The sequence below is a fragment of the Entelurus aequoreus genome, linkage group LG13 (genome assembly GCF_033978785.1).
Source record: "Entelurus aequoreus isolate RoL-2023_Sb linkage group LG13, RoL_Eaeq_v1.1, whole genome shotgun sequence".
NCBI classification, from domain to species: Eukaryota; Metazoa; Chordata; class Actinopteri; order Syngnathiformes; family Syngnathidae; genus Entelurus; species Entelurus aequoreus.
This window is the reverse complement of record NC_084743.1, coordinates 37,083,006-37,151,900: the sequence shown is the minus strand read 5'-3', so window position 1 is coordinate 37,151,900 and position 68,895 is coordinate 37,083,006. Positions and strand designations below refer to the sequence as shown.

General features: G+C 40.1%; 1 protein-coding gene and 1 long non-coding RNA gene across 3 annotated transcripts; both read right to left on the bottom strand.

Annotated features, from left to right (window-relative positions):
• Positions 1-8,544: 8,544 nt before the first annotated feature.
• On the bottom strand, positions 8,545-35,207 carry LOC133663376 (gastrula zinc finger protein XlCGF57.1-like). 2 transcript variants are annotated; one of them, XM_062067800.1, is made up of 4 exons: positions 35,099-35,207; positions 34,929-35,004; positions 12,288-14,891; positions 8,545-9,001 (listed from the first exon to the last, which is right to left on the bottom strand). In XM_062067800.1, the coding sequence occupies exon 3, from the start codon at positions 14,839-14,841 to the stop codon at positions 13,507-13,509; it is 1,335 nt and encodes a 444-aa protein (XP_061923784.1). In that variant the 5' UTR covers positions 14,842-14,891; positions 34,929-35,004; positions 35,099-35,207; the 3' UTR covers positions 8,545-9,001; positions 12,288-13,506. The 2 variants fall into 2 exon arrangements, with proteins under 2 accessions (XP_061923784.1, XP_061923786.1); XM_062067802.1 differs by having other exon boundaries at positions 34,966-35,004; positions 35,099-35,198.
• A 7,209-nt stretch (positions 35,208-42,416) lies between these two features.
• LOC133663377 (uncharacterized) lies at positions 42,417-44,002 on the bottom strand. Its single transcript, XR_009828297.1, has 3 exons — positions 43,107-44,002; positions 42,815-43,002; positions 42,417-42,721 (listed from the first exon to the last, which is right to left on the bottom strand). It is a non-coding gene; the product is annotated as an uncharacterized LOC133663377 (long non-coding RNA).
• Positions 44,003-68,895: the final 24,893 nt, after the last annotated feature.

Below are 68,895 nucleotides of genomic sequence, written 5' to 3'. Positions count from 1 at the left end.
GTTCATTTTGCATGAATGCAACAAAGGAGTAACAAGCTTTACGCTCATAACTTTTTTCCAACTGAGTAAGCACAGAATTACAAAAAACTTACATTTTTTGATTGAAGTTTTTTTATATTTTGGAGTTTTTTCCTCTTTTTTTCCAAAACAAGCAGCTGGAGGTGAGGAGGCTGGTGGAGGTGGTGGTGAGGAGGCTTGTGCAGCTGGAGGTGAGGAGGCTTGTGCAGCTGGAGGTGAGGAGGCTGGCGGAGGTGGAGGTGAGGAGGCTTGTGCAGCAGGAGGTGAGGAGGCTGGTGGAGGTGAGGAGGCTTGTGCAGCTGGAGGTGAGGAGGCTTGTGCAGCTGGAGGTGAGGAGGCTGGCGGAGGTGGAGGTGAGGAGGCTTGTGCAGCAGGAGGTGAGGAGGCTGGTGGAGGTGAGGAGGCTTGTGCAGCTGGAGGTGAGGAGGCTGGTGGAGGTGAGGAGGCTGGTGGAGTTGGAGGTGAGGAGGCTGGTGGAGGTGGAGGTGCTGTTCGGGCGGATTTGGCCAGACGAATGACGGTGGGGCGGTGTGGTTTGGCTGGATATGAAGCAGCGGGTGTCTGAGGTGGTGTAGAAGGGGTTGTGGAAGACTGTATTTGATGAGGTATACGCGCCACTTCATGCCTAACCTTGATGAGGTGGTCAATGTTTACCCTCCGGAAAACTTTACCATTTTGTCCTTCCAAATCTGCACTTTTGCCCTCCAGTGCTGTTACTTTGTACGGGCCCAGGAAGTTTGCCTCCAACTTCCCACCCTTCCTCTGCTGGTTCCTGACGTTCTGCCGCCAGACCTGCTCTCCAACTTTAATATTTGTCTTTGGTGCACCTGTTGTCAGCCTCCGCCTGGTGCGCTCCTGCTGCTTTGCCACATTGCTGAGCACAATAACCCTCACGCTCTCCAGCTGCTCTATGTCCTCCCCCAGAGCTTCCTCTCCCACATTGGCCTCAACACTGCTGTCCAACTGTGAACAAAAAAGTATTTTGCAGGAATTTTTTTCAAATGTTTTTCACAGGAGACAGTGTAGCTTGTTTGCCTTTGCATTAACACTGTTTCCGGTTGCATTTACAGAGCAGAGTTTCTATTGAAACTCGTAATTAAATCATGGTAGGATTTCTTCACTAACCCTGTAGTGCTCAGGGACCTCTGATGGGTAGCGGGCCTCTCTCCCAAACATAAAAAAAAAAGGGGAGTATGACGTGGTCATTTGTTTTTTTGTTCTGAGCCCAAACATAATGGCATCAAGGTATTCGTCCCAAGTTTCAGGTTTTGTGCCCACAAGTTTGCTGAGCGCCCTGGAAAATAAAACATATTCAAATTTTAAAATACAATTTGCATTTGTCAAAAACCCCACAATTGAATTGTACTAGCGTAAACTGAAGACCACATAGATCATATTTAATGAATAGATTGACCCCAGAAAAGGTAGGAGCTATATTTCCTTCACCTTTGGATGGTCCCATTCATCCTCTCCACCAAACCATTAGTCTGAGGATGGTAGGGGGCACAGAGGCTCCGCTGGATGCCCAGCTTGACACACACACTCCTGTTAATCTGTAAATGTAGAGTGCACATACTGTACGTCTTAGGATATGTAGCATTTTGTATTAACCACAAAAAAGTTTATATGTAAAAATGAATGTGGGAACACTAATATTTGGAAGCTGTTACAATGTACACATGAATTCAGTCAAATAGTTGTCGTGGTTTCCATATGTACCGCATTGACAAATTCTGTGCCTTGGTCCGTCAAAATCCTTTTTGGTGCCTCAAACTGATGAAAATTTTTTATAATACATTCGGTCACCTCTGCCGCATTTTTGGATTTTAATGGATAAGCCTGTGGCCATTTAGTGAAATAATCAATCATGACACAGATATATTGATTGCCGTTTTTTGTCATGGTTAATTTTCCCACCAGGTCCATGCCTATAAGCTCAAAAGGGTGTTTGACCTAAAAAAGTAGAATAAAGAACATCAGATTAGGAGCAGTATCATTGGAGACAGTTTAATAATTTATTGGGTGTAAATAAATACAAATATCAAAATCTATTTTAATATGTTAACATGCTGTTGTGTAGTAGTAATTAACCTTCCTCTTATATTTCAATTGACATGTTTTTACAGCTTCCTCTGTGACCCTCGGACTCAGAGCAAAGCCATGGAAGAAAATATATATATAAAATATATTTACCTTTATAGGTGTGTATTCCACCTCCTTTTTTATTATGGGCTGGCTGGCCTGGCAAACGGTACAATCGGCGACCTGCAAACAACACAATTCATATGAACAACGTTACCATCAGCTGGCAACATTTGGTGACTGTCATTTCATATTCTGTGAAATAACATAAGGACCAGGTATAAAACTGTGTAATAAAGGAAACTTCTAGTAGGATTAGATAAAAAGCGAATTTGCTTCAAGTGTCATTGAATTACCCATTTATCAATGTCTGCGGCCATTCCAGGCCAGAAATATCTCTTGGAAATGGCGTCTTTGGTCTTTTTTTTGTCCCGTGTGGGCTCCTATGGCACTGGCATGGAACTCAATGAAGACATCATTGGCCTCTTTTCTGTCCACACACAACCTTCGTTTTTTGGGGGATTTGGTCACACCGATGTAGTACATTTCCTCTCCTAAGAAATAAATTGGAAAATATATCAACCCCAAGAAACATTTTCTTGTGAAGGTTGCTACAGCCAGATGGGTTTGCTATCATGTTGAGACACCCAATGTTAAAGATGAATTGGATAAATAAAAATTAGCCATGGAGGGCTCCATGTTCAGCTGCAACTGCATGAAATGTTTAAAAATTCCTGAAGAAAAGTTGTATCATGTAAAATTATTTGCAGAGAAACCTGTAGCAAAATAAAAGCAAAAAATGGAGACACAGGCAAAGGAAATATTATCGCAACAAGAGATTATTGTGTAAGATTTCCTGCAATAACCATTGTCCATCCTTACCTAAGGCACCACTTACCCCTAATCAGGGTCACAGGTGGTGCTGCAGCCTATCCCAGCAAATATTGGGCAAGGTAGGAAAACATCCTGGGCAGGTAACAAGTCCATCACAGGACACACACAATTGACTCACACGTTCAAACCTCGGGGCCTACTTTTAAATAGTGTCTTCTAATAAAATAATATGAAGGATTTGGAAGTGGATTTAAAATACAATGACAAGGAAGTTAAGTAAACAATTATAACATCTTTAAAAATGATTGATAACACAATTATATAATACCATTATTGTCAAAGTGTGCAAGTTCTGTATCTGCAAATGTATTACTAGTTTTCATGTTTTTTTTCACATTCCCAGGGGAATAACATAAACACATGTCAGAAAGAACATGCCAAACTTGTCAGAAAAACTCTCCAACGCCAACATATATCGCTCTAAGTAGTTTACTAAGTGTCTTGAATAATACTTGGGGAGTCAATCCTGCACAGTTACATAGCTAAAAGTAGGCCAATATGACATGTGACTTCTTCAAATCTCTTGAATATAAACGTTTCTGAAAATGACACTCACCTTCAACATTGTACCTTGCGGACTTTCGGCGAATTTCATTTTTTTCAACTTTGGAGATGGCTGTTGAATAAATACCTTTTGTTTTATAGTCCAAAATAGCTCTGTACAACGAAGGATCCATTTCCACTAGTAAATCTTGAAACCACTTTGCACATTTGCCAAACTATCGATTTTCCTCAAAATCTGAAAGCTATCAATTAAGTGCGACCGCGGATTGATACCTGGCAATGGAAAAACACCCGTGGTGATATGTCACCTTCAAAGGGATTTAAATGATATTGTTGCAATTTAACATACATTGATACACAATAACGTAAAATCAACTATAATTAGTTTATTCAAATTTACTCTAGAGTTTAATTGAGAAAAGAAAACGTAAATTGTGAGAAGGTAATATGGCTTGCTTAAATGATATTGTTGCAATTCAACATACATTGATACACAATAAGGTAAAATCAACTATAATCAGTTTATTCAAATTTACTCTAGAGTTTAATCGAGAAAAGAAAACGTAAATTGTGAGAAGTTAATATGGCTTGTGTGATATTTAGATATACGCTGGCTGCGTGGTGACGTCAACACGCACTATAGTGGACAATGTTAGAACAGTTACGCCTGATGCATAAAGTACACCTACAAACATTACAGCTTGCTTAAATGATATTGTTGCAATTCAACATACATTGATACACAATAAGGTAAAATTAACTATGATTAGTTTATTCAAATTTACTCTAGAGTTTAATCGAGAAAAGAAAACGTAAATTGTGAGAAGGTAATATGGCTTCCTATCAAAATCACTGGCAAATAAAAACAAACGCAGTAATATTGGTATAGATTTTTATTTATTTTGTGTTACATAGAAATAACACTGCACTTCTGAATTGGAACATCCAAAAGAAACCAACTTTGAAACCATTGTTTTCTTTTCTTCTGGAAACATGTTAAGAGACCAATAAGTTGTGTGTTTTGGATTGACACTGCAGTGTGTGTGAGTGTGTGAGTGTGTGAGCGTGTGTGTGTGCGCGCGTGTGTGTAATATATATATCCATCCATCCATCTTCTTCCGCTTATCCGAGGTCGGGTCGCGGGGGCAGCAGCCTAAGCAGGGAAGCCCAAATTTTCCTCTCCCCAGCCACTTCGTCCAGCTCCTCCCGGGGGATCCCGAGGCGTTCCCAGGCCAGCCGGGAGACATAGTCTTCCCAACGTGTCCTTGGTCTTCCCCGTGGCCTCCTACCGGCTGGACGTGCCCTAAACACCTCCAGAGGGAGGCGTTCGGGTGGCATCCTGACCAGATGTCCGAACCACCTCATCTGGCTCCTCTCGATGTGGAGGAGCAGCGGCTTTACTTTGAGCTCCCCCCAGATGGCAGAGCTTCTCACCCTATCTCTAAGGGAGAGCCCCGCCACCCGGCGGAGGAAACTCATTTCGGCCGCCTGTACCCGTGATCTTGTCCTTTCGGTCATGACCCAAAGCTCATGACCATAGGTGAGGATGGGAACGTAGATCGACCGGTAAATTGAGAGCTTTGCCTTCCGGCTCAGCTCCTTCTTCACCACAACGGACCTATACAGCGTCCGCATTACTGAAGACGCCGCACCGATTCGCCTGTCGATCTCACGATCCACTTTTCCCTCACTCGTGAACAAGACTCCTAGGTACTTGAACTCCTCCACTTGGGGCAGGGTCTCCTCCCCAACCCGGAGATAGCACTCCACCCTTTTCCGGGCAAGAACCATGGACTCTGACTTGGAGGTGCTGATTCTCATCCCAGTCGCTTCACACTCGGCTGCGAACCGATCCAGTGAGAGCTGAAGATCCTGGCCAGATGAAGCCATCAGGACCACATCATCTGCAAAAAGCAGAGACCTAATCCTGCAGCCACCAAACCGGATTCCCTCAACGCCTTGACTGCGCCTAGAAATTCTGTCCATAAAAGTTATGAACAGAATCGGTGACAAAGGGCAGCCTTGGCGGAGTCCAACCCTCACTGGAAACGTGTCCGACTTACTGCCGGAAATGCGGACCAAGCTCTGACACTGATCGTACAGGGAGCGGACAGCCACAATCAGACAGTCCGAAACCCCATACTCTCTGAGCACTCCCCACAGGACCTCCCGAGGGACATGGTCGAATGCCTTCTCCAAGTCCACAAAGCACAGAGCCCACCACAGATTCCCCAGGCACTGCTTCCTCATAGGAAGACGTGTCGGTGGGATTGAGGAGGTCTTCGAAGTATTCCCTCCACCGATCCACAACATCCGCAGTCGAGGTCAGCAGAACACTATCCGCACCATACACGGTGTTGACAGTGCACTGCTTCCCCTTCCTGAGGCGGCGGATGGTGGTCCAAAATCGCTTCGAAGCCGTCCGGAAGTCGTTTTCCATGGCCTCGCCGAACTCCTCCCATGTCCGAGTTTTTGCCTCTGCGACCGCTGAAGCCGCACACCGCTTGGCCTGTCAGTACCTGTCCGCTGCCTCAGGAGTCCCATGAGCCAAAATAACCCGATAGGACTCCTTCTTCAGCTTGACGGCATCCTTCACTGCCGGTGTCCACCAACGGGTTCTAGAATTACCGCCACGACAGGCACCAACTACCTTGCGGCCACAGCTCCAATCAGCCGCCTCGACAATAGAGGTGTGGAACATGGTCCACTCGGACTCAATGTCCAGCACCTCCCTCGTGACATGTTCAAAGTTCTTCCGGAGGTGGGAATTGAAACTCTCTCTGACAGGAGACTCTGCCAGACGTTCCCAGCAGACCTTCACAATGCGTTTGGGCCTGCCAGGTCTGTCCGGCATCCTCCCCCACCATCGCAGCCAACCATGATGTGCGATTATTGTTTGTCACCACCACCTGCTATCATTAAACTGTTATTTGTTCATGCATATAATAAGTATTATAAAGTGTTTGGATGTATTCATTAAATCAATGTGTCTTGTTTGCAAAAAGTGACTCAAAGTATCATTGACACATCTCATCTGTGCATTAACTACTAGAATACCCCCTTAGGAGATGCACAGATGAGATGTGTCAATATCAAAATATTACTTCGAATCATTTTTTGGCAACCAAGTTGTAGTTTCGGGTTAGTTTCAGCTTTTTAAAGGGTAATCCACCAGTATGTACAGTGCATCCAGAAAGTGTTCTCAGCACTTCCCTTTTTCCACATTTTGTTATTTTACAGCCTTATTCCAAAATGAATAAAATTATGTTTCCTCTCAAAATTCTACAGACAATAGCCCATAATGACTATTTGAAAAGTTTTTTTGAAAAAAACAAACTTGCAAATGTATTAAAAAAAAAACAACTATCACATGTAAAAAAAAACAAAAAACTATTCACACCCTTTGCTCAATACTTTGTTGATGTACCTTTGGCAGAAATCACAGCCTCAAGTCTTTTTGAATACAATGACACAAGCTTGGCTCACCTATCGTTGGGCGGTTTCACCCACTCCTCTTTGCAGCACCTCTCAAGCTCCATCAGGTTGGATGGGGTGCGTTGGTTTACATCAGGGATGTCTCTGCACATTGCTGCATTCATCTTAGTCTAGTCAGGGAGGTGACCAAGAACCCGATGGTCACTCTGTCAGATCTACAGCATTCTTTCCGGAAGGACAACCATCTCTGTAGCAATCCACCAATCAGGACTGTATGGTACAGTGGCCAGACGGAAGCCATTTCTTAGTGAAAGGTTTGCCAACATGCACCTGAAAAACTCTTAGACAATGAGAAACACATTTCTCTCGTCTGATGAGACAAAGATTGAAGTATTTGGCGTGAATGCCTGGTGTCATGTTAGGAGGAAACCAGTCACCGCTCATCACCAGTCCAATACCATCCCTACAGTGAAGCATGCTGGTGGCAGCATCATGCTGTGGGGATGTTTTGTAACGGCAGGAACTGGGAGACTAGTCAGGATAGCGGGAAATATGAATGCAGCAATGTACAGAGACATCCTGTATGAAAACCAACGCTTCCCATCAAACTTGATGGAGCTTGAGAGAAGTTGCAAAAAGGAATTAGCAAAGAGGAATGAGCGAAACTGCCTGAAAAGCCTGTGGCATCGTATTCAAAAAGACTTGAGGCTGTAATTGCTCCTCTCACCTCCCAGGGGGTGAACAAGGGGATGGGTCAAATGCAGAGGACACATTTCACCACACCTAGTGTGTGTGTGACAATCATTGGTACTTTAACTTAACTTAACTTAATTGCTGCCAAAGGTGCATCAAAAAAGTATTGAACAAAGGTTGCACATAATCATGTATATGTGATTTTTTTTTTTTTTACCATAAATTTGCTAATTTAAAAAGAAAAAAAAACTTTTCACATTGTCATTATGGGGAATTTTTGTATAGAGTTTTGAAGACAAAAATGAATGTATTCCATTTTGGAACAAGGCTGTAACATAACGTGGAAAAATTAAAGCGCTGTGAATACATGCATACATAGGTACTGTATGTATATATAGATAAAATATCTATATATACTTACAAAAAATACCTTTATTTACATATACAGTATTAAATACATCATAACATAATGAAAAAATAATGTATATATGTGTGGATTTGGTTGAGCTTCGGAATCCAAACAAGCAAAAAACAATTGCCAACTTCAGTAGAATAACATGATGATCTTTACTCATTATCTTGATGATAAAACAAAGAGCAGCTTGTTAATCAGTGATATTAATTATGACTGATCTCTATTATATATAATGAAAACTCTAAATAAATAAATACATTTCATATCTTAAGTTATAACACTAAATTGGCCCTAGTGTATGAATGTGAGTGTGAATATTGTCTGTCTATCTGTGTTGGCCCTGCGATGAGGTGGCGACTTGTCCAGGGTGTACCCCGCCTTCCGCCCGAATGCAGCTGATATAGGCGCCAGCACCCCCCGCGACCCCAAAAGGGACAAGCGGTAGAAAATGGATGGATGGAAGAAATAATTTTAAAGAACACACCAAGGAACATGGAGATAGTGAAAAAGTTTATGAATATTGTCAAGCTCAAACACTGATGACATCTATTAAACAAGACAAGAAGCAAAGAATTAAACAGAGACAGAATTCAATTTGGCTCAATTTGAGGAGAGATGCTTGGACATCTGTACGCTTGCACAGTGTCATTACGCTCTGCCAAAAGATTGTACGCCTCCCGCTTTATTTGGACTTTCTCTGACCACATGACAACAGCCGCTTCTCAGGAACGAGGCCGTAAACAGACACCGCCTTTGATTACAACAGTTCAAAAGAAAAGGTCGTAAACAGTTCACAGAAAAGGTCGTAAAAGAGTTCAAAAAGAGGTTAGTAATACAGTTCAAAAAAAGGTTCGTAATACTGTACAGTTGAAAAAGGAGGTTCAAAGAGAGGTCGTCTAGAACTTGGGCAGATCCTGCCATCTCTCTGCTTTGTAGTCCTTGGGTTAAAACAATATATTTCTGTTGATTACAATACATGAAAGAAAACATAAATACCTTCATGTTGCTTCCCCCCTTACACAGTGGAGTTTTACAAGCCTTCTTCTTGGTAGGTTTCAAAGACACCTTTTGCTTTTCACCGGGCACTCAATGTAACACAAAGTTTTTGAGATAACTTAGAAACAATTATTCTAACAAATATTTTTTGAGTATTTACATGACACTTTATAACAAAAACGGCTCTTTAAGACAAGTCACAAGGAGAAAAGAAAAAAAGAACACGTACAATTATATGTATCAACAGAATTTCTTTTTTTTGTACGTACAAACAACATTTTGTGTATTTGTATGTGCAATTAAACAATGGAATGACAAAAGCAAATAAATGAAACATTGTGCAGCTAATGAGAGTCACCCAAGTGTTTGCTCTTACAATAACAATGTCGTTACAGGTTGGTCATTATGCAGGTTCCGGAACGAAAATGAAGTATTGTTGGCAGTTTTTGGATATATTTTAGACAGATTTAGAGGCAGAATGAATTGCTACCATTAGTAACATTGCTAGCCACCTAGAACGAGTCAATTTATATTATAAATTAGAATGCAAAATAATTAAAAATACATATGTGTTCTTGTCTCTCATAAGGATTGTGAAAAATGGGCAATTTAAAAAAAAAAAAAGTGTTGTTTCCCTTTAAGTCCACCATTAAAGTCATGATTAACGCAGCGATGATTCTATGATTATTCAAAGCAACTGTGGGCATAAAAGTTTGTCTTTGTTTACCCAGCTGAAAGTGAGCTTCTGTTATTGTGTGTTTATGGTGAGTAAGACAAATAATACAGTAAAATAATATTGGACTGAAGTGAGAAATGAATACTGCCAGAGCAAATGCATACCTTTGAAAAGCCTTAGTTTATTTTTTAAATGTTAAATCATATGTTCTTATTGGCCAACAGGTAAAAAGAAGTGGAGAAATGACATGAAATAAAATATTTTAATTTAGGTGTAACTCCACCCATAACGCACATGAAAGAAGCTGAAAACAATATCTCTGATTTATTTAAATTATATTTGATGTGTAAAGTCAAGGAAAATGTAAAGTAAATATCATTGACTGTTTACTTTTTTAACCAACCTGTTAGACCAATAAATGTTTTGTACTAAAATATACTTTTTCCAGGTTTTTTTTTATGGTAAGTGATCTAGCTCATATTGTAGTTATATTTACAATAACGAAATACCCAACAAGTATACTATCAGAATGCAATTATAAGACACATTAAATATCGTGGTTAAAATATATCGTTTTTTCATCATTATCAAGTTTTTTCATCATTATCAAGTTTATTTTCTTTTCTTTATTTTCTTACCAGTTCAATTTGTTTAATTGAAGTAATAGTCTCCTGGTACAATCCCTGCTTTTTTTGTTCCGCCCGGTACTCAAACCTGGGACATGAGAGACGAGCGTGTTAGCTACCAAGCTAAAAGCTTAAGCTATCAAACCGATAGCTAGCCCTGGTCTTGAGATCGTCAGGGAGTGAGGTTTACAATCATACATATGACAGGCCTCTGTTACACTTTCCCCCTAAACCTCACGCTCATCCGGATCATGGTACGAACTGTAATGGGCCTGGGCTTTAGTTATTTTTTAAATAATAATGAAAACACCTAATTATTAGACTTCCCTTCATTAAATGTTTTTATTCCAATTCAAACAAATCCAATATTTTTTTTAAGTACCTAAAATCCAGTATTTTTTTAAAATTGGCTAATCAGATATTTGTATACAACGATAGTATATATAACTAGCCATGGCCTGAAAATCCTCTACCTGCATAAACTGTCAGTAATTATTTGTTTGAACTATTTCTGATCCGGAGGGAGGAACCATAAAAAACAGGGTTTGTTCAAGGAAACCTGCCAGTGAACAGGTTTGGCCACATTTTTTTAACCCAATGCGGCGCCCGAGTCAAAAAGTTTGGGGACCCCTGATTATGAGAGACAAAAGCACATGTATTTTTTTTAACTTCTAAAGATGATAAAAACGCTTGAAAGATGCAGCTAATGGGAGTCACTGTTGTAGCCTTCAAAACCCCCCAGCAACGTTTTATTAACACACTGCAAGTCTATATATAATGTAGTAACAGATACGTTCATAACAATACGTAATTTGTTCAAAATACCGGCTGTTTTTTTTCATCCGCATGCTGCCGTGCTGCAGTGACGTTGCTGAGCCGAGGAGCATGTGGAGTGTGTCAGCGCGCACACACTCAGTGTGCACACAAGCAAGAAACAGCGAGGAAAGGAAAACTGGCAAATAAAGGCAATACTGGTTAATAAAGAGGGTGCGTGAAGTGCAATATGGAGGTATTTGGGCTTCAAAACCATCTATCAAGGTGACGCTTTAAACACAGAAGCGTTACGGTGCAAGCAGTGCTTTAAAACACTGATCACCTGCGCTTCAAACTTATGTAAACATTTAAAGGCCTACTGAAATGATTTTTTTTAATTTAAACGGGAATAGCAGATCCATTCTATGTGTCATACTTGATCATTTCGCGATATTGCCATATTTTTGCTGAAAGGATTTAGTAGAGAAAATCGACGATAAAGTTCGCAACTTTTGCTCGCTGATAAAAAAAAGCCTTGCCTGTACCGGAAGTAGCGTGACGTCACAGGAGCTAGGATTCCTCACAATTCCCCATTGTTTACAATGGAGCGAGAGATTCGGACTGAGAAAGTGATGATTACCCCATTAATTTGAGCGACGATGAAAGATTCGTAGATGAGGAACGTTACAGTGAATGACTTGAGAGGCAGCGATGGACGTATCTTTTTTCGCTCTGACCGTAACTTAGGTACAAGCTGGCTCATTGGATTCCACACTCTCCTTTTTCTATTGTAGATCACAGATTTGTATTTTAAACCACCTCGGATACTATATCCTCTTGAAAATGAGAGTCGAGAACGCGAAATGGACATTCAGTGCCTTTTATCTGCACGACAATACATCGGCGAAATGCTTTAGCTACGAGCTAACGTGATAGCATCTTGCTTTAACTGCATATAGAAACAAAAGAAATAAACCCCTGACTGGAAGTATAGATAGAAAATCAACAATACTATTAAACCGTGGACATGTAAATACACGGTTAATGCTTTCCAGGCTGGCGAAGGTTAACAATGCTGTGCTAATGACACCATTGAAGCTAACTTAGCAACCAGACTGCACAGAGCTATGCTAAAAACATTAGCTCTCCACCTACGCCAGCCAGCCCTCATTTGCTCATCAACACCCGTGCTCACCTGCGTTCCAGCGATCGGCAGAAGGACGAAGGACTTCACCCGATGCGTTTGGCGGCCCAGAGACGTAGGAAGTCAAGGTGAAGTCGGCGGCTAGCGCGGCTGGCGCGGCTGGCGCAGCTAGCGCGGCTAGCGCGGCTAGCGCAGCTAGCGCGGCTAGCGCTCCAACAAAGTCCTCCTGGTTGTGTTGCTGTAGTCCGCTGCTAATACACTGATCCCACCTACAACTGTCTTTTTTGCAGCCTTCATTGTTCATTAAAAAAATTGCAAAAGATGTTCAGAATACTGTGGAATTATGAAATGAAAACAGAGCTTTTTGTATAGGATTCTACGGGGTACCATAACTTCCGTTACTCGGACTTCGTCACGCGCATACGTCATCATACCGCGATGTTTCAGCCGGATATTTCCCAGGAATTTTAAAATGTCACTTTATAAGTTAACCCGGCCGTATTGGCATGTGTTGCAATGTTAAGATTTCATCATTGATATATAAACTATCAGACTGCGTGGTCGGTAGTAGTGGCTTTCAGTAGGCCTTTAAATAACAATAATACAGACCTACACAATAAGTTTAATTGTAACGTAGTTAACTAGCTCCTATGTTGTGCACATAAAGATACGTAGACGCGCGCACAGCTGCTTGGCTTGATGCCAAATATTAGCACCCACGTAGCGCAAACTAATGCAAGTGAAATGACAATAATTTATGTTTTAGCTTGAACAATAGGCCATTTTCCAGAACTTTCGGTTCCTGGAACCTTTACTTTTTTTAACTATAGGTGTGTGGTTTGTGTTTCCACCGCATTTCACAGTTCAGGGTAGTTTATACAAATCAGGCTGGTGACTTATGAAGGAGTGGTTTAGTAGATTTCTACACTGATACCATGTCAATATACAACGATAGTATATATTACTAGCCATGGCCTGAAAATCCTCTACCTGCATAAACTGTCAGTAATTATTTGTTTGAACTATTTCTGATCAGGAGGGAGGAACCATAAAAAACAGGGTTTGTTCAAGGAAACCTGCCAGTGAACAGGTTAGGTAGAGTTTGTTACCATGGTAACTGACATTGACTAACCTCTCTTTTTTTGAATAAAAAACCCTACATTTCCCTAATCTCAGAGGTTTTACTTAACCTGCTTTCTGGAATATACCTCAGCACACTACTGACTTTTACCCTGGCACGTATCAGAGAATCTTTAACACACACTGCAACTCAACACGTTCTCTCACTGTGTGTTCTCATGTGTTTTTTAAATTCTACTTTTTGTTCAAAACCTTCACCACACAGAGAACAGGTGAGCATTTTCTCTTGAATGTGTATTTTAGTGTGTGTTTTCAAATTTCCTTTCTGAGTGAAACTTTTACCACAAACTGAGCACACAAATGGTCTGTCACCAGAGTGCGTTCTCAAAGGTTTTACACGCCGTTTCTCTATAGTGTGTATTTTAAAATGTGTTGTCAAATTTCCTTTGTAATAGAATCTTTTACCACAAATTGAGCACATGAAGGGTTTCTCGCCAGAGTGTGTTATTGTGTGTCTTACAAAACTTGATCTGTCAGAAAAGCTTTTGTTGCAGCTGGAACATAAAAAAGGTTTCTCTCCAGTGTGTATTCTCATGTGTTTTGTTAAAGATCCTTTCTGAGCAAAACTTCTACCGCAAACTGAGCATATGAATGGTTTCTCTCCGGTGTGTATTACCATGTGTTTTTTCAGATGGGATTGTTGTACAAAACCTATACCACACACTGAACAGGTAAACTGTTTCTCTCTAGTGTGGATTCTTGTGTGTTGTGTCAAATTTCCTTGATGAGTGAAACCTTTACCACACACAGTGCATATGAATGGTCTTTCACCAGTGTGTATTCTCATGTGCCTTCCAAGATTTGTTCTGTCACAAAAGCTTTCATTGCAACTTGAACATGAAAAAGGTTTCTCTCCAGTGTGTATTTTCATGTGTTTGGTCAAACTTGCCTTCTGGGGAAAACTTTTACCACAAACTGAGCACTTGTATGGTTTCTCTCCAGTGTGTATTCTCATGTGTGTTTTCAGTAGGCTATGGTATTTATAAGTTTTGTCACAATGAGAGCATTTCAAATGTGTGTTGTCAGTGTCACGTGTCATACCAGCTTGATAGTCTTCATCATCAGTGTCAGAAGAGTGTGATGTTGTGTCCTCACTCTCTGAAAGTGGAATTAAGAGGTTATCTGCTTGTGATCCTCCACAGTGGTCTCCATGAGCTTCTGTTATGTGTCGAGTTGAGCTGCTGCTTGAAGGCTCCACCTCTCTCTTCACACTTTCAACTTTGATCTCATCACCCTCACTCTTCACAATGTCACCAATCACCCGGAACTCCCGCAACCTTTCAATATGCTCTCCCTCCTGACTGATGCTGTGTTCCTCCTCTTCCTTTTTGGTATGGGGGGGCGATGGTTCATCCTCTTCTTCTTTAATATGGGGGGACTGTGGCTCCACCTCTTCAAAGTAGGGGTTCTGTGGCTCCTCTTCTTCCTCTTTAATCTGAGGGAGCTGTAGCTCCTCCTGCTTCATGTTGGAGGTCCACTCCTGCTGCTCAGGAGGAAGATGTTCTTCACTGACGTCTGCAGGACACAAGAAGACAAAGACATACTTTAGAACGTTTTGTTTAGTTACATGAGACATTGTCCTGCACCAGCATACATTCTGTCAATGTCAAAGAGGATTTCACAAATCACCACGTTGACGTTCACTCTATGGGGTGACAAGGGGAGTAATTGTACTTCTGTACTATCCCACAGAATAAAAGTTCCCCGTCAAACTCCTGTTAAAATGACAACCGCTTAGGGATTGTTAATGTTCTGCCCTTTATTTTCCAAAGGTACAATTTGTGTATTCTTTTTTTACATGCACTGTGACATCAAAGAGCTAAGCGGTCATCCTAGAAATTGACATCGAAGAGCCTGGTAGCCAAGTTGAAATCAGTTTTTCAGTCAGATGTCTGCTGAAAGCGGCATTTTTCAACTTCTTGTAAGCTTTGTGCTTTTGCCCCTTCAAAAGCATTGTCTGTAAGTATTTGTTTGTGAAAGTAAAGACATATATACTTCATTTTCTGTTGTGCTACCTTATGTAAAATTGTGAAGTTTGTAAATGTTTATTTCCATCACGATTGCTTCATGTTTTGTACCTTTGAGAAGCTTCCAATTGATTTACCTTTGTATTTCACTTGTATATAAGAATTTTACTACTATGCAGTCATTTATCTGTGTGTATTTGTTTGTTTTCATTAGTTTCACTCTGATTTATACTGGATTTGTCAGTGTCGCCAAATAAATAACTTTGATGCTACTTCCTGATTTGCACACACAAGGGGAACAGTATAATGAACAGATGTGTACGCAGCTGGTCTGAACAACACTTTGTAACATTACATTCAGGCAATCCAGCTGAGTCCACTCTGAGTTCTTGGCAGCTTGTTTGCCCACCAAGTGTTTGAGCCGGTGCGGAGTCTTCAACAGGACAGGATGTCACGTGCAACAAAAAACTCCTATTTATTTGCCTTAGTCGGTTGGTAATACATTGACTTTCTTCTCTTTCTTTTTTTGAGTACTTTGTGTTCTGTAGTTGTTATTTTTGCTCAAAATATATGGCAACAATAAGAGATCACCTGTGGTAAAATAGGATATATAATGACACAGATTTGACAACCCTAGTAATAGTTAGGGCTGTCAAATTTAACGAGTTAACAAATGATCTCATTACTCATGTATAGGGGTCATTTTTTTTATATGGTGCCTTTTGCGTCCCCAGTATAAATCATGTCATATTTTCTCAAAATATTTACAATTGCTCATTCCATTAGTTTCTTTGTGTATGGTAAATTGTTGTCTATCATAAATACAGTGATATGGGCTTCAAACATTAGAATATATATTTTTTAAAGCTTTTGTTAAAGTTCTATTATGCGATTTTGCCATGTCCCTGGTGCTGTTTATTCAACTTTAATCTAGAAAATAACAAATAAAAACATATATTTTTAATTTTTTTTTGTTATGATATAATTATCATAGACAAGCTCTCTTTAGTCATATGGTGTATATTATCAAAATCGTAAAAAGAATTACAAAAAAATAAGGTTCTATGTCTGTCCCTGTGGTCGCTGTCCACTCTGTTAAGTTGCGTTACTGTCCCTTTAAGAAAACAACCACATTTGTCAGTGACATCATTCTCATCAGGTAACATCACACCAGTGGCGGGAAACTCAACTCTGGTAAGCTGTGTGGTTTTTTAGCTCTCTTACTATCTGATGTTGATGTTTTTATGAAGTGAATTTAATGTGGTTGAACATAACGTGTCCACTCTGTTAGGCCTAAATAATAAGGAGATCAATCAAATTGAAATTTTTCAAAACATGTTTGTGTGAAATTATTGATTTCTTATCAATTATTCAAGTCCATGCTAGCTGTTATGTTAACACAGGCAGGCTGAAGGCTAACTTTAGCTCAAAATGTCCACCGTGTTAGTGTCCACCATGTTAGCCTCATTCAACTAACACGGTGGACATCAACCTAACAGAGTGGACATGTATATAGTAATGTTGACTTATCACAATGTATATGTAGTGCTATTATGCATTCAACAGCAGTTTCTTTCATAATTCTTGGTTAATCATCACTGCTGTTGCAAAATATCATATACAGCAAATACATTGGTGTTAAAAGTACAGTGTTAATGCTTTTCAGTGTGAAGTGTTACGATTTCAGTGGTAAATTCAGCATGTTCTCTCACCAATTCACAGCAGAAGTATAGGAAAGTCATTATACAGGCAATCATGCACTGAAAACACATGTATGCTGTTATGCATATGTCCTTAACAGAGTGGACATATCCCGTGTGTCACCTCTCATTAATATAGCTAAATATACTATGATTTAGGTGCCTGAGTTCGACCAATATGTTTTTCAGCAAGTTACATATGTCATGTATACAATAGAACATAAAAATATTGGTAAATCAACTATTTATTTTTTACAAGTTATGAAGTCCAAATGGCACCCTATAAAAAAAACGACCCACAGTTGCAGATTAAACGCCTACTGAAACCCACTACTACCGACCACGCAGTCTGATAGTTTATATATCAATGATGAAATCTTAACATTGCAACACATGCCAATACGGCCGGGTTAACTTATAAAGTGCAATTTTAAATTTCCCGGGAAATATCCGGCTGAAAACGTCTCGGTATGATGACGTTTGCACATGACGTCACGGAGTGTAGCAGACATTTTGGAACAGCACGGTGGCCAGCTGAAGTAGTCTGTTTTCATCGCAAAATTCCACAGTATTCTGGACATCTGTGTTGGTGAATCTTTTGCAATTTGTTTAATGAACAATGGAGACTGCAAAGAAGAAAGCTGTAGGTGGGATCGGTGTATTAGCGGCTGGCTACAGCAACACAACCAGGAGGACTTTGAGTTGGATAGCAGACGCGCTATCCGACGCTAGCCGCCGACCGCACAGATGATCGTGGTGAAGTCCTCCGTCGCGCCGTCGATTGCTGGAACGCAGGTGAGCACGGGTGGTGATGAGCAGATGAGGGCTGGCGTAGGTGGAGAGCTATCGTTTTTAGCATAGCTCTGTCGAAGTCCCGTAGCTAAGTTAGCTTCAATGGCGTCGTTAGCAACAGCATTGCTAGGCTTCGCCAGGCGGGACACCATTAACCGTGTGGTTACAGGTCCAGGGTTTGGTTCGGTGTCTCCTGATAGTAGAAGTAATAGTAGTATTGTTGATCTTCTGCCTATCCTTCCAGTCAGGGGCTTATTTCTTCTGTTTCTATCTGCATTTAAGCACGATGCTATCACGTTAGCTCCGTAGCTAAAGTGTTTCGCCGATGTATTGTCGTGGAGATAAAAGTCACTGTGAATGTCCATTTCGCGTTCTCGACTCTCATTTTCAAGAGGATATAGTCAGGGGCGCCGAAAAGGGGGGGTAAAGGAGACGGATTCTAGGGGCCCATGATGGAGGGGGGCCCAGAGAGGCCCCTAATGATGATGAAATTATAATACAGAAAACATAATGACACTAAGTTATTAACTAACATATAATCACACATGTTTTATTTTCCATGTCCTGGTAACAATACCTTTATTTGTTTTGGAAGCATCAACACCTGCAGGGCCTCCCTTCCCCCCCTCTATTTACGTAAAATGGTTCAGTCCGACTGGATCAGCTGCAGGTAGAGCACCGGCGATTTGTCACAGACAGCGCCACAGCGGGCAAAGCAGAGGAGACATCAGTATGCCTCAAAAATCAGGCAGCCAAAAAAGAAAGGAAAAGAAAATAAGAGAGGAGAAGGAGTTGAAGGGTCGACAATATGTCACCCAATATTTCAAAAAAAAAGGTGGGTTTGTTAGTTGTGGTGGAAAGTTATGCATATTAACTTTGTCCCTGTCTGTGGTAATAACCTAGCTCACTTTTCTCACCATGTTAGCTCAAGAAAACTCTGGGTTTTTACATTTTACTGCTATATTAGTTAAATAATCAATCCAGTCAAACATTTATCAAGCTGTTCTTATTCAATAATGTCATGGAAGAGTTTATTTCCAATTTAAGAATCAGTGGTGCAGCAAATAAATGACTCAAAATGAATTCCATTGTATTCAGAGTGCTCAGTTCTTCCCCTACTGTACATGTCAACTGTGATGCTGTTCTTCTTTCAAAAATATGGTAATGATAGTCAAAAATACCTTTAAAATGCATAATTATATGTAAAATAGCATCAAAAAATGTTGCCGCTGTGTTGGCGGCCCTGTAAAGATTATTTTCATGGGGCCCAAAATCCCTAGCGGCGCCCCTGGATATAGTATCCGAGGTGGTTTAAAATACAAATCTGTGATCCACAATAGAAAAAGGAGAAAGTGTGGAATCCAATGAGCCCTTGTACCTAAGTTACGGTCAGAGCGAAAAAAGATACATCCTGACGTCCTGCACTGCACTCTAATCCTTCACTCTCACTTTCCTCATCCACAAATCTTTCATCCTTGCTCAAATTAATGGGGTAATCGTCGCTTTCTCTGTCCGAATCGGTCTCGCTGCTGGTGGGAATGATTGTAAACAATGTGCAGATGTGAGGCGCTCCACAACCTGTGACGTCATGCTACTTCCGGTACAGGCAAGGCTTTTTTATCAGCGACCAAAAGTTGCGAACTTTATCGTCGATGTTCTCTACTAAATCCTTTCAGCAAAAATATGGCAATATCACGAAATGATCAAGTATGACTCATAGAATGGACATGCTATCCCCGTTTAAATAAGAAAATTTCATTTCAGTAGGCCTTTACACCCAATTTATTTTGACCGCACATGGTCCTTTATCTTAAAGGGGAACTGCACTTTTAAAAAAAATGTTGCCTATCATTCACAATCATTATGAGCAGGGGTCTTCAAACTACGACCCGCGGGCCGCATCCGGCCCCCCGCATCCAAAATCCGGCCCATGGGAAGTCCCAAGTAATTTTTTAAAATTATTATTATTATTTTTTATCTTTCCTTTCTAATCCATTTTCTACCGCTTGTTACTCTCAGTGTCTCCTAGCCGCTCAGGCAAATCATATAGTCTAAAAATGAATTTTCCCATCGATAACGTGACAATGTTAAATGTTGATGAACATTAATGTTAATTGATGTTAAATGACAAAACGGATTAACTCGTTGGAATATAAAGACAATGTATATATATATATATATATATATATATATATATATATATATATATATATATATATATATATATATATATATATATATATATATATATATATATATATATATATATATTTACAGCCCAGCCCCCGGCCAAATTTTTTTAACCCAATGCGGCCCCCGAGTTAAAAAGTTTGGGGACCCCTGATTATGAGAGACAAAAGCACATGTACTTTTATTTTTTTATTTATTTCTAAAGATGATAAAAACGCTTGAAAGATGCAGCTAATGGGAGTCACTGTTGTAGCCTTCAAAAACCCCCAGCAACGTTTTATTAACATACTGCAAGTCTATATATAATGTAGTAACAGACATGTTCATAACAATATGTAATTTGTTCAAAATACCGGCTGTTTCTTTTCATCCGCATGCTGCCGTGCTGCAGTGACGTTGCTGAGCTGAGGAGCATGTGGAGTGTGTCAGCGCGCACACACTCAGTGTGCACACAAGCAAGAAACAGCGAGGAAAGGAAAACTGGCAAATAAAGGCAATTCTGGTTAATAAAGAGGGTGCGTGAAGTGCTATATGGAGGTATTTGGGCTTCAAAACCATCAATCAAGGTGACGCTTTAAACACAGAAGCGTTACGGTGCAAGCAGTGCTTTAAAACACTGACCACCTGCGCTTCAAACTTATGTAAACATTTCATCATCAGCCGTTGTCAGTCCACTGCTGGACGAAAGCCTCAGCATGTTTCTGCCATAGTGAACATCCTAGCTGCTCCCTGCCACTGCACTGTTCCCCAATATTTGTCTATTTCATCTCGCCATCTCACTCTTTGTCTTCCTCTATTTCTGCTCCCATCCATGGGTCTCCATGATGTCATTTGGGAAGTCCATCAGAATCAGAATCAGAATCAGAATAGTTTTTATTGCCATTGTTTGAGAACGGGTTCACAAACTAGGAATTTTTCTTGGTGCAATCGTGCAACATAAAACACATATAACACATATTTGGTAATAAAAAGAGCTGTGACTGAGCTATCAGATAGACTTAGAAGGGATTCAAGGAATTCAAGGAGCTGCTGTTAGGAGTTCTTGTTCATTTGCCTGATGGCCGAGGGGAAAAAACTGTTCAGGTGGCGGGAGGTGTGGGTCTGGATGGAGCGTAGTCTCCTGCCTGAGGGGAGAGGGGAGAATAGTGTGTGTCCAGGGTGAGAAGAGTCAGCTGTGATCCGACCCACACGCCTCCTGGTCCTGGAGGAGAACGAGTCCTGGAGGGATGGGAGCTTGCAGCCAATCACCTTCTCCGCAGCACGTATGATGCGTTGCAGCCTATTCTTATCCTGGACTGTGGCGCCGGGGAACCACACTGTGATGGAGGAGGTCAGGATGGACTCTATGATGGCTGAGTAAAACTGCACCAGCATCTCGGTCGGCACCTTAAGTTTCCTCAGCTGCCGCAGGAAGTACATCCTCTGCTGGGCCTTCTTGATGAGGGAGCTGATGGTCAGCTCCCACTTGAGGTCCTGGGTGATGGTGGTGCCCAAGAAACGGAAGGAGTCCACAATGGGGACGGGGGTGGGAGAGTCAATCAGGGTGAGGGGGGATGGTGGGGCTGTGACTTTCCTGAAGTCCATGATCATCTCCACTGTTTTCTGGGCGTTCAGCTCCAGGTTATTGAGGCTGCACCAGGACGTCACCTCTCTCCTGTTGGCTCTGTAGGCTAACTGCAGTGGGTCCAGGAGGGGGGCGGTGATGTCCTTGAGGTGGGGCAGGACCAAGCGCTCAAAGGACTTCATGACCACAGACGTCAGCGCGACCGGCCTGTAGTCATTTAGTCCTGTGATCCGTGCTTTCTTGGGGACAGGGACATCTATTATCTGTTCTCCTACTGATATGTCCAGCCCACTTCCACTTACTTAATTTGATAGTTCTCATAATGTCTTGGACTTGCGTTTGTTTTCTCACCCATTCATTTGTTTTTCTGTCTTTATATGTGATTCCGAGCATATTTCTTTCCATGTTGTGTTGTGCTGCTGCTATTTTCTTTTCCATTTTATTTGACAATGCCCAGGTTTCAGCTCCATATGTCATGGTTGGTAACACGCATTGATTAAAGACCTTTCTTTTTAGGCTTAACGGTATTTCTCCTCTCATGATGTTGCTCAGTTTTCCATATTGGCACCAGCCCAATCTGATTCTCCTCCCTATCTCCTGTTCTTGACTCTTTTCTTTCAGGCTAAATCTCTGCCACACATTGATGAAGTTAATTAATATATCTATTTAATTTCCATTAACAGTCACAGGTCCATGAGGTACCATGGAATTTGCCATAACTTTTGTTTTCTTCATATTCATTTTCAATCCACAACATTTGCTGGCATTTGCAAGGTCTTTAAGCATATCTTCCACTTCACTGATTTGCTCTCCCAAGACAACAATGTCATCTGCAAACCTCAGATGATTAAATTTGTCTCCGTTGATATCAACTCCTTTATCCTCCCACTCCAGAGAGCGAAATTTGCCTTCCAAACAAGCTGTAAACAGTTTAGGCAAAATTGTATCGCCTTGTCGGACACCCTTCTTTATGTGGATTTTCACGCTTGGTTTGTGCATCGTAACTGTGGTAGTGCAGTTTGTGTAGATGTCCTTGAGTAAGTTAATGTACTTATGATGAATTCCTTGATCTTGCAGAGCTTTTAGAACCGATTGTGTTTCCACCGAATCAAATGCCCTTTCATAGTCTATGAAGGCCATACAAAGTGGTTTGTTGTATTCTTGGCATTTTTCTTTGATCTGATTCAATGTATGAATATGGTCCATTGTAGAAAAACCACTCCTAAACCCTGCTTGTTCTCTGGGTTGGTGGCTATTAAGTGTATTTTCCATTCGATTTGTCAGGATTCTTGTAAACAACTTGTATATGTTTGAAAGAAGGGTAATAGGTCTGTAGTTCTTGAGGTCCCTCTTGTCCCCTTTCTTGAAAAGGATGATCATGTTAGCTTCTTTCCACTTCTCTGGCACTTTCCCCTTATGTAAGCAAGCTGTGTATAGCTTTGCCAGCTCCTTAGCAATGACATCCTCCCCCTCTTTAATTGTGTCAATTAAAATATTATCTGGTCCTGGTGCTTTCCCTCGTTTCATGTTTTTGACTGCATGCTGCACCTCCTAATATGTGATGTCTGGAATTTCTTCTGAGTCCATGGATAATTGAAGGTCCACTGACTGACTGCTTTGATAGAGTTCTTCATAAAATTCTTCAATCCTCATCAAAATCATGTCTTGATCTGTGATTTCTGTCCCCTGTTTATCAAGTAATTATGTTATTTTCTGCTTTCCACTTGCAAGTTTCTGCCTTGTTTTCTTCAAACTTCTATTGTCTCTTGAATTTTAAGGGTGTTGTAATTTCTTATGTCTTGTCAGAGTTTCTTTCGTATTGTCTTGCATGTTTCTGTATATTCAACATTCTGGAATCCAATTCCATCTCTCTTCATATTCCTCTTTTTCTCCATTAGCCACTTTGTGCTATCTGAGAGTTTGGACTCTTGCTTTTTCTTTTCTTTCCCTGCTGTTTTTATAGAGCTCTCATGTACTATGTCAATGAATTTGTCATTCCATTCGTCAAGGTCGGAGGTATCTTCTACTTCCAGTCCTTGAAAGCGGTTTTGTAGTTCTGGTTGAAATTCATGCTTTCTGCTTCCAAATTGATCATATCGGGCTTTCTGTATTTTGCTATTAATTTCATTCTTTCGAGTCTTGTATCTACCTTCACTTTGCACATAACCATAAGGTGGTCACTGCCAGTGTTTACTTTGTTGAATATGGTAACATCTAATTATCTTTGGCTTGTTAGTCAAGATAAAGTCAATTTCATTCTTGGTTTTACCGTCCGGGCTTCTCCAAGTCCATCTTCTGGATATTTTCTTCTTGAAGAAGGCGTTCATAATTTTGAGTTTGTTTCTGGAAGCAAAATCGATGAGCATTTCACCTCTGTCATTTCTGAGACCTGATCCAAAGTTTCCCGTCACTTCTTCCTCCCCGTCTTGCTTGATTCCTACTTTAGCATTGAAATCCCCTATTACTAGGTTCAAGTGAGTTTTTGATGATTTGAGGGCCTGTTCCACTTCCTCATACAATTTGTCAACCTCTTCATCATCATGCGCTGATGTTGGAGCATACACCTGAATGACCTTAATGCTGTATTTACTGTTCAGTTTTATGGTTATTTGGGCCATTCTTTCATTTATTCCTTTAAATTCTGTTACCGTAATTTCCGGACTATAAGCCGCTACTTTTCCCCCTCGTTCTGGTCCCTGCGGCTTATACAAGGGTGCGGCTTATTTACGGCCTGTTCTTCTCCGACACCGACGAAGAGGATTTCGGTGGTTTTAGTACGCAGGAGGAAGATGATGACACAATGATTAAAGACTGACTTTTCATATACCAGTAGGCTGGTTATTTTGATAACGTACAGGTGAGCACTTTGTATTACTTTACACCGTTGTATTATTTGTACACTGCACGAATGCTGTTCGCCATGTCAAAGATGTGAAAGTTTGATTGAATGATTGAAAGATTTATTGTTAATAAATGGGACGCTTTGCGTTCCCAAACAGTCATCTCTGTCCCGACAATCCCCTCCGTGGTAGCAGGAACCCCTATATACTACGGTAATTACACATCAAAACCCTGCGGCTTATAGTCGGGTGCGGCTTATATATGGAGCAATCTGTATTTTCCCCTAAATGTAGCTGGTGCGGCTTATAGTCAGGTGCGGCTTATAGTCCGGAAATTACGGTACCGTATTTTCCGCACCATAAGGCGCCCCGTGTTATTAGCCGCACGTTTAATGAACGGAATATTTCAAAACTTTGTTTACCTATTAGCCGCCCCGTGCTATTAGCCGCACCTACGCTACGCTAAAGGTAATGTCAACAAAACAGTCAGATAGGTCAGTCAAACTTTAATAATATATTACAAACCAGCGTTATAACAACTCTGTTCACTCCCAAAATGTAATGTACAAATGTGCAATCACAAAAATAGTAACACTCAAAATAGTGCAGAGCAATAGCAACATCAATAACTCAACGTTGCTCATACGTTAGTGTCACACAACACACAAAATAAACATTTAAAGCTCACTTTCTGAAGTTATTACTCATCCACAAATCCCTCTAATTATTCTTCTTCGGTGTGCTTCACTTGTTTTTTGACACCATCGATGATGTGGACGCGCATGCAGTCGTAGATCAACAGGAACGGCGCTGCGTGAAAAAAGTCACCCGGTCTCTTCGCGTAAACGTCTATCAACCACTCGCTCATCTTTTCTTCATACATCCATCCCTTCAAGATAGCTTTTATGATGACGCCGGCTGGAAAGTTCTCTTTTGGCAAGGTCTTCCTTTTGAATATCACCGTGGGTGGAAGTTTCTGGCCGTTAGCATGGCAAGCTAGAACCACAGTAGGACGACTTCTCATTCCCTGTGGTGCGAATATTCACCGTACGTGTTCCCGTTGTATCCACAGTGCGGTTCACATGAATATCAAAAGTCAGTGGAACCTTGTACGCGTGTCTCTTAGTAGGAGACATTTTGTTGTCTTTACAGAAACACACAAATGAAATGAAAGGTAATATCCGCGCGCTTCTTCTTCTACGGGGGCGGGTGCTCACCTTGGCGGTTGCTTACAGTAGAAGAAGAAGCGCTTCCTCTTCTATGGGGGCGGTTGCTTACCGTAGAAGAAGAAGCGCTTCCTCTTTTACGGGGAAAAAAGATGGCGGCTGTTTACCGTAGTTGCGAGACCTAAACTTTATGAAAATAAATACGAATATTAATCCATATATAAGGCGCACCGGGTTATTAGCCGCACTGTCTGCTTTTGAGAAAAATTGTGGTTTTTAGGTGCGGCTTATGGTGCGGAAAATACGGTATATACTTTGTCCATTTCTTATTAATGATGAAACCAACACCTGCTAGGCTTCTGTTTCCCATTTCTATGTGATAGAATTGATGCCCGCTGCTTAGTTCAATTAATTGTTCTCCTTGTCGCTTCACTTCACTGAGACCTGTGATATCCAATTCTATACCATCTCATTCATCTTCAAGTTCCGTTAATCTGTCGTCTCCAATTAGGGATCTCACATTATACGTTGCCACTCGCAACATTTAAATAACAATAATACAGACCTACACAATAAGTTTAATTGTAACGTAGTTAACTAGCTCCCATGTTGTGCACATATAGATACGTAGACGCGCGCACAGCTGCTTGGCTTGATGCCAAATATTAGCACCCACGTAGCGCAAACTAATGCAAGTGAAATGACAATAATTTGTATTTTTAGCTTAAACAATAGGCCATTTTCCAGAACTTTTGGTTCCTGGAACCTTTAGTTTTTTTAACTATAGGTGTGTGGTTTGTGTTTCCAGCGCATTTCACAGTTCAGGGTAGTTTATACAAATCAGGCTGGTGACTTATGAAGGGGTGGTTTAGTAGATTTCTACACTGATACCATGTCAATAAACAGACAATATTAGGTCGTAGTTCTATTACTAAAAAGTAAGTCAATGAAATACAAAGCAATAATAAAAATAATAAAAACGATATGATTTAAAAAAATTAACTTTACCAAATTGTTCCTAAAAAAATAGACTTTTGTCCGCAATGTTCAATTAATGATTAATTAATGCGGGTCAGGCGGTTCCATGTGATCCATTTCAGCTGTAAATAACAATATATACATAATAAATGTCTGTGTTTATCTCACACCAACAACACAAACACATCGGCTTTAGCGTTAGCTTGTTAGCATTAGCATTCTGTTTGCTCGGGTTGAGGCTAATAACTACACAAATGGAACTTTTACAAGATGTAATGAAGTAAATAGTTAATAATTTATGTCATTTACCGTTGTTACATTCGTGTACTGCCTCCTTTATTTCACATTTATCCAACAAAATCGGTGTAGTAAGCAGCAGTGGTCATTGCTTCAAGTCCGGTAAATACGTTTAATAAAAGTCCATCCACTTCCTGTAGCTTCTCGTATCAAAATTAAGTTTGTAAAAATAATAAACAACATTAAACTGCATAGATAGAGTTTAGAGACTACGGCTGACCAAAAACACTTCAAGATAGTTCCTTTGATCAGTGTTCTTCAGCACAAAGATGCCTCACAAAAGTTGCTGCAAGTCGAAAGCTCCTCTCGCTCTTCTTTCTCTTTGCTAAGGTTGTTGTAATAGAAATACACGAGAAATAAGAAATGAACAAGTCTCCGCAATGGCAGTCATGTGTTTGAAAAATAAGTTTTAGGAATGCCGCCAACGGTGTTCAACTAATCAGCGTTCGACAGCAGAGCTCGCCCCCACAAAGTTTGAGGGTAGCTTCAAAAAGTGCCACCTAAGAGGAACTCCGAAAGGTTCCTGAAGAACTAAATATATCTTGGTAGTTTTTGTTGGAAATACAGGAGGAACTTTATTTACCAGTAAGTGGGAAAGTTCCTGAAAAAATTCCTGCGGTGGATAAGGGCCTTTTGAAACACTTCAATAAAGCAGTGAATTTAAAAGTACATGGATTCAGTTTTTATTTGTATTTTATGGTGGTATCAGGTAAGTATGGAAAATTGTTTTTCTTTGGTCCCTTTTTTAGGCACACTAGTACAAAAACACACAATAATGTCTGATAGAATGCTAAAAAGAACAGACAAACCTAAAAGAAAAAAATTAATATTACTGAATGCGACATCCACAAAGTACATCATGATAAAAAAAATGGGATTTACAATATTACCTATGAACGTTAAAACACTGAATATTAAGAACATACGAATGTCACTCATCTTTTACTTCCCAGACCACATCCCTGATTGACACCAATCAAGCAAAATGCAACAAACACAGAATAATATGAACGCAAAGGGTAAAGAACACAGACAATCTGAAATAATATCACTTTTCTGCAGAACTTTGTTGTACAAATCTGTTTCAGAGTCTGTCCCTGACACGCAAATGGCACTGCACATTCATAGTTTTGATGTTAAAGGTTTTTAAAAAATAATTTGTGAACGGATTATTTTATATTGAAAAGTTTAACGGACCATATTCGGTTTGTGTGCCGTATTTTGCCCACGTCTAATCTAAACAATTAGTAGATTAATCGGTTGCTAAATTAGCTTCAATGGCGTCGTTAGCAACAGCATTGTTAGCCTTCGCCAGGCTGGAAAGCATTAACCGTGTATTTACATGTCCCTGGTTTAATAGTATTGTTGATCTTCTGTCTATCCTTCCAGTCAGGGATTTATTTATTTTGTTTCTATATGCAGTTAAGCACGATGCTATCACATTAGCTCCGTAGCTAAAGTGTTTCGTCGATGTATTGTCGTGGAGATAAAAGTCACTGTGAATGTCCATTTCGCGGTCTCGACTCTCATTTTCAAGAGGATATAGTATCTGAGGTGGTTTACAATACAAATCCGTGATCCACAATAGAAAAAGGAGAAAGTGTGGTGTCCAATGAACCCTTGTACCTAAGTTACGGTCAGAGCGAAAAAAGATATGTCTTGCACTGCATTCTAGTACTTCACTCGAACGTTCCTCATCCACAAATCTTTCATACTCGCTCAAATTAATGGGGTAATCGTCGCTTTCTCGGTCCGAATCGCTCTAGCTGCGTTGAAAACAATAGGAAAATGTGAGGAGCCTTTCAATTGACTACGTCACGCTACTTCCGGTAGGGGCAAGGCTTTTTTTTAATCAGATACCAAAAGTTGCGATCTTTATCGTCGTTGTTCTCTACTAAATCCTTTCAGCAAAAATATGGCAATATCGCGAAATGATCAAGTATGACACATAGGATGGATCTGCTATCCCCGTTTAAATAAAAAAAAATCATTTCAGTAGGCCTTTAAGCAAGCATCTGTTCTGGGCAGCATTTTGTTTTCTGAAAAAAAAAGGCCCAATGCTTGCGTTGTTTCAGGCTGATGTAACTTCTCAAATCGCAAAAAAGATAAACGTTTCTTCAGAGTTCTTTAAGAGATAATCAAGAAGGGCGCAATATGCCAAGATTTTGTGAATTGAGGACAAAAAAAGTGGCTCTCAAATATAGGTCTCCAGTAGAAGAGAGTCGAAGAATGCACAAGTGTGCAGTATTTATTTTGTTAAAGGTTTGCTTAATATACTATTAATGTTTAGTATTTTCTATGTAAATCTGAGCGTGAATGTTGTCTGTCTATCTGTTTTGTCCAGAGTGTACCCCGACTTCCGTCCGAATGCAGTTGAGATAGGCTGCAGCCTATCTCAACCGCGGTAGAAATGGATGGATGGATGCATTTCCCATTTAAGTCTTATCTTGATATTATTTGAAATGTTATCTTGTGGTTAAAACACATTTTTGCTATTAGTGTTTTGTAAAGAAACTGGGCGAGTCTAAATAAAAAGGAGGAAAATGTGAGCAAAACCTTAAAGTTGAAATACCAGTAGAGTGGAAAAACAAGTTGCTTCTATATTGAAGCTATTATCATATATACAGTATCTGATGTATGACACCGAAAGACTTAGAAAGTTTGCAAGTAAATAGCTATCATCAAAATAATATCAATTTCACAGAGATTCCCGAGCCATTTTGAGAGATAATGAGGAAACCAGTCACATGCTCGCGTGACATAGAGGTAGGAACCGCAGATCCCTTCCCCACCAACAACAATGCGAATGATGCAGACTTTAGATAACTTTGGGAAAAATTATGAACCAGAAACTTTTGTTGAGCCTGAATATAAGGAAGATGAGCTACAAGTTTTAGATGTTCTGCTGAACAAATCCAGCTTTAGTGAAACACTAAGCATCATGTAGCAGTATTGCTAAGTGCTAAACAAGAAATACAAACTACAAACATAATAAAACGATAGCTTGCTGCACAATGTCTGCTCTTACTTCGATGACGACTGATAGGATGTCCATATTTTCCCGTTTATATGAAGAATTAATCATGATGCACACCAAGGGACAGCAAGGAAAAGTCTCCCTGAGACTGAGACTGAGTGTCCCTCAGACACTGTCTTCGGTTGTATGTGTTTGTCTCCATTTCTGGATATAAATTGAATGTCACAGATGAACAACTTCAAGATCCTCCTAATATCCAGATGAAAGGCATGATTTATAATCTAGAATAACTTTGACAAGCAGAGACGAGATGATGCAGCTCACAGTAAAGCAGCAGAGGGCTACTGAGCTGTTTGTATCATTGTGCCGCTAAAATAGTTTGTCTGCTAAAATTTGGTAAATATTCAGGTATTGTATGTATGTATGTATTGTATGTACCGTATATAGAGTATTGCTGGCGGGTTTTGAATGGTTATTTTGAGGGTTTTGTTGGCAGATGAGACTATTTATGTATTTATTTACGACTTAGAATGCATTAAAAAAAACAAAAACATATGTTCATGTCTTATATAGGGATTGTGAATGATAGACAGCACATATGTCTTCAATTTGTGCATATTTCAAGTATGACTGATCTAAATTCTATGATCAGAGTGCAGTAGTGTACTCCAGTGTAGTCAATCTACGGAAATTAGTGAAGACGTTCGGAGCAGAATATTCAAAATGGTTGACTGAATTTGTGGCATTTTGTGATGTTTAGACAGTATTTTCACACACGGATTGTAAATACAATTGAATATGGTTTAATGCAGGGCTATTCAACTACATAATGAAGAGGGCAGCAGTTTCAAGAGCCCAACGGCTAAGGGGCCGGACATCGAAATGTGGATGTTTCGACAAAAAGTATCTCCGCAGGTTATATTTCTTTGAGACTGCGTTTACCTAATTGCAAAGTAAACACATTCATTATTCTGCCCTCGCTACTGGTTTCCAACGTGTACAGCTAGTTAACAGTAAGAAGAAAACAGAAGGTCCAGTTTTTGGTGAGGGTTGATGTTCCTTATTTTAAATTATTTCCCTTTCTTAGTTTTATTTCTTTACACTTCTTCATTTAGGTTTGTAAGACTGAAAATGTAAACATAAATTAAACATAACAAAAGTATAACCTCCATTGTGTATTTTACACAAATAATGTCCATTGTGTATTTTACATGAATAAAATAGAAGGTCTAGTGTTAATATAGTCACACAATAAACTACAAATGTTTACTGTTGTTTTAGTGTTTTCCTGCCTTCTCCTTTGTCTGCACCTGTTTTTAGTGATTCATCCTCGGCGAGGGGCGGACCTTGAGGCACACCTGCTCGCAATTAGTTTGCCAGTATTTAGGCTTGTCACTGACAGCTGGGCCTTGCCGGTTATTGTATCCTGAACTCCTCTCGTGCATGTGCCTGCTTCACCTCACCAGACCTGGTACGTTGTCGCTACTTAGTACTGAATTCCCTAACCTCTTCTGTGTTTATTTCCTAGCCCCCCTGAGGTAAAAGGGATTCTTTTGTTGAACTCTTGCCCTGCTCAGTGTGCCCTGGCCTTTTCTCCTGCCGACCTCTGAGGAACCTATTTTGTCCAGGTTACATGGTGTGCGCTTCTGCCACATCGCCCGTAGTTATCCCTTTTTGTCTAATTAAATGTTTTCATTTTTGTAATTCCACCTTGTATCCCGTCTCTGCATCCTGGGGTCACCCCCCCTTGACCAAGACCTTAACAGTTTACACATATAAAAAATTAGAAGGTCTAGTGTTAATATAGTCACACAATAAACTACAAATGTTTACTGTTGTGTTTTAGTGTTTTCCTGCCTTCTCCTTTGTCTGCACCTGTTTTTAGTGATCATTCACACACAAAACATTGTATGTGACTTATCACTATTAGCGCCGTCGCCCTCTAATAGTCAAATTTAGCACTACATATATTAACGAGGTTTGATCGTGACTCTCAGACAAAAAAACAACACAACTACGAATACAAAAGACATCACAAAGTCAGCAATTTCAATACAAAACAAATACATATATTTAAAGTTAAGTTAAAGTACCAATGATTGTCACACACACACTAGGTGTGGTGAAATGTGTCCTCTGCATTTGACCCATCCCCTTGATCACCCCCTGGGAGGTGAGGGGAGCAGTGGGCAGCAGCGGTGCCGCGCCCGGGAATCATTTTTGGTGATTTAACCCCCAATTCCAACCCTTGATGCTGAGTGCCAAGCAGGGAGGTAATGGGTCCCATTTTTATAGTCTTTGGTATGACTCGGCCGGGGTTTGAACTCACAACCTACCGATCTCAGGGCGGACACTCTAACCACTAGACCACTGAGTGGCGGAGCCCTGCTAGGCTGCGGCTGCAGAGGCTCACGGTAGTAATGGAACTTTTTTGGCAAGTCTAGTCTATGTACAAATTGTATCTACCTAAAATGTTTGACCAAGTTTCGTAATGAAGCTTGCATGCTGGGATTTCTTCCATTGTTGCTGCTTGTCTGGAACAATATATCCATCGTTTAAAAGGTCCACCAGAAAACAATGACTCAGGCACTTGCTTGGGATAGAACATTCATACTTTGTCTAGTTGTCGTTAAAAGTCAATTTTTTATTATTATTATTTTTTCAGGGTTGAATGAGTAGTCTTCTACTTAAAGGCCTACTGAAATGAAATGTTTTCATTTAAACGGGGATAGCAGATCAATTGTATGTGTCTTACATGATCATTTCGCGATATTGCCATATTTTTGCTGAAAGGATTTAGTAGAGAACATCGACGATAAAGTTCGGAACTTTTGGTCGCTGATAAAAAAAAGCCTTGCCTGTACCGGAAGTAGCGTGACGTCGCAGGTTGAAAGGCTCCTCACATTTCCCCATTGTTTACACCAGCAGCGAGAGCGACTCGGACCGACAAAGCGACGATTACCCCATTAATTTGAGCGAGGATGAAAGATTTGTGGATGAGGAACGTGAGAGTGAAGGACTAGAGTGCAGTGCAGGACGTATCTTTTTTCGCTCTGACCGTAACTTAGGTAAAAGGGCTCATTGGATTCCACACTTTCTCCTTTTTCTATTGTGGATCATGGATTTGTATTTTAAACCACCTCGAATACTATATCCTCTTGAAAATGAGAGTCGAGAACGCAAAATGGACATTCACAGTGACTTTTATCTCCACGACAATACATCGGCAAAGCACTTTAGCTACGGAGCTAACGTGATAGCATCGGGCTTAACTGCAGATAGAAACAAAAGAAATCAACCCCGGACTGGAAGGATAGACAGAAAATCAACAATACTATTAAACCATGGACCTGTAACTACACGGTTAATGCTTTCCAGCCTGGCGAAGCTTAACAATGCTGTTGCTAACGACGCCATTGAAGCTAACTTAGCTACGGGACCTCACAGAGCTATGCTAAAAACATTAGCTATCCACCTACGCCAGCCAGCCCTCATCTGCTCATCAACACCCGTGCTCACCTGTGTTCCGGCGATCGATGGAGCGACGAAGGACTTCACCTGATCATCGATGCGGTCGGCGGCTAGCGTCGGATAGCGCGTCTGCTATCCAAGTCAAAGTCCTCCTGGTTGTGTTGCTGCAGCCAGCCGCTAATACACCGATCCCACCTACAGCTTTCTTCTTTGCAGTCTTCATTGTTCATTAAACAAATTGCAAAAGATTCACCAACACAGATGTCCAGAATACTGTGGAATTTTGCGATGAAAACAGAGCTTTTTGTATTGGATACAATGGTGTCCGAATACTTTCGTTTCAACGATTGACGTCACGCGCATACGTCAACATACATAGACGTTTTCAACCGGAAGTTTCGCGGGAAATTTAAAATTGCACTTTATAAGTTAACCCGGCCGTATTGGCATGTGTTGCAATGTTAAGATTTCATCATTGATATATAAACTATCAGACTGCGTGGTCGGTAGTAGTGGGTTTCAGTAGGCCTTTAACCCAATGCTGCTTCACTGTGACACATATGCCTCACTGTTGCCCCCTGTGGGTGGCAGGAGTACTTCCTACATGATCAACCCTAGTTTTAATGGTTCCATCAAGCCTTTTTGGGTGATGGTCGGTGGGCCAAATGAAAAGCTTTAGCAGGCCGGATGTGGACCGCGGGCCACCAGTTGACTAGACTTTGTTTATTGGACACAATGAAACACAATTAAACATATAAAGTCAACTTGTTTTCCACTCCACTGATACTTAAAGCTTTTACCAAAGGCTGCAATCATAAATGAAGCTTTCAGCACATAAACATTGAGATCTATAGCTACATGCTATCGAGTGCTGCTAGCAGTTTGTTTACGAGGACACGTCCTTGCAAGACGAAAAGGTAAATCATGAAATGCAACCTTACCCGAGCAAAAACAATGCATTATTTATCTGGGAGCCGTACACAAAGAAGTTGTAGGCCTCCGTGCTTTTCCAAGTTTTCATCCGTTTTGACGTGCAGAATGACGTCTGGAGCACTAGATAGTTCGACATGTCTGAGAACGCGACCGACGAATAATCCCTTGAGATCACTCGACAAATCATTTTATAATAACGTATAAAGATCAATTCAATTGCAAAGTTAGATTTTTTTTTTAAACTCGTATCTGCTTTTAATGGTAAGATCTACATTCCTTGCATAGTCAGACAATTTGCATACTATGCAATGTACTTCACTGTGCAATCTACTAATAAAAGTTTCAATCAATCAATCATACAGTAATATAAACAGAGATTTGAACCCAGTTCTTGACTGTGCGGCTTACATGCTACACAACGTGCAACGCTTTAATAACCATTTTCAAAAACGCAATATTGTTGCAAATCGCACAGAGTAAATACCACATTCATTTAGATAAAATATTATCACAAGGTCCTCGTGCTATGGTCAAGATTGCCGTATGACGTCACTCCTTGTATCAGTAACAATAAGGCTGGAAGAGATAATCGCCTTTGCCACCACAATATAAAATACACGCAATTAATAACACCAAATAAAGATAAATATCAGCTGTTGATAAGTATTTTCACTCACCGTCGAGTCAATGTATGTGAGTTGTATGGCGTCTCACCTCGCCAGCTCGGTGGAAATGTTCAGCACGGACGTTGTTCTACAATTTAAACACAACACATATAGCAATTGTCGATAGCCAAATATAATCTGGAATGCGTAAACATATATTCAATAACTATGTTGTCTCTTACCCAGTGACTGGAACAGATTACACCTTTCCTCATCGATCGATATGATTAGCACAGCAACACGGAAATAGCAATAGCAAGACGTGACGACAGGAGGTGACGTAGACCATAGATGTCATACAAAAAGACACGTTACCGCGCAGGCGCAGTTAAAGTATGCGACGTGCCTACGTGTCGGCCATCTTTGCAGGGGCCACTTTACAGTACAATGTGCTGTATATTGAAAATAAATTATGACTTTCTCATTTCTTCACATTTTCATGCAGTTTACTTTGTTTACAGCGTAAATAACAATGTATTTTTTGGAAGAAAAAAAAAATCTCACAGTGAGATTTTGTTGTATGTACGTACATATAACCACAAGAGCATATTCCATTAAACTTGAGAGCGAATATATGAAATGGGAATAATCTTTCAACCTCTGAAAAATGAATTCCGTTGTCGTCGTTACTGACACCCTGACAATAGTCTGACAGTTTGCCCCTACTAGCTTAGGCTCATCATAAACATGCAGGTTAGGATTTTTTAAATTTAGTTTGGGATATGCTCGAGAGGGACAAGCAGTAGAAAATGGATGGATAGTTTACTTCCCTTGTGGAAGAAAGTAAATTAATGGAAAAATATGTAAATATATCTCAGTAAGTAAATAAAAACAGATCACATTGGTGGTAGAGGGCTTCGGCTTTTTGGTAAAGTATCCCAAAATGCATTGCCGGCGGCCATATTGAAAGGCTAGAGTCATGTAATATTTCTGGGGCCGTACTTATCAAGCTTCTTAGAATTACTCCTAAGAAGTCTGCTAAGAGTTGACTTAAGAGTAAATAAATTCTTCGCTGAAAGCTGCACTTAAAAGTTAGTTATCAAGTGTCTTACTCACACTTTCAGCGAAGTGTAGGACTGAATCTTAAGTGTCACACTCAGAGCTGATTTACAACATTACTATGTGCCGTAAACGGAATTTTAGGTGACGTCATTTCTGTGTCCATAGAAATGACCAATCACGGAAGGGAATCCCTTGTCTAAGAATAAAGAAATATCTTAGAAATATTTAAGTGGACAATGGGAGTGTATATTTTGACAATAAACTACAAAATAATACAAAACAAACAAACAATATTGGCAATGAATCAAAAATAAATATTTCCTTTTTGTTGCACCTTTCCTGCTTCCTGCTCCCAGACCGTAACAAAGAGGCAGGGGAGACACTTCTCCAGGATGTATGCTCGGGGCAACACCCTTCACTTTACCCGGCAGTGGGTCTCCACAGCGGACGACTTTAGAGTGAATGATGAGTCCGGCGATTAGTTGCAAATCTTGCTTTATTGATTGCTTGCACACAGCCAATCCAACACAAAACAAACTAGTCCCCGCCCGCACTCACGCTACCGCTCCCTCTCTTCTCTCGCCCACACACTCACTGACGTCACTCACCTCACATGCTGTAACCTAGCGTATGTGTGTGCCACACACATACGCTACTCTCATAACATGTTCTTTCCAATTCATTAATTAGGCAACTAATTTGAAACTGGTGTGGGTGGCTTTATATATACTAGCCCACTGCAGCCACATGCAGAAATCAACAAGGAATGGAAAATTATTAAATCTGTGACAAAAATAATACCTGCTCTGTCTAAACGATACCGTTTGATCAGCTGCTCGTCATCAAACAAAGATGAACGTTCGCGCACGTCTCTCGCCTCAGTGCCATCCCCTGCTGGCAACTCCTAACCACTTAAGACACCTCTGAAGGTCTCTTAAATATCGTGGAGAGTAGGAGTGATTCTTAGACTTAAGAACGTTGATAAAAAGCTTTTATTCTTAAGTTTGAGAGTAGGACTAAATTTCGCAAATGTTCAGGACTTAAGTGTAAAATGGCACTCTAAGAAGCTTGATAAGTACGGCCCCTGAACTATAGAGGGCTGCAGTTTTTTCTACATTTCCCACCAATGCATTTTCGTTGGCTATATTAAATAGCTTTCTTTATAAACATGCTTATTGTTGCTGATCATTCACCCAGTGACACTGATAATGTTGAGGATGTCCGCGATTGTCAACTGCCACAATCGAAGTGGGAAAGGTATTACTAGCTTTTATCAAATTCCCAAGCGGAATTCTGGACAGACAAAAGCGACTGAAAAGAAAAGTGAACAGCAAAGGCGAGCATGGATTGCTGCACTCCACCAAATGATGACGTGCTCTGACAAATTCCTGTTTGTTCAGATTATTTCATTTCAGGTAATTAAGAACATTTTTGTGGTGATAGTTGTTGTACATAATGGAGCCACTAGATAGCACGCTAGGATCAAGTGTGTGGGTGACTGCTTTAGTTATATATATATATATATATATATATATATATATATATATATATATATCTATATATATATATATATATATATATATATATATATATATATATAGATATATATATATATATATATATATATATATATATATATATATAGTCTGTCATTAGCTGATGTATATATATATATAGTCTGTCATTAGCTGATGTCCTACCTAACGGCATTAAAGACGTATTTGTGAATAATCAAATGATTGTCCTACATGTTTTCACGGGAAACATAACAATTTTGTAAGTCGAAATCAGTCTAAATAAAAGACAGCCTCACTTTGCAATAACTTGATGTGCTTGGTCAAATAACTTTTCACAATAGTTGTATTGGATACTGTACTCCGCATTGAGTTTAAGATTGTAATCCTGAATTTCCATGCGTTGCATGGTGGGGCACCTCAGTACATCGCTGACTTGATATGCCCCTACTCTTTAGAGCGCAGCCTCCGGTCTTCAGGCCAGGGTTTTCTAAAGATCCCAAAAACTAATATTAAAACCTGTGGAGACCCGGCATTCCAGGCTATAGCTCCCAGACTCTGGAACAACTTGCACCATTCCCTCCGTGATCTTGGCTGTTTTGAGACTTTTAAGAAACATTTGAAAACTTCTCTTTTTAGTAAAGCTTTTAGTTAATGCACCTTTTAACTGTAATTTTTAATCCACTTTGTATCCTTTTTTTGATGTAGCCCCTGTTGTTTTAATTGAATTGTCGTTATTGTTACTTACTCACTTTTCTCATCCGGACTAACATTGCATCAGCTGTGATACAAGGGAGAAATAGTGTGAGTCTTTGGATTAAAAGTCCCTCTGTTGTCATAAGGAGAAAAAACAGCCGTAATGTAAGGATCTGTACCAGTTTGACAGGTATGAGTGTAGCAGAGAACACATCATCCTTTCTTACGTTTCATACCCGGACTTTGTGAACTATCACATTTTACAACCCGACCCATTTTACACTTTGAAGGACTTTCAAAACTATTAGAGCCTTGAGAGCGAAGGCAGTCATGTTTGTGGATGGGTTGGTGACATTTGTGTTTATCTGTTTACACCGAGTGAACATCGTGTTGTCAAGGCATCACGTCGTCAGCATTATCAGTATCACAAGATGAAGGATCAGCAACAATGAGCGTGTTTACAAACGAAGCCTGCTAATATAGCCAGCGGCAATGCATTGTAGGAAATGTAGAAAAATCAGCTTGTACCTAAAAATTTTAAAACCCGTATTGTGAAACATGTCAGATTCATCACTCATTGAAATAAATTAAAATAAAAGTATTCCCCCAACAGCACAATTGTAACATGTATTATGCTTTTTAAATGAAAAAAAAAAAAAAAAAAGATAATGTAGCGTCCAGACAGTCACCCAGAGTCTGATGCTCTTTTAAACTTTTGTATGCCAACCTTAAGCCAACAATGGACAACATTTCAGAACAAATCTTCCCTTTTGCATACACATCTCTTTCTCTTCTAATTGCACAGACACATTAACACTTCCTCATTCTTCCCCACAATAACCTTTAGAGCCCGGTGTGTTTACCAACATAGGAACTCTGGACATCATTATTAACATAAACATTAACAAGGTTGTTACACTATCTAGTCGCTTGTTCCTCCCATTGTGTTTGGCGCTGCTCAGCTACACGTGCGCACATGGGCCTAATGTCACCGTCCTCCGCTTGTCAAAAGGTTACTTCAAGTAAACACCAGTGTTTTTGTTGCAACGCAGCACCATACTGGGGCCGCAAGCCAAAGGGTGCCCATGGGCTTTTTTAAAGTTTGAAGATTTTTTTTTATTTTATATAAATATGTAAGTTATGAAATAAATAAATACCGTATATATATATATATATATATATATATATATATATATATATATATATATATATATATATATATATATATATATATATATATATATATATATATATATATATATATATATATATAGCCGTGAAGGTTCTCAATAATAAGGGTGTTTGAATCAAATTAAGAATGTCTGACTGCCTACATCTCCTATCAAAAGGCAACATAGTTCTTTACGACTGGATGGCATAAACCCAGCATGAAACACGTCACTCAACACAGACGTCATAACATCATCAAAGTTCACACTTAGCCACCAACATTTTGCAACAAGGTTTAGGTGATAGAAAAAAGGTAAAATATAATAAATCTATCGATGGCAGTAGAAAGTTACGTACAAGTTTCACTTTTTCATCTCATTGCACATAACTATGGTGCATTCAAAGACCCCTGAATGAAGTTAGAAACATAGTCGTCACTAGTTTTTTTTTTTAAAGACAAGAAGAAACTTAAGACGCTGTATTATCAGTTACAATATGATTGTTGCGAGCACACTCCTGGTGGTTGCTGAGTTAGTTCCAATTTGAATGACCCCTGATTCCTAATCAAATACGCTGGGATCCAGAGTACAGTTGAGGTGATTTTAATAAAGTTGTTGGCGAAGTAAACAGATTTGGTTAATGTTATGATTTAATAATTTAATAATACCTCTTAACATTTGACAACAAAACAATTACACAAAGCGACTCGATAAAGAATCTCGGTATTATCTTTGACACAACTCTCTCATTTGAGTCACACATTAAGAGTGTTACTAAAACAGCCTTCTTTCATCTCCGTAATATCGCTAAAATGCGTCCCATTTTGTCCACCACCGACGCTGAGATCATTATTCATGCGTTCGTTACGTCTTGTCTCGACTACTGTAACATATTATTTTCGGGTCTCCCCATGTCTAGCATTAAAAGATTACAGTTGGTACAAAATGCGGCTGCTAAACTTTTGACAAGAACAAGAAAGTTTGATCATATTACGCCTATACTGGCTCACCTGCACTGGTTTCCTGTGCACTTAAGATGCAACTTTAAGGTTTTACTACTTAACCTCTTAAGGCCCAAGCTGTTTTTTTTACATGCTTTTTTTATTTCTCTTTGCTATTTGGGCTTATTGGACCCAAATGTCCAGTATTATTATGTATTTTACAATGTACTGCTTTTATATTACCTGTATTTTATATTATTACTTTGAACTGCTTTATATTTTAATTTTTTATCCTGTAAAGCGTCTTTGAGTACTCTGAAAAGCGCTATACCAAATAAAATGTATTATTATTATTATCATTATTATTACTTTGCTGCTGCCAAAAATTGATTCCTAGTAATATTTATAAAGTCCAGACTAGATCTGACCAATCTAAGTCTATGAGCATGAACTGATGAAGCCTACTCGGATGAGAGGCGAAACGTCTTCCAAGACATCCATCCATTAATTTTCTACCGTTTGTCACTCTCGCCAAAAATCGAGGTGGAACATTTTCTCTCATTTTATTGTCCTTTGTTCAAAATATATCAGTGAACTTGTTTAATATGTTGTATTATCCTTCAGCTCAACCCACTGATGTATGAATACATTTTGGGGGTCATCAATCGAGGACACTACTGGATTATTGTGGTAATACCTTTTTGATCTGTCTACAGAATACTATTAAACTCACTGTAGGATTCCCTAAAAAATTCTCATTAATTATACCAAATATGTACAATGATTTAGGGGGTTATCAACAAAGCATTTTGCATATCTTAGCACTAGCAAAATTGCACAGTCATTTTCTGGAAGGGCACTTACATAATGTAGTTATCCATCCATCCATCCATCCATTTTCTCCCGCTTGTCCCTCTTGGGGTCACGGGGGTGCTGGAGCCTATCTCAGCTGCACTCGGGCAGAAGGCAGGTACAAGTTGCCAACTCATCACAGGGCCAACACAGACAACATTCACACTTTCACACACTAGAGCCAATTTAGTGTTGCCAATCAACCTATCCCCAGGTGCTTGTCTTTGAAGGTGGGAGGAAGCCGGAGTATCCGGACGGAACCCACGCAGTCACAGGGAGAACATGCAAACTCCATCCATCCATCCGTCCATCTTCTTCCGCTTATCCGAGGTCGGGTCGCGGGGGCAGCAGCCTAAGCAGGGAAGCCCAGACTTCCCTCTCCCCAGCCACTTCGTCCAACTCTTCCTGGGGGATCCAGAGGCGTTCCCAGGCCAGCCAGGAGACATAGTCTTCCCAACGTGTCCTGGGTCTTCCCCGTGGCCTCCTACCGGTCGGACGTGCCCGAAACACCTCCCTAGGGAGGCGTTCGGGTGGCATCCTGACCAGATGCTGAACCACCTCATCTGGCTCCTCTCGATGTGGAGGAGCACCGGCTTTACTTTGAGCTCCTCCCGGATGACAGAGCTTCTCACCCTACCTCTAAGGGAGAGCCCCGCCACCCGGCAGATGAAGCTCATTATGGCCGCGTGTACTCGTGATCTTGTCCTTTTGGTCATAACCCAAAGCTCATGACCATAGGTGAGGATGGGAATGTAGATCGACCGGTAAATTGAGAGCTTTGCCATCCGGCTCAGCTCCTACTTCACCACAACGGATAGATACAGCGTCCGCATTACTGAAGACGCCGCACCGATCCGCCTGTCGATCGCACGATCTTCTCTTCCCTCACTCGTGAACAAGACTCCGAGGTACTTGAACTCCTCCACTTGGGGCAAGATCTCCTCCCCAACCCGGAGATGGTACTCCACCCTTTTCCGGGCGAAAACCATGGACTCGGACTTGGAGGTGCTGATTCTCATCCCAGTCGCTTCACACTTGGCTGCGAACCGATCCAGTGAGAGCTGAAGATCTTGGCCAGATGAAGCCATCAGGACCACATCATCTGCAAAAAGCAGAGACCTAATCCTGCAGCCACCAAACCAGATACCCTCAACGCCCTGACTGTGCCTAGAAATTCTGTCCATAAAAGTTATGAACAGAATCGGTGATAAAGCTGTATTGTTGTTCCAGCCGACTTTGTTAAATATTGCTAGATGGAGTTGACGAGACAGACACCTGGGGGCTATAATGTTCTATGATTTATTATATATATAATGAATATATATATATAATAATAAACAATACTAACTAAATCTGTAGAATGGTGTGTGTGACAAAACCAAAGAGTGTGTGTGTGGCTGTGTATGGTTAGCTGAAGTGTGTGTTACCAAGTGCTGAGTCAAGCGAGAGGAGGGACAAAGCAGGAGGGGCAGTCCGTGGAGCAGGCAAATGATCCAGGGCGAGAGAGAGAGGCGTCAGAGTCCATGTCCATGCGAGGGGGTCGAGATCCAGGAAGGCAGTCGAGATCCAGGGGGAGGAAGTCCAAGGGAGCAAAACACACAGCTCGAAACCAAGGCGACGGAAGGAAAACACTGCGGGCACAAGGGAGAAGAGAGGGGACAGATCAAGTACGGGGAAGAAACACGGAGAGAGCAAAAGAGAGCATAAAGCTTGTGTCGGCTTACGCTACACCATAGAGAACTAAGTTCCCGCCAGGATCCTTGGGTCCACTGGTCCTTTATACCGCTTGCCCTCATCAGTCCCAGGTGTGCAGATTGCTGATCGCCCTGGCCAGCGCGAGCAGGGGTGTGTCTCGGCGCGCTGCCAGCGCAGGTGCCGGGGAAAAGCGAGTTTGAGCCTGCGCCGTGACAGCCTTACATGAAAAAAATAAACAATACGAGTTACACCCAAGACATAGCATTTAAAGACATAAATTGTTTTCAGAATGTTATATAGTTAAAACATCATCAACCCTACCTCAATTAAATTGAGCTCCATGGGATCCTGGATTAACCTGTAGGTGAGCACATAGCGATATACTTGGAGCAGTTCTGGAATCATCAGCATCAGTGCGTCCATATTGATGACAAATCCGATCACGGACAATTATCTGCACAATAAAAAAAGTTGTATTAGTTTGGTCATCGCAAAACAAGAACCTCCAAAAACGCACCATATAATGTTGTTTGGTCAAAGCAGTTCATTGAATTTCTATCACATCCATCAGTAATGTGAAATCAACAATTGTTGAGTACCTATCGCAGGAATGCAAACTCACAGAGAATGAAAATTGTAAACAACTACCCAGGGCGAATAAATATATTGTTTGCATCCATGTTTTTAGCTTATATCAGGGGTCCTCAAGTACAAATCTTGAAGGTCCACAAATGTTATTTTGAAACAGGCTGGGTCCGTTTATTATCGGCCAAGCTTATATAGAAGCAGGAGGTAGGTAGTAGTTTAACATTTTCTTAAAATTAACAAAAATAAAATTAATATCCAATAAAATACATGAAAGATTTTCTTTGAAACAAAAATAAATAAGAACTTAAATACAACTTTCAGTTTTAACAAAAAATAAATACTTTTAAACACAACCCTCCTATCCCTGGTAAACAAATGACCTCAACAGATCTCATTCATGTGCAAATATAACTATGGTACAGTACATCCCCATTGTGTAAAACACAGCTGCTCAATGGGAGAATTGGGCTCTTGGGGTTGAAACCAAGACTTTGAACTTTGGCACAAAAGGTGTGATGGCCAGTAGGTAGGATGAAAACATATTGCTCTGTCCATTCTTCCTTGAAACGTCGGTTTTCCCTGTCCACCTTTCTTTGACCAGCCTGAGCCAACTTGGAGCATGCCATTGTGATTTGATTCACATTCAGTGACTGACGAGTGAACCGTTAGCGCAGTAGTGATATGAGACAACTGTTGCCTGCAGCGAAAGGTTCCATGCATGTGGCATGAGCGCTGTATGACCCAGGTGGTAACAGCCTATCAGCGCGTCGTTGTGATAGATATGACAACCCATATCTGATTGGCTGATTCTGCAGCCAATCAGAGTGGCGTTCTCTCGCTCTCACTCCGTCTCTCTAGAAAGAGAGAGAGAGAGACGGAGTGAGTGAGACACGGAGAAGTGTAAACAAAACGCTGAGATATTTGACTAAAAACAGCAAAGAACGTTGACTTGCGCTAGCGATAACTCAAAGATAAATACAATTATTATATTTTTTAATAATAATTATAATTATAAAACATTTTTATTTTTTATTTTTTTACTATAATTCGTGCTGGGTCCGGACGGACACGTCGATGGGTCCGGACATGGACCGTGGTCCGCCTGTTGAGGATCACTGGCTTATACAGTGTACTTTTAGGAGAATGGAACAATGTAATTGCAGAAATTTGAGAACTCATGGGTGAACATACACTGAATAGATCAATCCAACAAGAACAAAACTTTATGTTGACAATCATTTACAGGAGATATTCATTCCAAAATACTTACCATCCTTAACATTGATGTTGTGTAATACATAACATGTAGAAGCATCTAGGACCGGCAATACAGTGCAAGCAAGACAAACAAAATAGAAGTGTCACGGCGCGGCTTCGAACCCAAAATCCTCCCGCAGCAAGATCCCCACTCTGTCTGGCAGCATGCCAGGACACGCCCCCGCATGCGCCAAGCGCCTCACGCCTACGCTTCGCCACAGCTGCAGACTGTCAGCTATCAGCGCACCTGGCAGCAATCAGGAGGACATCATAAAGACCAGTCACTCCTTGGAACCCACGCCGGAACGTCGTTAACTCTCAGTAGTAAGCTTTACATCTCTGGCTTCCCGCTTGTTGTCCTCACCCTTGTTCTCTGTGTCCTTTTGTCTTTTTGACTCATGTCCCTTGTCTCCCTCGCATTACCCGCCTTGTTCTGTGTGCCCGAGCTCTGTACCTCGACCTCCATCCGGATTTTGGACTGCCTCCCTCGATCTGCGACCTTTGCCTGGACTCGGACCTTGTCTCTTCTCTCCTGCCCTCTCCTGTCCCCGGACTTCCTTTGTGCCTCGCCCTCTTGGACTGACGAAGAATTCATCCACCACGCGCGTACAACATCCTCTTGTATTATTTACATGGTTAATTTCACACTTAGTCCTGCAACCAACACATAGAGTAACATACACCTCCCACACAATCATCAAAGGTTACAATAAACCTGGTAACATGAGTTTCTTCGTGGTGTCATCTCCTTCCACTCCTAACGTACATAACAAGAAGAGTAAAAACATTGAAATGACCATCAGTTCAGCAAACATGTTGTAATGACACTTGTGTCATGTGGCACTTAATCAGAAATAAGAAATACTTTATTAATACCCGAGGGGAAATTAAGATTTTCAGCACAATCCCATTCAAGAGCAGACAGACATTACAAGGAGACAGAACAGAATCGCTGTTGGGTCTACCAACTTCTGGCGCCCCTTATAAAAAAGATGAAAAACAGGTAAACGCTGGGGGGGGATTCAGTCTAAGCCTGGGCCCCTGGAGAGGGGGTCCAGACTGAGGCCAAGGGAAAAAAAAAGATTTGACCTTTCAGATGTTGTTGTGGGAGGCATTTGATGCAGAAATTGAAGAGTTAAAACATTTTTTTAATGTATGTTTTTAGAGAAATTTTTAATATTGCAACATTGGGCTTTGATGGGAGCAGAATTTCTGTATTTGTACTCACGTTGTCTGAACAACTAAGGGTTCATTTGCAGGGTTGATTGCTTACTTATCCCCATAACAGTATATACCATTATTAATAATCACACAGTTATATTTTTATGAAGTCATCTATTACAAATATAAAAAAAATGAAACAAGATAAAACTCTTAAAAAACACTTTTTCCCTCTCTTTTTTTCTTTTCATGACATTGGTCATGAAGACTTTCATTGGTGGTGAAAGTCCTAAAAACAGTCCCTGTCGTCTGTAAAACAAAAGCGAACATCACACTTTCTGCATTGTGTGTTGGTGTATCCTGTATTGCAGTGTCTGCAGCATCATCATCTCATCCACAGAGTTGTGCTCTTCTGGTACCACCTGCAGGCATTTCTCTCTGAATGAATCAAGCCAGAGTCTGAGTTTCCATAGTTTGTCTTTCTTTTCCGTCTCAGGTACTGTCATGTTGTTTACAAAATGTAATGACGTCAACAGGGATTGGAATCTGTTGCGTGGCATCACATCAGCAACAGGTGGTGGACCAACTGCTGAGGGTAGACAATAGTGTCTGCCTGATAAGTCGCTTTGGACAAAAGTGTCCAAATTCCATCAATGTAAATGTAAATGGAATAATGGCTCTAATTATCATACTAAAAGGAAAACAAGCATACCCCCATTACATCCTTGGACAAAGTCATGGAATTTTAGGTCAGGCTGATCAATTAACTACATTTTTTAGAGATAAAACTTTTAAATCAGTCACCAGAACACAACACAAGGGTAGAATGTATACTATCCATGTATAGAGAAAATACTTCAGGCAGTGATGTAGTGGAGGGAATACAACCTGTTTGAGCCCACTGTAATGTAGTAGAATTTCTGACCTTTTGACCTATATTTCTTGTCTTTTAAGAATGTCCGCTCATTTTCAATACTCTTGTATTTTGTGCCATTGAATGGACCAGTTGTGGGACAAAAGTGAATATTAAGTCGTGCCAACCTGTCCACAGAATGTGTTGACTGTCTAAAGGATTCGAGTTGTTATGGAACAGATAGGAAAAGCAAACAAGACATTTGACGCACTCGATAAGGAACGATGACGCACAACAGACATATAAAAAATGGCAGAAGACCGGAACTCGGGGGTGATTTTGGCTTGTGTGTGTCTTGTTTGCTCCGGAGTAACTTGTGGTTTGTCTGCACGGCCAACTCAATTCAACCTGCACTTTTGATAATGGGTAAATAAATTTGTTGTACTAAACTACTTTTTAAGCTTCGGACAATCCACTACACAAATTGGCGTCACGAACAGGATGGTTTAGAAGCTACAGGTCGACAGCCGCTCTCACTCTCTCAGTCAGGCAGACAGTGTGCTGCACGCGCGCATAACAAGGTAAGCGTTTTGCTTAAAGTGTAAACATTTTCTGCCTGGAGAGAGCCGGATCGATAAGACTAATTGCTGAATCTATTTTTGATAAAAGATAGGTTTAGTCAGGTTCTCCAAAAACAACCTGGACTGGGGTAAATTATGGTTGGATTGAGTTGTTTTATATGTGATCATTTGTCTGTGTGTTTGTTGAAAACTTGTGATTTCTTGTTTTTAACATAAGGGGATTGTTGATAGAATTTTGGTGGTTTGGAGTGTAGAAGCATAGACTATGTGAGACGAAAAATTTCTCTTAACCTCTTCATCCTCTGTCGTTGCTGGCAGAGGATGCTTCTTTCTGCAAGTACATTAGGTTAGCCGGAGTTGGACACAGCGAAATTTAAGGCAAGTTTGGCTAAACTGGTGTGACATTTGGCCCACACAAATTTATGACGTCTATGAAGGTCCTACGTATCTGTCTATGTGGAAGCTGCAGCCGGGTAAAAAGCCTGATATAAGGTGATCGTTCAGTGACTCCGGTAAAGGAGATCAACTGAGCCAAGTTGTCACAAATTTGGAAATTTGCTGCAGTATAGATGGATAGAGTAAGGGCTCCATATGATAGAGCCTTGGTGAAACTATATGGACTGACCAGACACGATGTACTGTAGGATTGGGGGGTGATTCCTGGTGATTCTACAGCGCCTTAGGCTGTTATCCGTGTTGGTCAGGAAGGAAAAGCAGGGTATGCTCCGCTAAACGCCGTTATATGAGTAAGAATGACCTGCGTGTGTGTGTTAATGAGACGGCCGATTCCACAAAAGCACGCGTGCATTAGTTGTTTATATTGGTCCGGACCAGGGGGGAGTGGTTTGTGGGATAAAAATGTTTTTTTTTTTTAATTTATTTATATATATATATCTGCATATTGTAATAACATTTGTGTAGCACCTGGTTTCTTATCTGTTTTAATTCCCCTCTGAAAAAAAATCAACCTCTCCCCTCACGCTTTTTTCGCACCCCCGCTATCTGTAAAAGTCTGGAAATTGTCTAAAATGTGTGTGCGTGTGAGAAAGTAGACAAAGTTTATGTACAGAAAACATATGAGTGAATGATTTATCCATTTAAGTATCTTATTCCGCTCTCGGAGGTTGGATCGCGGGGGCAGCAGCCTAAGCAGGGAAGTCCAGAATACCCTCCTTAAACTTGACTATTTGTCCATCTAAGAGTGAATGATGAATGTTGTTCTTATTATTAAGGTTCTGATATGATACAGCTGTGCTTCTGGATGAGAAAAATAGTTGTCTATTGCATTTACTTTTAACTGTGCTGGTAAATTCTGTGTGACGCATATAAAGAAAAAAAAAAAAAAAAAAAAAAAACCTCAACAAAACGTAAAACCATACAGACGGACTTGGGTGGTAGCCACGGTTGTGCTAGGTCAAGCGAGGGTGGAAAGGATGTGCAGCCGGGGGACTGCCAGCTTCTCTGAACAAGACAAGCGCCAAAGTTGTAGCCAGAACATGCTCACAAAAAATACAGGTGTGACAGCAGGACGAACAGCAGGATACAAACAGACCCCTGCTGGACATAAGTGTCAACGGACAATGTTCAACACAATCTTTGAAGCATTCCTTTGTGGTCAACCTGCACACACCTTGTAATGACCTGCTTACAAACTGTGCCCTGACAATTCAATACCGCACAGAAGGAACTTCCTGATGTTGCCTGACAGCACGACATCAGCGGACAACTAATAGGGACGCCTCCCAGGAACGAATGGAAGACGGGGACTGCTCCAACTGTCCTAGCACTTGCTGACTGAGGTGCGTCCGTGTGTCCTGCCACCCAAACCGCCAAAGTGTATGATCACCAATTAGACGACTCTTATATATGGTGGGACTCAAGGTATGGCCGCTCATGTGAACTATCCTTACAACAATTAGAATGGTATAAGATGGACAACTAATGAACCACATTGTTCCCTCTGTCCTGCCTACGAAACCAAAAATTTAGGTCAAATGATAAAACAGGGCGTAGTTGCCGCTGATTGAACCGATACGCTAATACCACATTTTCAATTATTTCGGTTGTCTGTTAAAAACATAGCTATTGGTTGCAATTTGGACATTCCTGCTGTAGGCTACAAGGAGCTAGCAGCTACACAACAGCTGAGCTAAAACAAAATTTAAGCATATCAAATAATTGTAGTTGTTTATTACATACACAAAGTCGCAGAGAGACAGAAGTCTGTAGAAAGTATTCAGTAACAAACGTGTCCGCATTATTAAACTTTCTACCACAGGAAACATACTGAACAAATCCAGCAGTTACTGTCAGACTCTAATCTGGGATACCTTGTCTATCAGAGACATGGTTAAAACCCACAACAACTTTCGTTCTAATTGATGTCCCGGGGGACAAGATTACAGAAAAGACAGATCGAGTGACAAAGGGGGGAGGAATTATGATTTATGAAAGGGAAAACATTAAAAGTAGATCAATTTGAGTATGTTGAAATCAAAATTACATTTTCCTCAGAAATGTATTTCAAGGTAATTGTAGTATACCGACCGACCACAGCTAAAGACATTTTTCTTGATTCATTTTCAGACATCCTCAAACAGCATAGTATGAAAGAAGTAACGTCATGGGGGACGTTAATCTGGACTGGTTAAATAAAACACGTAGAAAGAAACTTAAGGATATTATAAACGGCTTCTACATGATACAAATGATAAGCAGCCCTACTAGAATTACAATTGGATGACAAAAATCAAAGAGAACATCTGTAAATACACGAATACAAAACCAGAAAGAAGAGTGCTAAAATAAAAATACCTTGGATTAATAAAACAATTTGGATTCTAATAAAGACATGAGGACTCAGCTCTCATAAGAGAAATTATAACAGGTCTAAATACAGATCGTATGATTTTAAAAGTTTGGAGGAACAAAGTTACAATGTTTATGCGGAAGTCTAAGGCTGACGTTCATTTAGAATTAATCAAAGCTGCAAAAGGGAACAATAGAGAGTTATGGAAAACCAGATACAAACTTACGGAAAGAGAGCAAACAAGAAACAACACTATAACATTACATATCAATGGCGCTACTATCGCAGACAGTCTGGACATAAGTAATAATTTTAATGAACATTTCATCAGTCTGTACAAACCCTGAATAAAAATCCCTCAAAATCAGTGCAAATAATTGTCATTTATTCAGGATGGACTAATTTTAGAATTAACAAATGAAACAAAGTTAAACAAAATCTTCACTGCATTATCAGACTCACGATCTAGAGATATATATATATGGGTTGGACACTATCTTCCTAAAAACATATAAGGATTGTATTATTGCTCGTATAACAACGATTGATAAATAAATTAAACGGAAAACACTTTCCCTACCACGTCGAGAAACTGCTACTATGATTAAATCCATAAAGCAGGAAATAAAGAAAACCAGAACATGTACAGACCAATTAGCCTTCTCCACGTTATAACAAAAGGAATAGAAAATTTGAAATTAAAAAGTGGCTTTGGAGCAATCAAGGCTGCTCAGACGGTCACTAAGAGGGGCATTATGTTGACACATCAATTTAATGAGTATTATATTTATCTATGAGAGCATTTTTGTTGTAAATTGTGAGGTATGGCTGTTAAAAGCTTGGTTGTTGTTATGAATGATGACAGATGTGAACAAGAGCATGTATTGTCTTTGTGTGATGATGTAAATAAGGTGTGGTTGTATTGTATATTAAGTATGTGTCCATGAAGGGGCATTTGGTGACTTTTCTTATAATTGATTACATGCTACAGTATGATTATTTTTGATTAATTATTGATTATTATGAATGTATATATTTATTATGATTAATTAGTGTCATAATGTTATTGCTTGATTTTTGGATCCCTTTAATTTAGGTAGCCAGGGACTGCAGATCGAAAGTAGCTATTTAGATATAATCTGGTACAGAACATATCTGTTTCTGAACTTAATGTTTCTGTGCATTGTCCCATCATAGATAGACTAAATTAAATACAACTATTTAGTGAATTATTGAGGCCACAATAATTCACTAGGTGTTGTAAAATATCAAAGTTTGCAAAAGCGAACAATGACCTCAAACATGACCTGTCCTCCGCCTCTGTTCTTGCTGCGCTTGACTATCAGCTGTCTTTTCTTTTTCTTGGATGTTTCTGAAACTACTAATACTACTACTACTATTACTATTACTATTACTACGACTAACACTGTCCCTGTGAGAGGGACAGAGGGGGGAGGTGAGTTTGGATTGGGTCAAGTTTGAGCGTGTTGAGGTTTTATTTAATCGATATGATCAAGGATAAAGGAACGTAATGATTTAGATTGACAATTGCAGTGGTTGGCGAAAGCAACCCCAACCTCAAAGGAGGGTGCCAATTCAGTAATTAAATGTTTTGTGAATGATCTAATATCCCGACATGGTTTCCCCAAAAAGATTAGGTCAAACAACGGCACCTATTTTGAGAAAACAGGTTAATCTTCTTCAGTCACAAGATCAGCACTTCTCAGGACCAGCAGCTTCCTAGGAAGGTGGAAAGACCATGAGACCAAAATGGTAAGTTTGCAAAATGTAGAATTTGTGTGCCAGTTCCTCTGTGCAGATTTGAGGATGAAAGCAGCCACTCCAGATTCCCTTGCACTCGCTAAGAGGGGCACGGTCAAAGCCGATCCAGGACCAACACCCGATACCTGACTGGAAGGAACCGAGAGGAGAGACAACACTTTGCCAGCGATGACGAGAACGACTAAGGTTGCCAGCCAATATGTGTCCGTCGGGATTCGAGCAGCTGTGGAAGGAGGCCCTGAAGCAAGCCGAGGGCCTGGACCAAAGCCCCACGCCCCATACTCTGCCCCAGCCTTCCCCAAAGCCCCCACAGCTCCAACTTTTTCTCAGCTTTTCCTTAATTTCGGCCAGCACGGACATGCCACTGAACAGTCTGCCCAATGGACTGAACCACACCCCAAAGAGAGACAGACTGTTTGAGTGGATCTCTTTCTTCAGCCAAAAGCCCAACGAGGTGTCGGCAGGCCACCAGCCTGAGGCACCACCGAGCCATCTATATGAGCACTAATCGAACATGGACTCATACGAAATTCAGTTGTGTGTTCAAAATTAATTGGTAATTAACAATATTGGTAACTACATCCATTGCAAATGCCGGGAAAACTATTTTTGCAAATGTCTTACAGTCATAAGTCTATATACATTCATCTATTTATGTTCAATGATGTTCATGATCAAAGTATTTGTTATTCCCTTACTAAATCAAAGGGTAGGCCACTAATTGTGTTCTGTGAGATGGTTTTACTGCAGGCTGGTAACAGCGATCGCTCTGAAGGAGGGTCATAGACGGAATTTTTGCCTCGTATAAAAACATTGAGGTTTTCGCCTCTATCTGCGGTAGAGATTTAAGTTAGTGGTCTATATCAGAAATTGTTTTGGTCCAGGGTCTTAAGACCCTGGAAGGCGGGTATGTAGTAGAATTTCTGACCTTTTGACCTATATTTCTTGTCTTTTAAGAATGTCCGCTCATTTTCAATACTCTTGTATTTTGTGCCATTGAATGGACCAGTTGTGGGACAAAAGTGAATATTAAGTCGTGCCAACCTGTCTACAGAATGTGTTGACTGTCTAAAGGATTCGAGTTGTTATGGAACGCACTCGATAAGGAACGATGACGCACAACAGACATATAAAAAATGGCAGAAGACCGGAACTCGGGGGTGATTTTGGCTTGTGTGTGTCTTGTTTGCTCCGGAGTAACTTGTGGTTTGTCTGCACGGCCAACTCAATTCAACATGCACTTCTGATAATGGGTAAATACATTTGTTGTACTAAACTACTTTTGTTGCCTGCTTAAGCTTCGGACAATCCACTACAGTAACAAGCCAGCTATTTTGACTACCACATTCACCCAGTGTTGTATAATTGCAACAATTATATAACAAGCTCTAAATAAAATTTGATGCATCTGTTCCACATGCTCTAGACCAGGCCTGGGCAATTATTTTGACTCGGGGGCCAAATTTAGAGAAAAAAATGTGTCTGGGGGCCAGTATATCTATTTTTAGGAAAACTAATACAAAACCTCACAATAAAGTCTGATTGAATGCTAAAAATGTTATGACAGAGCGCCTGCAAAACGGAATAGAAATTTATTTTTTCTATGAACGATAAAACCCTGAATATTGACAACATATGAACGTCACACCCCCTCTCAATCGACATATTTTACAATCAAGCCAAATGCAACAAACAGCGAAATATGAACGTGAAGGGTAAAAAAATAAAAAAACATCTACAATCTGATATATGTGATATATCACTAAGCTTTGGAACTTTCTTGTAAAAATCTCCTTCCACGTCTGTCCCTGACACCCACATTTCAGGCTGGCCGCTCTGGAAACACTCTGTGGAAACGCTCCCCACCCACACTGCTTGGTGCCTCGTCTGACCTGCTGTGACGTAGATTACCATACTAACTAGTAGGGTTGTACGGTATACGGGTATTAGTATAATACCGTGATACTAATGAATCATATTCTGTACCATACCGCCTCTGAAAAGTACCGGTCCGCCACACCCTAAGATTTTTTGTTAAAATAAAGCCAATAATGCAATTTTTCCTGGTCCCCTTTATATAGAAAAGTACCGAAAAGTATCGAAATAATATTAGTATCAGGACAACACTAGTCACTAAAATATCATGCAAAAGTGCAGATTCCAACCATTGAAATACGTTGTATAGTTCAAGACTTATGGTAATTAGAAAACATCACTGCACATCATAATGGCTGCTACAGTTCCCATCTTAAAGATCTAAAAAAAAATATTTGGGAATGTCCGGAGGGCCAGATTGAAAAGCTTAACGGGCCGCATGTGGCACCCGGGCCTTAATTTGCCCAGGTCTGCTCTAGACATTGTAATAACAACCAAAAAATATATAAAATACATTTTACTTACTTGAATCTGATGAATCCAGTCCAATGAAACAAATAGATGTTGTTCGAAGGAAACCTTGAGAGGTTGTGTGAGTTCATGGCGAGAAGGCGTGACTTATAAACAAATGTACAATCCAATAGCCTTGTGAGACTGAACAATAGGACCCAATGACTATGTAAATGTGGTAAAAAAAAATAAAAATATATATATAACAGAATAACAGATTGTTTTTTAGGATGGTTAAAGGTAACGTTGTAATTTTACAACAAGAGGTGTTACAGGGTTAAAAGAGCAGAGCTGATGCAACCAGCCATTTTTACATACAGCTACAAAAGTAAAACAACAACAAAAAAACAAAAAAAACATATATACTGTGATGGCCTCTGCGGTGTTCCACGCCATCGTCTGCTGGGGTGGGGGAAGCATGGCCAGAGACAGAGCAGACCCAACAAAGTAACCAAGAGAGCCGACTCCACTCTCGGCCGCCCACTAACTTAGCCAGTGTCCAGTCCGCATGCATGAGCGAGGATGCGTCCGATACCTGCTCATTTAGCCAAGACACGGTGAAGCGTGTCCGTCCCAGTGCTCAGCGCTAGCTCCGCAGCCCTTTGTCTTCATCCGCATCTCCTCCAGTCTCTCCAAACGAACTCTGGTGTGGCAGAGACCCAGCAGCTGGTCCGCATGGCCAAAAGGCTCCCGGGAGGCAGATCCAGAAGTTCACAATATAGTCCATAATATAACTCTGTTAAACATTGATTTAACAAAACTCATATTTTGATGCATATCTGTTGATAATAAGCAAAGCTGCTAGCATTGTGAATACATCAACAGCTAAATTGGCTTGATCACAAACCATTGTACTCACAGATGTTCAGTTGTTAATATGTTTGAGTAAATGTATATTGCGACTTGCAGTTAGTGAATTAAAAGTTAAAGTTAAAAGTTAAAATCCCAATGATTGTCACACACACACTGGGTGTGGTGAAATTTGTCCTCTGCATTCGACCCATCCCCTTGATCCACCCCCTGGGAGGTGAGAGGAGCAGTGGGCAGCAGCGGTGGCCGAGCCCGGGAATCATTACATGTACATTCTGTGCAAAAAAATCGCTGGTCAACGATAAACCTATAACATTTGTTTTATAGCATTATTGTGTCATTTGTAAGCTAAGTCAGTGTTAAGGAAAATGAACTAAGTCGTAGCTGATACTTATACACACTGGCACTAAACATACAGTAGCTAACTAAGCTGGCAACAATTTAGCTAGCGGGCAAAAATACAGCACAAAAATCTCCGATTCACAAAATATAACCAATAGTAATGTTTACTCTTACTTGTGAGAAGCAATCCCCCGTGACCTGTTTTCCATGGTCCGCCGATTTGTGCAAGAATACGCAGGATGATACTCTGCCAATGTGTTCTTGCTTGTTCTTTCTTCTGCTCAAAGAGGAGTAGACGACCGGTTTAATATGGCTGCCAAATGTCCTGCGCCACAGCACCAAATATGGCATCTATTCACATCTATTCATATATTATATCTATGGTACTACGAGGCGGCCTTGGATTTTACTGATTTCACGTCCGGTTCTCGTCCAGCCCATTAAATATGCGTGGTGGTCAAGCTAGCTCTGCTGTCAATGGATACTGGGCAGTATTTAGCCTTTCTCGAAGAAAAAATGCCCTATGCTTGTGTTGTTTTCGGCTGTACGAATCGTTAAAATCGCGAAAAGGATAATAAATGTATCTTCAGAGTTCCTCGAGTGGTAATCAAGAAGGGTGGAAGAGTGCAAAGTTTTACAAAACAACTACGAGAAAACAGCTCACACTCCAGTCCAAGGGAGCATAGTCGAAGAATGCATGAGTTTGCAATAATCACTTTGTTAAAAGTTTGTTTGATATACTTTTAAAGTTTATTATTTTCCAGTTAAGTTTTATCTTGATATTATTTGAATTTCTTAAACACACGTTTGCTATGAGCGTTTCGAAAAGCACCAACTCTGCAAGTCTAAATAAAAGAAAGCAAATGTGAGCAAAACCTAAAAGAGTTGAGCAATCATAAATGAAGCTTTGAGCACATACCCAACGTTGACACCTATAGTTCTATTTTGATAAAGACGGGGAAAAACACGCTACTCCTAAACGGCGTGTGCAACAGCAACAAACATGGCAGTAGACACGAAGTTAAACCACTAAATGCAACCTTACCCGAGTAAAAACGATGCATATTTATCTGGGAGAGTCTTGATACCAAATTCCTTGACCCAGCCACACACATAGAAGTTGTAGACCTCCATGCTTTTCCAAGTTTCTATCTGTTTTGTCGTGTAGAATAGCATATATGTCTGGTAACTCGAATGATGTATAATCCTTGATATCACTCCACAAATCTAGTCCATTTCATAGTTACATTTTTTGCTCATATATGCTGTTTGCAGGAAGATTTGAGCCTCTTTTGTACTCAGATAGTTTGCGTGCAGCTTGCTGTACGAACAGCCATCCTGGCTTGGTTGACCATCACTGGTTTTCACTTTCGGGAGGAAATCACGTTACGAAATATAAGCAATACAAATACAAACAAAGCCTTCTAATATGGCCAACAGCAATGCATTGTGGGAAATGTAGAAAAATCCAAACCCCTCTATACACAAGATTTTATTTAAAACTAGATAAGGCAATTCCTGAAGAAATTGCGTGTGAATGCTCCATTGCTAAAGTTGAACTGAAATGCTGACAGAATGTAGTCTGAATGTACAAACCCCGTTTCCATATGAGTTGGGAAATTGTGTTAGATGTAAGTATAAATGGAATACAATGATTTGAAAATCCTTTTCAACCCATATTCAATTGAATGCACTACAAAGACAAGATATTTGATGTTCAAACTCATAAACTTAAATTTTTTTTTGCAAATAATAATTAACTTAGAATTTCATGGCTGCAACACGTGCCAAAGTAGTTGGGAAAGGGCATGTTTACCACTGTGTTACATCACCTTTTCTTTTAACAACACTCAATAAACGATTGGGAACTGAGGAAACTAATTGTTGAAGCTTTGAAAGTGGAATTCTTTCCCATTCTTGTTTTATGTAGAGCTTCAGTCGTTCAACAGTCCGGGGTCTCCGCTGTCGTATTTTACGCTTCATAATGCGCCACACATTTTCGATGGGAGACAGGTCTGGACTGCAGGCGGGCCAGGAAAGTACCCGCACTCTTTTTTTACGAAGCCACGCTGTTGTAACACGTGCTGAATGTGGCTTGGCATTGTCTTGCAGGGGCGTCCATGAAAAAGACGGCGCTTAGATGGCAGCATATGTTGTTCCAAAACCTGTATGTACCTTTCAGCATTAATGGTGCCTTCACAGATGTGTAAGTTACCCATGCCTTGGGCACTAATCCACCCCCATACCATCACAGATGCTGGCTTTTCAACTTTGCGTCGAAAAAAGTCTGGATGGTTCGCCTCCCCTTTGGTCCGGATGACACGATGTCGAATATTTCCAAAAACAATTTGAAATGTGGACTCGTCAGACCACAGAACACTTTTCCACTTTGCATGAGTCCATCTTAGATGATCTCGGGCCCAGAGAAGCCGGCGGCGTTTCTGGATGTTGTTGATAAATGGCTTTCGCTTTGCATAGAAGAGCTTTAACTTGCACTTACAGATGTAGCGACCAACTGTATTTAGTGACAGTGGTTTTCTGAAGTGTTCCTGAGCCCAGTGGCGTGCGGTGAGGTTAATGTCTGGTGAGGCACTGCATCATCACAGTCAGATTTACAAACATATGAACCCTAAATAGTATCTTATTCACCATGTGATTGGCAGCAGTTAACGGGTTATGTTTAAAAGCTCATACCAGCATTCTTCCCTGCTTGGCACTCAGCATCAAGGGTTGGAATTGGGGGTTAAATCACCAAAAATTATTCCCGGGCACGGCGCCGCTGCTGCCCACTGCTCCCCTCACCTCCCAGGGGGTGAACAAGGGGATGGGTCAAATGCAGAGGACAAATTTCACCACACCTAGTGTGTGTGTGACAATCATTGGTACTTTAACTTAACTTTAACATTACACTTACAAACTGTAGCACACAAAAAAGCACATTTAATAAAAAAAACGTTATTATGGTCTTACCTTTACTTATAAGTGTGGGAACAGTGGTGTTCGTGTTGGAAGAGTTGTGAATGAATGAAATATGACATCCGTGCTGCAGTCTGCAGGTGTACCTAATGCTGTGTCCCTGCGGTCGTTCGCGGCTCCTCCACTGCGAGCATTGTTGTTTTTGCACTTTTTGGCTTCTTGTTAAGTGACTTTTTTTGGGTGGATTCGGTCTTGCACGTGGAGGGTTTGGGTGTGGCTTTGGTTGGTGTGGTTGCGGCGCTCCCGTCGGGCGGTGCATTCTGCGGCGGAGGTGCTTGGCACCAGGAGGCGGGGTTATGAGACGAGCCTCTCACAGTGTGTCTTCGCAGCAGATTTATGATCGCTCAGCACAAGAAATACGTTACACACATACAGTTGTTGACAAAATACACTGTACATTATATACCTCAGCTAACTAAACTATGGAAATGTATAATATAGTTCATATAGCAATACGGTCTCACTGCACAGCAGGCCAGCAGTTAGCCGAGTCATTGCGCACAATCCATGTTGAGGCACAACGCAGTGATGTGCCTCAACTGGCTGCTGATCACCGCACCGTCTCTTCTCAGTATTTGAACGGCAAATGTGAATATAAAAATAAAAATACTCTAAAACTGGTGAAGTTAAATGGAAAATAACTTTAGTATAATCACTGGATACATATAACAATTTAATTATTTTTTTTTTCTTTTTACTTTTTTTTTCTTTCCATGATGGCAGGTGAGGCCGTGCCTCCCCTGCCTCTAGTGACTGTACGCCACTGCCTGAGCCCATGTGGTGATATCCTTTAGATATTGATGTCGGTTTTTGATACAGTGCAGTCTGAGAGATCGAAGGTCACGGTCATTCAATGTTGGTTTCCGGCCATGCCGTTTACGTGCAGTGATTTCTCCAGATTCTCTGAACATTTTGATGATATTATGGACCGTAGATGTTGAAATCCCTAAATGTCTTGCAATTGCACTTTGAGAAACGTTGTTCTTAAACTGTTTGACTATTTGCTCACGCAGTTGTGGACAAAGGGGTGTACCTCGCCCCATCCTTTCTTGTGAAAGACTGAGCATTTTTTGGGAAGCTGTTTTTATACCCAATCATGGCACCCACCTGTTCCCAATTAGCCTGCACACCTGTGGGATGTTCCAAATAAGCGTTTGATGAGCATTCCTCAACTTTATCAGTATTTATTGCCACCTTTCCCAACTTCTTTGTCACGTGTTGCTGGCATCAAATTCTAAAGTTAATGATTATTTGCAAAAAAAAAAAAAGTTTATCAGTTTGAACATCAAATATGTTGTCTTTGTAGCATATTCAACTGAATATGGGTTGAAAATTATTTGCAAATTATTGTATTCCGTTTATATTTACATCTAACACAATTTCCCAACTCATATGGAAACGGGGTTTGTAAGAATAGTTTGAATGCAGGAATGTTTGAATGTTGAAGAGTTTGAATTTCCAGGAAAAACAGAATTTGGTTTGGAACTAGTTGGATGAGTGCAATATGTTTATCTTGGAATAGTTTGAATAGGTTGAAAAATGTGGGAATTGTGCAACTTGAAAAAATGTTCCATTCATTTCAATGGGAACTTCCTGGAAATTTGGGAATTTTGGCAAAAGCGTGATTTAAAAAAAAAATGATCAGGAGCATGAATGTCCTGAATAAGCTAAATTGGTTGGTGTTGGAATTGTTTAAATCGGTCAAGAAATGTTGAAGTAAAAAGTGTTTTAATTGAAAAATTGGAATTCCTGAAATCTCAGGAAAACCGGGAATTTTTCTCGTTCCTAAACCAACCTTTTTTTTTTGTCCTGACTAAGAAAAATGTTTTGACGGTGGAACAGTTGAAATGGGATGAAAAAAGGAAAAGGAGTAGTCAAATGAAAAAAGTTGGAAATAGGGTTAGAAAAATAACTAGAATTCCTGGAAATTTGTTGAAAGTGGAAAAATGGTAGTTTGAATATCAATGCCTAGTTGAATGTGTTGAAGGTGGAATGGTTTGAATCGGTTGAAAAATGTGGGAATTTTGGAAGTTTGAAAAATGGACAATTCATTTTGAATGGGGAAAATGAAAAAAAATAAAGGAATTATGCGAAATCCGGCAATTTTCACAATTCTCAAACAGGCTGAATATTTGAAGTTGGAACAGTTTGAATCAGATGAAAAATGTGGGAATTGTGGAACTTTGAAGAATGTCCCATTGATTTCAATGGGAATTTCCCCACAATTTGGGAATTTCGGGAAAAGCGGGAATAAAAAAAAAAAATTGAAAAAAACAAACTTGAATGGTCTGAATGAGTTGAATTGTTTGTTGTTGAAATTTTTCTAAACGGTCGAGAAATGTTGAAGAACATTTTTAATTGAGAAATGGTATTACAGAATTCCTGGAATTTCGGGTAAACGGGGACATTTTCCAGTTCAAAAAACAACTTTGTTTTTTGTACTGATTAAGAGGAATGTTTTGACAGTGGAATGGTTAAAGTGGGTTGAGAAATGGGGAAGGACTAGTCGTCAAAAAAGGGTGGAAATAGGGCTTTGGAAAACCAGGAATCTTGGAAAATCTTAGAATTCTTTTCAACTTGGAAAAAGGGTACTTTGAATTTCCAGAATGGTGGAATGTGTTCAAGGTGGAATGGTATGAATAGGTTGAAAATGTGGAAATGGTGAAAGTTTGAAAAATGTCCAAATCATTTTAAATGGGAAAAATGTCCCGGAAAACTGGGAATTCTGGGAAATCTGGAAATTTTTGGAACTTGTCAACGGAAAGCTTGCGATTCCCGATTAGGCTGAACAGTTTGAAGTTGGAACGGTTTGAATCGGATGAAAAATGTGGAAGGTAGAGCGCGCCAAAATCTGGAGAAGAAGAAGAAGAAGTAGAAGAATGAATAGATTAATTTTGGTGTAGAAAACCATATGTGTCAATGCTTTGGAGCAATCACACACATATTGCAGGTGTCCTTGTTTTAACCCAGTGGTTCTTAACCTTGTTGGAGGTACCGAACCCCACCAGTTTCATATGCGCATTCATCGAACCCTTCTTTAGTGAAAAATAAAATGTTTTTTTTTTCAAATTCAAGACAAAGTTATATGTTTTTGGTAACACTTTGGTATGGGGAACATATTGTAAGTAACATAGACTTAAATTAGAGTTTTTCGGACACTTGTGGAACATATTCGAAGTAACAAAAACTTAATTTAGAGTTATTTGGTTAGGGTTAGGGTTAGGGTTAGAGGGTTAGGGCCAGGGTTAGGGTTATAATAAGGCCATGCCGAATAAGGCATTAATAAGTACTTAATAATGACTAGTTAAGAGCCAATATGTTACTAATTTGCATGTTAATAAGCAACTAATTAATGGTGAATATGATCCCCATACTAGAGTGTTACCATGTGTTATTACTGGTGCACAAAATGAACCGTGCATGAACATCACCTTGTTCAAACAACAAAACCAACACAGTGCATAAACTCACAACAAATTACACACCTGCAAATCAGTGTGACTTCTGCTGTTGCCGTATCCGTAATACACCGATAGGGAGAAGTTTTTATTTACACGATGAGTCGGGTGTGTCTTGACCTCCGCCAAACCCCTGAGCCCGACTCACCGAAACCCTAGGGTTTGATCGAACCCAGGTTACTTCCTGTCAATGAGAAAGGACGCAAAGAAAAAAGCTTCGTTTCTGCTACCGGAGTTTTTGTTAAGTCTGAAGATTTTGACCACTGATTTGACCACTGATTTGCGATCACAGCCACAGGAGAGTCACCTGGCATCTTCGATCTGATTTTGGTCAGTTGAGAGGCACTGATACGCTGAAATAAGGCGAGTGGAAGAGCCGTTAGCCTCAAGCCAAAGGCGCCTCCCGCAGTTCAAAGCGGTTGCCTAGCAACCAAAAGTTACGGCGAGTTTACAGCTGTTTTAAAGTGATCCCGACGTCGGCAGAGTGATATAAGTTGACAGGCTGACACCTCAAATTGATATCTGAACGGCGCAAGGTACGAAATTGTTGAAAAAACAAGTTAAAAGTGCCGCAAGTCGCTAAAGAAGTAACTGCCCTTAAGACATAAGAGGCGCTGACGTCAGTGACTGCCGCGATGCCAAAAGTTAAAGGATTGACTGGAAAGACTGATTTGAAGCTGGGCACAGGACATGATGGGATTCAAGAAGGGATACTACAAAAAATACTCCAAGAATTTAAAGAAGAAATGATAGAAAAATTGGAAGAACTGATGGATGGATGGAAAGAGGATATGAAAGAAATGAAAGAAGAAATTAAAGAAATGAAAAAAGAGAACAACTCCAGAAATAAAGAAGCCACTGAAATGAGCAAACAAATGAAGATCCTTCAAGAAGACAACAACATGCTGAGGAACATCATAGATGAAATGGATCAGGATAAACGAATGAATGATATCATTGTGACAGGGCACCGAATTAAACCAAGATCCTATGCGAAAGCTGTGAATAATGAAGGTGAACCAGATGAAATGGATATGGTCTCAGCAGAACAGCAAGTGGTCAACTTTCTGCAATCAAAAGAAATTGAAATTGACATTAATACCATCTAAACATGCATCCCACTGAACGGAAGAAACAACAACGCCACTCCAGTCGTGCTTGTGAAACTCGTAAACAGAAAATCTAAAATGGCATTGCTGAGACAGGGAACGAAGCTGAAGGGAACAAATGTGTACATGAATGAGCATCTCACAAAACGTAATGCTGAAATCGCCAAGAAAGCACGCGACTTGAGAAGGCAGGGAAAAATCCAGGGAACTTGGAGCGCCAACTGTAAAATCTACATCAAGCTGAATGGAAGTCCAGAAGCAAGAGTAATTGTTGTCCATGACATCAAGGACCTGGACAATTTTTAAAGTTTACACAGCTACCACAACAACGATGATAATGGACTCTGAAAGAAAACAAGCACCTAAATTCAGCATCGGCACTACTATGTTCCAAGGGACGACTAAACAAGAGGACCTAGATTCAGGATTGCATCCACCTACACTTATAGAGATTATTGAAACAACATCAAAGTTTGTTGAACAAGAAAATATGGAACTAAAACATTTCTGCAACAAAGATCACAAAAACCAGGATTTGGAAAATGATATAGATCCAGATACAAATGTTTTGTCCCACATCAGTAATAGTTGTTTTTATTATACAGATGATCAATATAATAGCAACATTGAATGTGATAACAAATTGTCAATTATTCATTTTAATAGTAGAAGCTTGTATGCAAATTACAACAACATTAAGAACTTTTTGGAACACATCAACGAACCCTTCAAAGTGATTGCTGTCACAGAAACATGGATTGATGATAAAAAAGGAATAGATTTTGATCTGGAGGGATATGAACTAAACTACATCAACAGAACCAACAAAAATGGAGGAGGAGTAGCTGTGTACGTGATGAAGAACCTGAACTACAAAGTGGTAAAAAACATGTCATTTGCCATAGATAATATCTTAGAATGTATAACCATTGAAATATGTCAGGAAAAAAGCAAAAACATATTCATCAGTTGTATATATAAATCACCTAAGTCAAGTATAGAAACATTTGAAGAATGGATCAAGGCAACTTACATGGACAATGGTCAAAGAATAATGTTCTTATGTGGTGACTTTAATATTGACTTATTGAACCCCAACAAGCAAAAGTCTATTGATGACTTCATTGATACAATGTACAGCATCAGTCTATATCCTAAAATCACAAAGCCAAGCAGAATCACAGGACAATGTGCCACGCTTATTGATAATATTTTTACCAATGATTTTGATAATAACACTACAAGTGGTCTACTTATAAGCGACGTTAGTGATCATCTGCCAGTTTTTACAATATATGATGGAAACTACAAGAAGAACATGGAAGACAAAAGGACATTTCGAAGACTATGCACAGAGAAGAGGATGACTGCCTTCAAAATTGAACTACAAAAGCAAGATTGGGACAATGTGTATAATGAAAAAGAGGTTGATGAAGCATATGAACATTTCTTAAACAAGTTCATAATACTGTATGACAAACATTGTCCATGGATACAACTCAGTAACAAGCAGAGAAAGAATAATCAACCATGGATGACAAAAGGATTAAAAAATGCTTGTAAGAAGAAGAATACACTATATAGAAAATTTATAGCACAAAGAACTATAGAGGCAGAAATTAAGTACAAAAAGTATAAAAACAAGTTAACAGACATACTACGATCATGTAGAAAAGAATATTACAGTGAATTATTGGACAGGAACAAAAATAATATGAGAGCAACATGGGGCATCCTCAATAGCATTATTAAAAATGGAACTAAGAGGGACTACCCTCAATACTTCTTAGATGAAAATTAAAAAAAATGACAACATAAAGGAAGTAGTTGAAAGCTTCAATAATTATTTTGTAAATATTGGACCAAAATTGGAAGAAAGGATTCCAGACCCAGTTCCAATTGAGGACTATAATGATACCATAGAGCGAAATCCCAACTCCATGTTCCTCAGTAATGTGACACAGGAGGAAATAGTTACAATCGTGAAAAAATGTAAATCTAAGACTTCAACTGATTGTAACGGAATTGATATGGAAACGATAAAAAAGGTTATTGAAGAGATCTCAGGACCATTAATGTAAATTGGTAACCTATCATTTCAAACAGGTACATTTCCAAACAAAATGAAAATAGCTAAAGTTGCACCAATTTATAAGACTGGAGACAAACATCAATTTACAAATTATAGACCTGTTTCTCTACTTCCACAATTTTCTAAAATCATTGAAAAACTGTTCAATAACAGATTAGAAAGTTTCATAAATAAAAATAGAATACTCGAAGGGAACCAATATGGATATAGAGCTAATGTTTCAACTTCAATGGCTTTAATTGAAATTACAGAAGAAATTACCAATGCAATAGATAGTAAAAAAATGTGCGGCAGCGGTTTTTATGGATCTAACTAAAGCATTTGACACAATTAATCACAATATTTTAATAAAAAAACTAGAACGATATGGCATCAGACTGTTAGTCTTAAACTGGATAAGAAGTTATCTAACGAACAGGAAACAATACGTGAAGCTAGGCGAACACACGTCTACAACGCTAAATATATCCTGTGGTGTACCTCAGAGATCAATACTAGGACCTAAATTATTCAATCTCTATATAAATGACATTTGTAAAGTTACAAAAGATTTAAAGTTAGTATTATTTGCGGATGATACAACAGCGTTTTGTTCAGGAGAGAACACACAGGAGATAATACAAATAATAACAGAAGAAATTAACAAATTAAAAAGATGGTTTGACAAAAACAGACTATCATTGAATCTTAGTAAAACTAAAATAATGCTATTTGGTAACAGTAGAAGAGAAAGTCAAACACAAATACAAATAGACGGAATAGAAATTGAAAGAGTAAACGAAACCAAATTTCTAGGTATAATGATTGATGATAAATTGAACTGGAAATCTCACGTAAAAAATATACAACATAAAGTTGCAAGAAACACGTCAATAATGAATAAAGCAAAACATGTTCTAGACCAAAAATCCCTTCATATTCTCTACTGCTCACTAGTGTTACCATATTTGAGCTACTGTGTAGAAATATGGGGAAATAATTACAAAAGTACACTTCATTCATTAACGGTGTTACAAAAAAGATCAGTTAGAATAATACATAATGTTGGATATAGAGAACATACAAACCCTTTATTTATTGAATCAAAAATACTGAAATTCCACGACATAGTGAATTTGCAAACAGCTAAAATTATGCACAAAGCAAACTATAACCTGCTACCCAAGAATATACAACAATTCTTCTCAAAAAAAGAGGAGAAATATAATCTTAGAGAAAAACGTAATTTAAAACATTTGTTTGCACGTACAACACTTAAGACCTTCAGTATATCAGTATGTGGAATTAAATTATGGAATGGATTAAGCAAAGCAACCAAACAATGTACTAATATGATACACTTCAAGAAACTCTTCAAACTTATAGTGTTTACAAAGTACAAAGAAGAAGAACCATGACAAACATTCTCAATTTATTTCATCCACCCATTCATTCATTCTTAAAGTAATCTTACTTATCTCATCATATGAAATATGACTTACTTCACCAATTATTATTATTAAATTCTTACTATTATTTATTTATTTATTTTTATTGTGATTACTTATGGAGTTTATTGTGAAAAAATTGTGAACAGGAAGTGAACAAAAAGTTTTGCAACTGTTATGTAAAGAAAAGGGGTAGGATTAAATAAGCTCTGCTTCTTCCTACTCCTTTTCGAACATGTTGAAAAGAAACTGGAAATTGTGATGTATCATGTTGTATGCTTGCATGTTCGAAACAAACTCAAACTCAAACTCAAACTCAAACTCAAACTCAAGAACCACTGTTTTAACCGCACAGCAAATTAAGCGAGCATAGGAAAAACAATGATAAGCAGCGTTGGTCGGGCCCGCATATTTGGCAGGTGCTAGTTGCTGAAGGATGTCAATCTATGAAATGTAGGTCTAAGTGAGACCTACATAGAGGTTTTTGTTTCATGTCTCTAAGACGTTCCTACCGGAAGTTACAAGCAGTTTTGTCTGTGTTTTCCTCCGAGGAGCAGTTTTGTCTGTGTTTTATTCCTAGGGGGCGCTAGAGCGCAATTTTGAGTGTTGGGGTTCGGTTTTTTTATTAGATCGCAATTTCCGCCAGTCCTGATGTGTGTAAAAAGTTTGGTGAGTTTTGAAGTATTTTACGGGGGTCAAATTACAGCTCAAAGAGGCAAAAATTTGTGTTTTTATGAAACTTTTGTTTTGAAGGGGTGATTGCCAACTTCCTGTTGATTTTTGCTGAAGGATGTCAGTGTATGAAATCTAGCTCTAAGTCTTAGTATTGGGAGTTAGAGGAAGTTGTGTCTGTGTTTTTTCCTAGGGGGCGCTGGAGCACAATTTTGATTTTTGGGGTTTGGTTTTTCAACTAAAGAGTTTTGTTCGCGTTTTTTGATGTGTGTATAAAATTTGGTGAGTTTTGAAGCATGTTAAGGGGGGCAAAGTAGTGCGCAAAGCTGCGGAAGAAAAAAGAAAGAAGAAGAATAATAAAACCTTACAAATTCAATAGGTCCTTTCGTCCCATTGCAAAAGGACTCCCTTTGGGATTCCTTTGACAACGGGCCGTGCGGGCCCTAATAATGATAAATGGGTTATACTTGTATAGCGCTTTTCTACCTTCAAGGTACTCAAAGCGCTTTGACAGTATTTCCACATTTACCCATTCACACACACATTTACACACTGATGTGCCAACATTTTTTATGTCTTCATTTCCACGGCGTCTACGACCACCCGGTTGGCACTTCATAGGCTTACCGTAGGTGTGCAGCTCAAAAGGGCATGACACACATTTACTTTTACTTTTTACCTTTATTTACAACAGGTACTTACCTATTTTACATAAACACAATATTAAATGATACAAATCCTCCAAAATGTTTCCTAATATTCAATTGCTATTAATAGTAATCTCTCTCACCTACAGTGTGCCATGTGCATTAACTGTATTTTAAACAAAAACGGTTAAAGGCACACTGTGGGGGGAGGTTGTGATTAGCGCACTGCAGGAGCAAAAGGTCACCGCCCCAGTCGATGGTGTTGAGGGCGGAGCGCCGTTGACTAGGGACGGGGCATGTGCGGGACGGCGAGACGCAGCTGGCAGGTGATTAGATTTCGCAGGTGGTACGTGTTAATCTGATCATCTGTTGTCTTTAACAGTGAGCGGCCAGCGGAGGAGAGGAGAGGAGAGAGAGACACACACATCTGAAAAGATTGTACTGAAAAGATAAATTGAAACACATGGTGATTAAAGGCTTGGTGAAACGGCACAACTGACTCCTGGCGTGATATCAGGGGAACGGGTAGGGAACGACATCTACATCTGGCACCCAACGTAAAGAAGAAAGGCTGCGATGTCGTCACCAAGCCCCATAGAGGCGCTGGGACAGCTCCTGGCGGAGGTGTCGACGGCGAACCACCGGCAGAATGAGGCGATGCAGGCCCAAATTGCAGAGCAGAGCCAGATCCTGCGAGCGCTCACGGAAAGGTCCGGAGCGGGGACAACCCCAGCAGCGAGGCCGGCATTGACGACGGTGGGGATGCACAGGATGGCAGAGACAGAAGACGCGCAGCCCCATAGTTCTGGTGGGGAAGACAGATGGGTCTGTGCGGTTCTGTGTGGACTACCGCAAGGTAAATGATGTGTCACGTTTTGACGCCTATCCAATGCCCCGGGTCGACGAGCTCCTGGACCGGTTGGGCACTGCTCGGTTTTTTACGACACTGGATTTGACTAAGGGCTACTGGCAGATTCCCTTGTCTCCAGAGTCTGAGGAAAAAACGGCATTCTCCACTCCGGAAGGTTTATACCAATTCGTGACCCTTCCGTTCGGCTTATTCGGTGCGCCCGCCACATTTCAGAGACTCATGGACCGGGTGCTGCGGCCCCACGCTGCATATGCTGCCGCCTATCTGGATGATGTCATCATCCAGGGGAA

Excerpts from the sequence above, each read along its gene's own strand:
- LOC133663376 (XM_062067800.1), bottom strand. The coding sequence starts at position 14,841 with ATGAAGCAGGAGGAGCTACAGCTCCCTCAGATTAAAGAGGAAGAAGAG.